At 46.4% G+C, this 72,089-nt stretch overlaps 2 protein-coding genes across 2 annotated transcripts in view; one reads left to right on the top strand and one right to left on the bottom strand.

Annotated features, from left to right (window-relative positions):
• cnot4b (CCR4-NOT transcription complex, subunit 4b) overlaps nucleotides 1-214 on the top strand; it is a 72,924-nt gene extending 72,710 nt beyond the window's left edge. Inside the window, exon 11 of the mRNA XM_046299528.1 lies at nucleotides 1-214. This exon is cut by the window's left edge and continues 625 nt beyond it. The gene's annotated coding sequence lies outside the window, so the exon portion shown is untranslated.
• A 37,008-nt stretch (nucleotides 215-37,222) lies between these two features.
• On the bottom strand, nucleotides 37,223-45,862 carry LOC123995967 (transmembrane protein 178B-like). Its single transcript, XM_046299618.1, has 2 exons — nucleotides 45,649-45,862; nucleotides 37,223-37,829 (listed from the first exon to the last, which is right to left on the bottom strand). Exons 1-2 carry the CDS (start codon nucleotides 45,824-45,826, stop codon nucleotides 37,579-37,581), a joined length of 429 nt encoding a protein of 142 aa, XP_046155574.1. The 5' UTR covers nucleotides 45,827-45,862; the 3' UTR covers nucleotides 37,223-37,578.
• Between the last annotated feature and the right edge of the window lie 26,227 nt (nucleotides 45,863-72,089).

The raw sequence follows: 72,089 nt of genomic DNA, 5'->3' as shown, positions 1-72,089 counted from the left end.
ACCTGGCCCTGTCTGTCTACCTGATCCTGTTTTCCATCTTGGTTGGGTTGTTTCAGTTGGTCTATAGAGGTAAACTACTATCCTGCTACGCTGTCTGTCTGTCTACCTGTCTCTGTCTCTCTACCTGGCCCTGTCTGTCTCTCTACCTGGCCCTGTCTGTCTCTCTACCTGGCCCTGTCTACCTGGCCCGGTCTGTCTGTCTACCTGGCCCGGTCTGTCTGTCTACCTGGCCCGGTCTGTCTGTCTACCTGGCCCGGTCTGTCTGTCTGTCTACCTGGCCCGGTCTGTCTGTCTACCTGGCCCGGTCTGTCTGTCTACCTGGCCCGTCTGTCTGTCTGTCTGTCTGTCTGTCTGTCTGTCTGTCTACCTGGCCCGCTCTGTCTGTCTGTCTACCTGGCCCGCTCTGTCTGTCTGTCTGTCTACCTGGCCCGCTCTGTCTGTCTGTTTGTCTACTTGGCCCGCTCTGTCTGTCTGTCTACCTGGCCCGCTCTGTCTGTCTGTCTACCTGGCCCGCTCTGTCTGTCTGTCTACCTGGCCCGCTCTGTCTGTCTGTCTACCTGGCCCGCTCTGTCTGTCTGTCTACCTGGCCCGCTCTGTCTGTCTGTCTACCTGGCCCGCTCTGTCTGTCTGTCTACCTGGCCCTGTCTGTCTGTCTACCTGGCCCTCTCTGTCTGTCTGTCTACCTGGCCCTGTCTGTCTGTCTACCTGGCCCTGTCTGTCTGTCTACCTGGCCCTGTCTGTCTGTCTACCTGGCCCTGTCTGTCTACCTTTTGACGGCAAGCTAAAGAGGAACATTTGAAGATGTCAAAACAAAATATTGGCGAATGATCCAGATATTAAAATATTGTGTTTTATCACAAATATAACTGAACGTAGGAGGCAATAAAACCATGTTTGAAGGGATGGATGCGACCGTTGTGATTGGTTGACTGAAATGAAACGAGTCACTTCAAAGCTACAAATCAGATCTATCTCAAACGGGGGACCCCGTTACCTGTATAGTTCACTACTTCCAAGGACCCATGGGGGGCTCTGGTCTAAAGCGGTGTCCTACATAGGTTTTTGGGGTTCGTCCCTCACCTCCGTTTTGTTGATACGCAGCTTCCTGCCAGACCCTCGAGACGTACGCTTCTGATTCGCAGATCAAATCGGAGTACGTCCCACTTCCTCTTTGGAACTTACGTTGGATTCCATTTGCTCTATGGAAGTATGGAAGTCCAGGCACCACACCCTTAATCACATCACAATCAACTTTTACCGGTATTACAAATATAATACTTTTTGTTTAATTTCCCCTCTGGAAATATTATTTTGATATATGTAAATTTAGGTTGATATTTCATTTTTTTTAAATGAGCATATTTGCATATCACTTAAATACATTGTTCTGGACACTGGGTTTAAATGCATTGTTCTGGACACTGGGTTTAAATACATTGTTCTGGACACTGGGTTTAAATACATTGTTCTGGACACTGGGTTTAAATACATTGTTCTGGACACTGGGTTTAAATACATTGTTCTGGACACTGGGTTTAAATACATTGTTATTTAATATTTAATATTACTATTTAATTTCGTTAGGACACTCCACGACTGGATTTATACATAACAGATTGTGAATGAAACCTTTTTTTACATTATTTCTATCTGTTAAAAATACTCAAATGCAATTTTTATCAGGAGAAAATGTAGAATAATAATCTAGAATTTTTAAAAATTTGACGACACGTCAACAAATCCCTAATGTATAAAGTCTGGGAAAAATATATCTCAGGATAACCACACACCATCTGGGTGACCACCGATGCTTTCTGAAGATGAGGAAACAGGATAACCACACACCATTGTTGTGTGGTAAGTCTGTCAGTCTGGGATAATAGATCTCAGGATAACCACACACCATCTGGGTGACCACCGATGCTTTCTGAAGATGAGGAAACAGAGTTGTTGTGTGGTAAGTCTGTCAGTCTGGGATAATAAGTCTGTCATCTCAGGATAACCACACACCATCTGGGTGACCACCGATGCTTTCTGAAGATGAGGAAACAGAGTTGTTGTGTGGTAAGTCTGTCAGTCTGGGATAATAGATCTCAGGATAACCACACACCATCTGGGTGACCACCGATGCTTTCTGAAGATGAGGAAACAGAGTTGTTGTGTGGTAAGTCTGTCGGGTAAAGGCAGTTAGAAACAGTACACAGAATCTACACTGCTATGCTTTATGGGTTGGTTATGTACAGTACCAGGCAAACGTTTAGACACATCTACTCATTCAAGGGTTTTTCTTAGTTTAAAAAAAACTATTTTCTACATTGTAAAATAATAGGTTAGTTTACAGGTTAGTTTACAGGTTAGTTTACTCTACAGGTTAGTTTACAGGTTAGTTTACAGGTTAGTTTACTCTACAGTTTAGTTTACAGGTTAGTTTACTCTACATGTTAGTTTACAGGTTAGTTTACAGGTTAGTTTACAGGTTAGTTTACAGGTTAGTTTACTCTACAGGTTAGTTTACAGGTTAGTTTACAGGTTAGTTTACTCTACAGGTTAGTTTACAGGTTAGTTTACAGGTTAGTTTACTCTACAGGTTAGTTTACAGGTTAGTTTACAGGTTAGTTTACTCTACAGGTTAGTTTACAGGTTAGTTTACTCTACAGGTTAGTTTACAGGTTAGTTTACTCTACAGGTTAGTTTACAGGTTAGTTTACAGGTTAGTTTACTCTACAGGTTAGTTTACAGGTTAGTTTACAGGTTAGTTTACTCTAGGTTAGTTTACTCTACAGGTTAGTTTACTCTACAGGTTAGTTTACTTAGTTTACTCTACAGGTTAGTTTACAGGTTAGTTTACTCTACAGGTTAGTTTACAGGTTAGTTTACAGGTTAGTTTACTCTACAGGTTAGTTTACAGGTTAGTTTACTCTACAGGTTAGTTTACAGGTTAGTTTACAGGTTAGTTTACTCTACAGGTTAGTTTACAGGTTAGTTTACTCTACAGGTTAGTTTACAGGTTAGTTTACTCTACAGGTTAGTTTACTCTACAGGTTAGTTTACAGGTTAGTTTACAGGTTAGTTTACTCTACAGGTTAGTTTTTACTCTACAGGTTAGTTTACAGGTTAGTTTACTCTACAGGTTAGTTTACTCTCTACAGGTTAGTTTACTCTGCAGGTTAGTTTACGGGTTAGTTTACTCTACAGGTTAGTTTACTCTACAGGTTAGTTTACTCTTTTACAGGTTAGTTTACTCTGGTTAGTTTACTCTGCGGGTTAGTTTACTCTGCGGGTTAGTTTACTCTACAGGTTAGTTTACTCTACAGGTTAGTTTACAGGTTAGTTTACTCTACAGGTTAGTTTACTCTACAGGTTAGTTTATTCTCTTACAGGTTAGTTTACTCTACAGTTTAGTTTACAGGTTAGTTTACTCTACAGGTTAGTTTACAGGTTAGTTTACTCTACAGTTTAGTTTACAGGTTAGTTTACTCTACAGTTTAGTTTACAGGTTAGTTTACAGGTTAGTTTACTCTACAGGTTAGTTTACTCTACAGGTTAGTTTACTCTACAGGTTAGTTTACTCTACAGGTTAGTTTACTCTACAGGTTAGTTTACAGGTTAGTTTACAGGTTAGTTTACTCTACAGGTTAGTTTACAGGTTAGTTTACTCTACAGGTTAGTTTACAGGTTAGTTTACTCTACAGGTTAGTTTACAGGTTAGTTTACAGGTTAGTTTACTCTACAGGTTAGTTTACTCTACAGGTTAGTTTACTCTACAGGTTAGTTTACTCTACAGGTTAGTTTACTCTACAGGTTAGTTTACTCTACAGGTTAGTTTACTCTACAGGTTAGTTTACTCTACAGGTTAGTTTACTCTACAGGTTAGTTTACTCTGCAGGTTAGTTTACTCTACAGGTTAGTTTACTCTACAGGTTAGTTTACAGGTTAGTTTACTCTACAGGTTAGTTTACTCTACAGGTTAGTTTACTCTACAGGTTAGTTTACTCTACAGGTTAGTTTACTCTACAGGTTAGTTTACTCTACAGTTTAGTTTACAGGTTAGTTTACTCTACAGGTTAGTTTACAGGTTAGTTTACAGGTTAGTTTACTCTACAGGTTAGTTTACTCTACAGTTTAGTTTACAGGTTAGTTTACTCTACAGTTTAGTTTACAGGTTAGTTTACAGGTTAGTTTACTCTACAGTTTAGTTTACAGGTTAGTTTACTCTACAGGTTAGTTTACAGGTTAGTTTACTCTACAGTTTAGTTTACAGGTTAGTTTACTCTACAGGTTAGTTTACAGGTTAGTTTACTCTACAGGTTAGTTTACAGGTTAGTTTACTCTACAGGTTAGTTTACAGGTTAGTTTACTCTACAGTTTAGTTTACTCTACAGGTTAGTTTACAGGTTAGTTTACTCTACAGGTTAGTTTACAGGTTAGTTTACTCTACAGGTTAGTTTACAGGTTAGTTTACTCTACAGTTTAGTTTACTCTACAGGTTAGTTTACTCTGCAGGTTAGTTTACTCTACAGGTTAGTTTACAGGTTATTTTACTCTACAGGTTAGTTTACAGGTTAGTTTACTCTACAGGTTAGTTTACTCTACAGGTTAGTTTACAGGTTAGTTTACTCTACAGGTTAGTTTACTCTTAGTTTACAGGTTAGTTTACTCTACAGGTTAGTTTACTCTACAGGTTAGTTTACTCTACAGGTTAGTTTACTCTACAGGTTAGTTTACAGGTTAGTTTACTCTGCAGGTTAGTTTACTCTACAGGTTAGTTTACTCTACGGGTTAGTTTACAGGTTAGTTTACTCTACAGGTTAGTTTACTCTACAGGTTAGTTTACTCTACAGGTTAGTTTACAGGTTAGTTTACTCTACAGGTTAGTTTACTCTGCAGGTTAGTTTACTCTACAGGTTAGTTTACTCTATCTACAGGTTAGTTTACTCTACAGGTTAGTTTACAGGTTAGTTTACTCTACAGGTTAGTTTACTCTACAGGTTAGTTTACTCTACAGGTTAGTTTACTCTACAGGTTAGTTTACTCTACAGGTTAGTTTACTCTGCAGGTTAGTTTACTCTACGGGTTAGTTTACTCTACGGGTTAGTTTACTCTACGGGTTAGTTTACAGGTTAGTTTACTCTACAGGTTAGTTTACTCTATCTACAGGTTAGTTTACTCTATCTACAGGTTAGTTTACTCTATCTACAGGTTAGTTTACTCTACGGGTTAGTTTACAGGTTAGTTTACTCTACAGGTTAGTTTACTCTACATGTTAGTTTACAGGTTAGTTTACTCCACAGGTTAGTTTACTCTATGGGTTAGTTTACAGGTTAGGTTAGTTTACAGGTTAGGTTACTCTACAGGTTAGTTTACTCTACAGGTTAGTTTACTCTATCTACAGGTTAGTTTACTCTGCAGGTTAGTTTACTCTGCAGGTTAGTTTACTCTGCAGGTTAGTTTACTCTGCAGGTTAGTTTACTCTGCTAACAGGTTAGTTTACTCTACAGGTTAGTTTCCAGGTGTAGTGAAAGCTAAGCCTCTGACTCCACAGGTTAGTTTACAGGTTAGTTTACTCTGCAGGTTAGTTTACTCCACAGGTCTATTTATATCTGTAGGGTTCAGAAGGGGGAGAGGGGTTGGGAGGACTCACATTTGTGCATCCCAAAAGGTGCCCTAACCCCTTTATAGTGTGTTACTATAGGGCTCTGGTCAAAAGTACTGCACTATATAGGGAATAGGGCTCTGGTCAAAAGTACTGCACTATATAGGGAATAGGGCTCTGGTCTAAAGTAGTGCACTATATAGGGAATAGGGCTCTGGTCTAAAGTAGTGTACTATATAGGGAATAGGGCTCTGGTCTAAAGTAGTGTACTATATAGGGAATAGGGCTCTGGTCAAAAGTACTGCACTATATAGGGAATAGGTCTCTGGTCTAAAGTAGTGCACTATATAGGGAATAGGGTTCTGGTCTAAAGTAGTGCACTATATAGGGAATGGGGTGGCATTTAAGACTACGCTTACCAGGCGTGGCTGCAAGCTGACCGTCTATCAGAGGAAGGAGCTGCTCCATGCCAGACCAGAAGGGGGTGACCACCTCTACCTCAAAGGGAGCATTGAGATGGACCTGTGACCCTCTCAGAACAGCACAGGTTGGGCCAGGAAGGAGACGGCGCCACTATGTGGGGCTTGTTGTGCTGTAACTGCCTGGACCATGCTGGTCATTTATGAACATTTTAACATCTTGGCCATGTTCTGTTATAATCTCCACCCGGCACAGCCAGAAGAGGACTGGCCTCCTCTCAGAGCCTGGTTCCTCTCTAGGTTTATAATCTCCACCTGGTACAGCCAGAAGGGGCCTCCTCTCAGAGCCTGGTTCCTCTCTAGGTTTATAATCTCCACCTGGTACAGCTAGAAGAGGACTGGCCTCCTCTCAGAGCCTGGTTCCTCTCTAGGTTTCTAATCTCCACCCGTCACAGCCAGAAGAGGACTGGCCACCCCTCATAGCCTGGTTCCTCTCTCTCTCCCTCTCTCTCTCGCTCTCCCTCTCTCTCTCTCCCTCTCGCTCTCTCTCTCTCTCTCGCTCTCTCTCTCGCTCTCTCTCCCTCTCGCTCTCGCTCTCTCGCCCTCTCCCTCTCTCTCTCTCTCTCTCTCTCTCTCTCTCTCTCTCTCTCTCTCTCTCTCTCCCTCTCGCTCTCTCGCTCTCTCGCTCTCTCTCTCTCTCTCCCTCTCGCTCTCTCTCCCTCTCTCTCCCTCTCGCTCTCTCCCTCTCTCTCTCGCTCTCCCTCTCGCGCGCTCTGTCCCTCTCCCCCTCCATCTCCTCTCTCTCTCTCTCTCGCTCGCTCTCTCTGTCTCGCTCTCTCTCTGTCTCGCTTCTCTCTCTGTCTCGCTCTCTCTCTGTCTCGCTCGCCCTCTGTCTCGCTCGCCCTCTGTCTCGCTCGCCCTCTGTCTCGCTCGCCCTCTGTCTCTCTCTCCCTCTGTCTCGCTCTCTCTCTCCCTCTGTCTCGCTCTCCCTCTGTCTCGCTCTCTCTCTCCCTCTGTCTCGCTCTCTCTCTCCCTCTGTCTCGCTCTCTGTCTCGCTCTCGCTCTCTCTCTCCCGTTCTCTCTCCCTCTGTCTCGCTCGCCCTCTGTCTCTCTCTCCCTCTGTCTCGCTCTCTCTCCCTCTGTCTCGCTCTCTCTCTCTCCCTCTGTCTCGCTCTCTCTCTCCCTCTGTCTCGCTCTCTGTCTCGCTCTCGCTCTCTCTCTCTCCCGTTCTCTCTCCCTCTGTCTCGCTCGCCCTCTGTCTCTCTCTCCCTCTGTCTCGCTCTCTCTCTCCCTCTGTCTCGCTCTCTCTCTCCCTCTGTCTCGCTCTCTGTCTCGTTCTCTCTCCCTCTGTCTCTCTCTCCCTCTGTCTCTCTCTCCCTCTGTCTCGCTCTCTCTCTCCCTCTGTCTCGCTCTCTCTGTCTCGCTCTCGCTCTCTCTCTCTCTCTCCCTCTGTCTCGCTCTCTCTGTCTCGCTCTCGCTCTCTCTCTCGTTCTCTCTCCCTCTGTCTCTCTCTGCAAACACTTCCTTTCATTTGCATAAGAACCTGATATGACAAGACATGTTCCCATGCACCCTGTCAGAACTAAACCAACATCTCATCAGGAGAGAGAGAGTTCAGTTCACACTCCAGCTCATTACCTCCAGAAGATGATTTGACTGTCGACTACACCACCAACTTCCGTTCCTAAGGAAGAAGCGTTCCTTTGAAAGGACAGACTTCAAATGTCTTTTCATGTGGGCCAATTAACTTTATCTAGCCCGAAGAGACAGCGCCTCTTAGAAAATGTCAAGAAAATTAGGCGGCCCGTACTCAGATGAACCTAGCTGGCTGAGGAACTAACATCCCATAATGTCTAGAGAACGAAGCTGCTCGTACTCAGATGAACCTAGCTGGCTGAGGAACTAACATCCCATAATGCCAAGAGAACGAAGTGGCTTGTACTCTGATGAACCTAGCTGGCTGGAGAACTAACATCCCATAATGTCAAGAGAACCAAGCTGGCTGGAGAACTAACATCCCATAATGTCAAGAGAACCAAGCTGGCTGGAGAACTAACATCCCATAATGTCAAGAGAACCAAGCTGGCTGGAGAACTAACATCCCATAATGTCAAGAGAACCAAGCTGGCTGGAGAACTAACATCCCATAATGTCAAGAGAACCAAGCTGGCTGGAGAACTAACATCCCATAATGTCAAGAGAACCAAGCTGGCTGGAGAACTAACATCCCATAATGTCAAGAGAACCAAGCTGGCTGGAGAACTAACATCCCATAATGTCAAGAGAACCAAGCTGGCTGGAGAACTAACATCCCATAATGTCAAGAGAACCAAGCTGGCTGGAGAACTAACATCCCATAATGTCAAGAGAACCAAGCTGGCTGGAGAACTAACATCCCATAATGTCAAGAGAACCAAGCTGGCTGGAGAACTAACATCCCATAATGTCAAGAGAACCAAGCTGGCTGGAGAACTAACATCCCATAATGTCAAGAGAACCAAGCTGGCTGGAGAACTAACATCCCATAATGTCAAGAGAACCAAGCTGGCTGGAGAACTAACATCCCATAATGTCAAGAGAACCAAGCTGGCTGGAGAACTAACATCCCATAATGTCAAGAGAACCAAGCTGGCTGGAGAACTAACATCCCATAATGCCAAGAGAACCAAGCTGGCTGGAGAACTAACATCCCATAATGTCAAGAGAACCAAGCTGGCTGGAGAACTAACATCCCATAATGCCAAGAGAACCAAGCTGGCTGGAGAACTAACATCCCATAATGTCAAGAGAACCAAGCTGGCTGGAGAACTAACATCCCATAATGCCAAGAGAACCAAGCTGGCTGGAGAACTAACATCCCATAATGCCAAGAGAACCAAGCTGGCTGGAGAACTAACATCCCATAATGCCAAGAGAACCAAGCTGGCTGGAGAACTAACATCCCATAATGCCAAGAGAACCAAGCTGGCTGGAGAACTAACATCCCATAATGTCAAGAGAACCAAGCTGGCTGGAGAACTAACATCCCATAATGTCAAGAGAACCAAGCTGGCTGGAGAACTAACATCCCATAATGTCAAGAGAACCAAGCTGGCTGGAGAACTAACATCCCATAATGCCAAGAGAGAACCAAGCTGGCTGGAGAACTAACATCCCATAATGTCAAGAGAACCAAGCTGGCTGGAGAACTAACATCCCATAATGCCAAGAGAACCAAGCTGGCTGGAGAACTAACATCCCATAATGCCAAGAGAACCAAGCTGGCTGGAGAACTAACATCCCATAATGTCAAGAGAACCAAGCTGGCTGGAGAACTAACATCCCATAATGTCAAGAGAACCAAGCTGGCTGGAGAACTAACATCCCATAATGTCAAGAGAACCAAGCTGGCTGGAGAACTAACATCCCATAATGCCAAGAGAACCAAGCTGGCTGGAGAACTAACATCCCATAATGCCAAGAGAACCAAGCTGGCTGGAGAACTAACATCCCATAATGTCAAGAGAACCAAGCTGGCTGGAGAACTAACATCCCATAATGTCAAGAGAACCAAGCTGGCTGGAGAACTAACATCCCATAATGTCAAGAGAACCAAGCTGGCTGGAGAACTAACATCCCATAATGCCAAGAGAACCAAGCTGGCTGGAGAACTAACATCCCATAATGCCAAGAGAACCAAGCTGGCTGGAGAACTAACATCCCATAATGTCAAGAGAACCAAGCTGGCTGGAGAACTAACATCCCATAATGCCAAGAGAACCAAGCTGGCTGGAGAACTAACATCCCATAATGTCAAGAGAACCAAGCTGGCTGGAGAACTAACATCCCATAATGTCAAGAGAACCAAGCTGGCTGGAGAACTAACATCCCATAATGCCAAGAGAACCAAGCTGGCTGGAGAACTAACATCCCATAATGCCAAGAGAACCAAGCTGGCTGGAGAACTAACATCCCATAATGTCAAGAGAACCAAGCTGGCTGGAGAACTAACATCCCATAATGTCAAGAGAACCAAGCTGGCTGGAGAACTAACATCCCATAATGTCAAGAGAACCAAGCTGGCTGGAGAACTAACATCCCATAATGTCAAGAGAACCAAGCTGGCTGGAGAACTAACATCCCATAATGCCAAGAGAACCAAGCTGGCTGGAGAACTAACATCCCATAATGTCAAGAGAACCAAGCTGGCTGGAGAACTAACATCCCATAATGCCAAGAGAACCAAGCTGGCTGGAGAACTAACACTTGACTGCATCCCAAATGGCACCCTATTCCCTTTCTAGTTCCACTAGCCCTCACAGGGCCCTGATCAAAAGTAGTGCACTAAAATAGGGAATAGGTTGCCATTTGCCCTACATGTAGCAGCTACTCTACTCCTCTGGGATATGGTCATGCTCTCATTGGGTGAAGTGACTGCCGTGCCGAGCTAATTGGCTGAGCCAAGCTGGGAAACATCCAGTAACATCAGTCCTCATTTGGAAAGTGTGTGTGTGTGTGTTATATCTACATCCTCCTAGAACAAGTCAGCCTGTTAGAATCCTGAAAGTATGTCCCATATGGCACCCTATTCTCTATATAGTGCACTACCTTAGACAAGGGCCCTATTCGCTATATAGTGCACTACCTTAGACAAGGGCCCTATTCGCTATATAGTGCACTACCTTAGACAAGGGCCCTATTCGCTATATAGTGCACTACTATAGACCAGAGCCCTATTCCCTATATAGTGCACTACCTTAGACAAGGGCCCTATTCGCTATATAGTGCACTACTATAGACCAGAGCCCTATTCCCTATATAGTACACTACCTTAGACAAGGGCCCTATTCGCTATATAGTGCACTACTATAGACCAGAGCCCTATTCCCTATATAGTGCACTACTATAGACCAGAGCCCTATTCCCTATGTAGTACACTACCTTAGACAAGGGCCCTATTCGCTATATAGTGCACTACTATAGACCAGAGCCCTATTCCCTATATAGTGCACTACTATAGACCAGAGCCCTATTCCCTATGTAGTACACTACTTTAGACCAGAGCCCTATTCCCTATATAGTACACTACTTTAGACCAGAGCCCTATTCCCTATATAGTACACTACTTTAGACCAGAGCCCTATTCCCTATATAGTACACTACTATAGACCAGAGCCCTATTCCCTATATAGTGCACTACTATAGACCAGAACCCTATGGCACCCTATTCCCTATATAGTGCACTACTATAGACCAGAGCCCTATTCCCTATATAGTGCACTACTATAGACCAGAGCCCTATTCCCTATGTAGTACACTACTTTAGACCAGAGCCCTATTCCCTATATAGTGCACTACTATAGACCAGAGCCCTATTCCCTATGTAGTACACTACTTTAGACCAGAGCCCTATTCCCTATATAGTACACTACTTTAGACCAGAGCCCTATTCCCTATATAGTACACTACTTTAGACCAGAGCCCTATTCCCTATATAGTACACTACTATAGACCAGAGCCCTATTCCCTATATAGTGCACTACTATAGACCAGAGCCCTATGGCACCCTATTCCCTATATAGTGCACTACTTTAGACCAGAGCCCTATTCCCTATATAGTACACTACTTTAAACAGGGCCTTTTTCCCTATATAGTGCACTACCTTAGACCAGAGCCCTATTCCCTATGTAGTGCACTACTTTCGACCAGAGCCCTATTCCCTATATAGTACACTACTTTAGACCAGAGGCCTATTCCCTATATAGTACACTACTTTAGACCAGAGCCCTATTCCTATGTAATAATAATAATAATAATATATGCCATTTAGCAGACGCTTTTATCCAAAGCGACTTACAGTCATGTGTGCATACATTCTCCCTCATCATTCATGACAAATAGAACATCTAGGTTGATTCATGGCTTAACATAGTGCTATATATCATTTTGGCATTATAAATGCCTTTTGGACATGGTTCACTGACTTTTGGGCTTGTAAACTGACTTTCATTGATCGTACATGGCAAATGGACATAACATCCTGATTTGGCACTTTCAAATCTTTCATATTGCATTTGAACCTTTCTTATGGCATTACACCCCCCAAAAAAAAAAGTAACTTTTGACTTTGACTTTTGACTTCCTATGAAATCATATTGCAGATGGACAAAACATATGCCTTATGTACAAGTAAAAAAATAAATATGACTAAAGTATGTTGATACAGTTGTTATACATGTGTAATTGATACAAAAATTGAAAGAATTTCGAAAAACGGTCCAGAAAGCACTGTTATATTTTTCAAAATTTTACTCTTGGGTCTTGACTTGTGCTACATTTGCCATAGGAAAAATTACAGTGGAGCGCACTCGCCACCTGTTGGATTCTTAAAGTGTTACAACTGGCATTTTCCATATGGCATTTGCAATCAACTTTGAATGAAACAACGCCGAATTGAGTGGTATTGAACACCGTGTATATGTTTAAATGCGGTGCCAATATGTTCCCATTCATTTTTGTACATTTCAGGGGGGTGTTCCCTTACAGTACTTATGTGTGGCATTTGGACATTTCTAATGCCATTTGGCCACGATTCACTGACTTTTGACTTCATGTGATCATATATTGCAAATGGACAAAACATAGGCCACAATGGTATGTTCATACGGTTATTATAAATACATATGTATTATTGACATAATTACATTATGGCAGACCAGCTAGATCTACTGTCTCTATTATAATATTTACATTTACATTTAAGTCATTTAGCAGACGCTCTTATCCAGAGCGACTTACAAATTGGTGCATTCACCTTATGACATCCAGTGGAACAGCCACTTTACAATAGTGCATCTACATATTTTAAGGGGGGTGAGAAGGATTACTTTGTCCTATCCTAGGTATTCCTTAAAGAGGTGGGGTTTCAGGTGTCTCCGGAAGGTGGTGATTGACTCCGCTGTCCTGGCGTCGTGAGGAGTTTGTTCCACCATTGGGGAGCCAGAGCAGCGAACAGTTTTGACTGGGCTGAGCGGGAACTGTACTTCCTCAGTGGTAGGGAGGCGAGCAGGCCAGAGGTGGATGAACGCAGTGCCCTTATTTGGGTGTAGGGCCTGATCAGAGCCTGGAGGTACTGAGGTGCCGTTCCCCTCACAGCTCCGTAGGCAAGCACCATGGTCTTGTAGCGGATGCGAGCTTCAACTGGAAGCCAGTGGAGAGAGCGGAGGAGCGGGGTGACGTGAGAGAACTTGGGAAGGTTGAACACCAGACGGGCTGTGGCGTTCTGGATGAGTTGTAGGGGTTTAATGGCACAGGCAGGGAGCCCAGCCAACAGCGAGTTGCAGTAATCCAGACGGGAGATGACAAGTGCCTGGATTAGGACCTGTGCCGCTTCCTGTGTGAGGCAGGGTCGTACTCTGCGGATGTTATAGAGCATGAACCTACAGGAACGGGCCACCGCCTTGATGTTAGTTGAGAACGACAGGGTGTTGTCCAGGATCACGCCAAGGTTCTTAGCGCTCTGGGAGGAGGACACAATGGAGTTGTCAACCGTGATGGCGAGATCATGGAACGGGCAGTCCTTCCCCGGGAGGAAGAGCAGCTCCGTCTTGCCGAAGTTCAGCTTGAGGTGGTGATCCGTCATCCACACTGATATGCCTGCCAGACATGCAGAGATGCGATTCGCCACCTGGTCATCAGAAGGGGAAAGGAGAAGATTAATTGTGTGTCGTCTGCATAGCAATGATAGGAGAGACCATGTGAGGTTATGACAGAGCCAAGTGACTTGGTGTATAGCGAGAATAGGAGAGGGCCTAGAACAGAGCCCTGGGGGACACCAGTGGTGAGAGCGCATGGTGAGGAGACAGATTCTCGCCACGCCACCTGGTAGGAGCGACCTGTCAGGTAGGACGCAATCCAAGCGTGGGCCACGCCGGAGATGCCCAACTCGGAGAGGGTGGAGAGGAGTATCTGATGGTTCACAGTATCGAAGGCAGCCGATAGGTCTAGAAGGATGAGAGCAGAGGAGAGAGAGTTAGCTTTAGCGGTGCGGAGCGCCTCCGTGATACAGAGAAGAGCAGTCTCAGTTGAATGACTAGTCTTGAAACCTGACTGATTTGGATCAAGAAGGTCATTCTGAGAGAGATAGCGGGAGAGCTGACCAAGGACGGCACGTTCAAGAGTTTTGGAGAGAAAAGAAAGAAGGGATACTGGTCTGTAGTTGTTGACATCGGAGGGATCGAGTGTAGGTTTTTTCAGAAGGGTGCAACTCTCGCTCTCTTGAAGACGGAAGGGACGTAGCCAGCGGTCAGGGATAAGTTGATGAGCAAGGTGAGGTAAGGGAGAAGGTCTCCGGAAATGGTCTGGAGAAGAGAGGAGGGGATAGGGTCAAGCGGGCAGGTTGTTGGGCGGCCGGCCGTCACAAGACGCGAGATTTCATCTGGAGAGAGAGGGAGAAAGAGGTCAGAGCACAGGGTAGGGCACTGTGAGCAGAACCAGCGGTGTCGTTTGACTTAGCAAACGAGGATCGGATGTCGTCGACCTTCTTTTCAAAATGGTTGACGAAGTCATCTGCAGAGAGGGAGGAGGGGGGGGAGGAGGATTCAGGAGGGAGGAGAAGTTGGCAAAGAGCTTCCTAGGGTTAGAGGCAGATGCTTGGAATTTAGAGTGGTAGAAAGTGGCTTTAGCAGCAGAGACAGAGGAGGAAAATGTAGAGAGGAGGGAGTGAAAGGATGCCAGGTCCGCAGGGAGGCGAGTTTTCCTCCATTTCCGCTCGGCTGCCCGGAGCCCTGTTCTGTGAGCTCGCAATGAGTCGTCAAGCCACGGAGCGGGAAGGGAGGACCGAGCCGGCCTGGAAGATAGGGGACATAGAGTCAAAGGATGCAGAAAGGGAAGAGAGGAGGGTTGAGGAGGCAGAATCAGGAGATAGGTTGGAGAAGGTTTGAGCAGAGGGAAGAGATGATAGGATGGAAGAGGAGAGAGTAGCGGGGGAGAGAGCGAAGGTTGGGACGGCGCGATACCATCCGAGTAGGGGCAGTGTGGGAAGTGTTGGATGAGAGCGAGAGGGAAAAGGATACAAGGTAGTGGTCGGAGACTTGGAGGGGAGTTGCAATGAGGTTAGTGGAAAAACAGCATCTAGTAAAGATGAGGTCGAGCGTATTGCCTGCCTTGTGAGTAGGGGGGGAAGGTGAGAGGGTGAGGTCAAAAGAGGAGAGGAGTGGAAAGAAGGAGGCAGAGAGGAATGAGTCAAAGGTAGACGTGGGGAGGTTAAAGTCGCCCAGAACTGTGAGAGGTGAGCCATCCTCAGGAAAGGAGCTTATGTAGTACACTACTTTAGACCAGAGCCCTATTCCCTATATAGTACACTACTTTAGACCAGAGCCCTATTCCCTATATAGTGCACTACTTTAGACCAGAGCCCTATTCCCTATATAGTACACTACTATAGACCAGAGCCCTATTCCCTATATAGTGCACTACTATAGACCAGAGCCCTATGGCACCCTATTCCCTATATAGTGCACTACTTTAGACCAGAGCCCTATTCCCTATATAGTACACTACTTTAAACAGGGCCTTTTTCCCTATATAGTGCACTACCTTAGACCAGAGCCCTATTCCCTATGTAGTGCACTACTTTCGACCAGAGCCCTATTCCCTATATAGTACACTACTTTAGACCAGAGGCCTATTCCCTATATAGTACACTACCTTAGACAAGGGCCCTATTCCCTATGTAGTACACTACTATAGACCAGAGCCCTATTCCCTATATAGTACACTACTATAGACCAGAGCCCTATTCCCTATATAGTACACTACTATAGACCAGAGCCCTATTCCCTATATAGTACACTACTATAGACCAGAGCCCTATTCCCTATATAGTACACTACTATAGACCAGAGCCCTATTCCCTATATAGTACACTACTATAGACCAGAGCCCTATGGCACCCTATTCCCTATATAGTTTTTTATTTATTTTATTTCACCTTTATTTAACCAGGTAGGCAAGTTGAGAACAAGTTCTCATTTACAATTGCGACCTGGCCAAGATAAAGCAAAGCAGTTCGACAGATACAACGACACAGCGTTACACATGGAGTAAAACAAACATACAGTCAATAATACAGTATAAACAAGTCTATATACAATGTGAGCAAATCAGGTGAGAAGGGAGGTAAAGGCAAAAAAGGCCATGGTGGCAAAGTAAATACAATATAGCAAGTAAAACACTGGAATGGTAGTTTTGCAATGGAAGAATGTGCAAAGTAGACATAAAAATAATGGGGTGCAAAGGAGCAAAATAAATAAATAAATTAAATACAGTTGGGAAAGAGGTAGTTGTTTGGGCTAAATTATAGGTGGGCTATGTACAGGTGCAGTAATCTGTAAGATGCTCTGACAGCTGGTGCTTAAAGCTAGTGAGGGAGATAAGTGTTTCCAGTTTCAGAGATTTTTGCAGTTCGTTCCAGTCACTGGCAGCAGAGAACTGGAAGGAGAGGCGGCCAAAGAAAGAATTGGTTTTGGGGGTGACCAGAGAGATATACCTGCTGGAGCGAGTGCTACAGGTGGGAGATGCTATGGTGACCAGCGAGCTGAGATAAGGGGGGACTTTACCTAGCAGGGTCTTGTAGATGACATGGAGCCAGTGGGTTTGGCGACGAGTATGAAGCGAGGGCCAGCCAACGAGAGCGTACAGGTCGCAATGGTGGGTAGTATATGGGGCTTTGGTGACAAAACGGATTGCACTGTGATAGACTGCATCCAATTTGTTGAGTAGGGTATTGGAGGCTATTTTGTAAATGACATCGCCAAAGTCGAGGATTGGTAGGATGGTCAGTTTTACAAGGGTATGTTTGGCAGCATGAGTGAAGGATGCTTTGTTGCGAAATAGGAAGCCAATTCTAGATTTAACTTTGGATTGGAGATGTTTGATATGGGTCTGGAAGGAGAGTTTACAGTCTAACCAGACACCTAAGTATTTGTAGTTGTCCACGTATTCTAAGTCAGAGCCGTCCAGAGTAGTGATGTTGGACAGGCGGGTAGGTGCAGGTAGCGATCGGTTGAAGAGCATGGATTTAGTTTTACTTGTATTTAAGAGCAATTGGAGGCCACGGAAGGAGAGTTGTATGGCATTGAAGCTTGCCTGGAGGGTTGTTAACACAGTGTCCAAAGAAGGGCCGGAAGTATACAGAATGGTGTCGTCTGCGTAGAGGTGGATCAGGGACTCACCAGCAGCAAGAGCGACCTCATTGATGTATACAGAGAAGAGAGTCGGTCCAAGAATTGAACCCTGTGGCACCCCCATAGAGACTGCCAGAGGTTCGGACAGCAGACCCTCCGATTTGACACACTGAACTCTACCAGAGAAGTAGTTGGTGAACCAGGCGAGGCAATCATTTGAGAAACCAAGGCTGTCGAGTCTGCCGATGAGGATGTGGTGGTTGACAGAATCGAAAGCCTTGGCCAGATCAATGAATACGGCTGCACAGTAATGTTTCTTATCGATGGCGGTTAAGATATCGTTTAGGACCTTGAGCGTGGCTGAGGTGCACCCATGACCAGCTCTGAAACCAGATTGCATAGCAGAGAAGGTATGGTTAGATTCAAAATGGTCGGTAATCTGTTTGTTGACTTGGCTTTCGAAGACCTTAGAAAGGCATGGTAGGATAGATATAGGTCTGTAGCAGTTTGGGTCAAGAGTGTCCCCCCCTTTGAAGAGGGGGATGACCGCAGCTGCTTTCCAATCTTTGGGAATCTCAGACGACACGAAAGAGAGGTTGAACAGGCTAGTAATAGGGGTGGCAACAATTTCGGCAGATAATTTTAGAAAGAAAGGGTCCAGATTGTCTAGCCCGGCTGATTTGTAGGGGTCCAGATTTTTCAGCTCTTTCAGAACATCAGCAGAATGGATTTGGGAGAAGGAGAAATGGGGAAGGCTTGGGCGAGTTGCTGTTGGGGGTGCAGTGCTGTTGACCGGGGTAGGAGTAGCCAGGTGGAAAGCATGGCCAGCCGTAGAAAAATGCTTATTGAAATTCTCAATTATGGTGGATTTATCAGTGGTGACAGTGTTTCCTATCTTCAGTGCAGTGGGCAGCTGGGAGGAGGTGTTCTTATTCTCCATGGACTTTACAGTATCCCAGAACTTTTTTGAGTTAACAGAGAGAGTCATTAATCCACCCACACTTTGCAGAGAGAGTCATTAATCCACCCACACTTTAGAGAGAGTCATTAATCCACCCACACTTTGCAGAGAAAGTCATTAATCCACCCACACTTAACAGAGAGAGTCAATAATCCACCCACACTTTGCAGAGAGAGTCATTAATCCACCCACACTTTGCAGAGAGAGTCATTAATCCACCCACACTTTGCAGAGAGAGTCATTAATCCACCCACACTTTGCAGAGAGAGTCATTAATCCACCCACACTTTGCAGAGAGAGTCATTAATCCACCCACACTTAACAGAGAGAGTCATTAATCCACCCACACTTTGCAGAGAGAGTCATTAATCCACCCACACTTAACAGAGAGAGTCCATTAATCCACCCACACTTAACAGAGAGAGTCATTAATCCACCCACACTTTGCAGAGAGAGTCATTAATCCACCCACACTTAACAGAGAGAGTCATTAATCCACCCACACTTTGCAGAGAGTCATTAATCCACCCACACTTAACAGAGAGAGTCATTAATCCACCCACACTTAACAGAGAGAGTCATTAATCCACCCACACTTTGCAGAGAGTCATTAATCCACCCACACTTAACAGAGAGAGTCATTAATCCACCCACACTTAACAGAGAGAGTCATTAATCCACCCACACTTTGCAGAGAGTCATTAATCCACCCACACTTAACAGAGAGAGTCATTAATCCACCCACACTTTGCAGAGAGAGTCATTAATCCACCCACACTTAACAGAGAGAGTCATTAATCCACCCACACTTAACAGAGAGAGTCATTAAATCACCCACACTTAACAGAGAGTGTCCTTAATCCACCCACACTTAACAGAGAGAGCCATTAATCCACCCACACTTAACAGAGAGAGTCATTAATCCACCCACACTTAACAGAGAGTCATTAATCCACCCACACTTAACAGAGAGAGTCATTAATCCACCCACACTTAACAGAGAGAGTCATTAATCCACCCACACTTAACAGAGAGAGTCATTAATCCACCCACACTTAACAGAGAGAGCCATTAATCCACCCACACTTAACAGAGAGAGTCAATAATCCACCCACACTTTGCAGAGAGAGCCATTAAACCACCCACACTTAACAGAGAGAGTCATTAATCCACCCACACTTAACAGAGAGAGTCATTAATCCACCCACACTTAACAGAGAGAGTCATTAATCCACCCACACTTAACAGAGAGAGTCATTAATCCACCCACACTTAACAGAGAGAGTCATTAATCCACCCACACTTTGCAGAGAGAGTCATTAATCCACCCACACTTAACAGAGAGAGTCATTAATCCACCCACACTTAACAGAGAGAGTCATTAATCCACCCACACTTAACAGAGAGAGTCATTAATCCACCCACACTTTGCAGAGAGTCATTAATCCACCCACACTTAACAGAGAGAGTCATTAATCCACCCACACTTAACAGAGAGAGTCATTAATCCACCCACACTTAACAGAGAGCCATTAATCCACCCACACTTAACAGAGAGAGCCATTAATCCACCCACACTTAACAGAGAGAGCCATTAATCCACCCACACTTAACAGAGAGAGCCATTAATCCACCCACACTTAACAGAGAGAGCCATTAATCCACCCACACTTAACAGAGAGCCATTAATCCACCCACACGTAACAGAGAGAGGCATTAATCCACCCACACTTAACAGAGAGAGCCATTAATCCACCCACACTTAACAGAGAGAGTCATTAATCCACCCACACTTAACAGAGAGAGTCATTAATCCACCCACACTTAACAGAGAGAGCCATTAATCCACCCACACTTAACAGAGAGAGCCATTAATCCACCCACACTTAACAGAGAGCCATTAATCCACCCACACTTAACAGAGAGAGTCATTAATCCACCCACACTTAACAGAGAGAGTCATTAATCCACCCACACTTAACAGAGAGAGTCATTAATCCACCCACACTTAACAGAGAGCCATTAATCCACCCACACTTAACAGAGAGAGTCATTAATCCACCCACACTTAACAGAGAGAGCCATTAATCCACCCACACTTAACAGAGAGAGCCATTAATCCACCCACACTTAACAGAGAGCCATTAATCCACCCACACTTAACAGAGAGAGGCATTAATCCACCCACACTTAACAGAGAGTCATTAATCCACCCACACTTAACAGAGAGCCATTAATCCACCCACACTTAACAGAGAGTCATTAATCCACCCACACTTAACAGAGAGAGTCATTAATCCACCCACACTTAACAGAGAGAGTCATTAATCCACCCACACTTAACAGAGAGAGGCATTAATCCACCCACACGTAACAGAGAGAGTCATTAATCCACCCACACTTAAGAGAGAGAGTCATTAATCCACCCACACTTAACAGAGAGAGTCATTAATCCACCCACACTTAACAGAGAGAGTCATTAATCCACCCACACTTAACAGAGAGAGTCATTAATCCACCCACACTTAACAGAGAGAGTCATTAATCCACCCACACTTAACAGAGAGAGTCATTAAACCACCCACACTTAACAGAGAGAGTCATTAATCCACCCACACTTAACAGAGAGAGTCATTAATCCACCCACACTTAACAGAGAGAGTCATTAATCCACCCACACTTAACAGAGAGAGTCATTAATCCACCCACACTTAACAGAGAGAGTCATTAATCCACCCACACTTAACAGAGAGAGTCATTAATCCACCCACACTTAACAGAGAGAGTCATTAAACCACCCACACTTAACAGAGAGAGTCATTAATCCACCCACACTTAACAGAGAGAGTCATTAATCCACCCACACTTAACAGAGAGAGTCATTAATCCACCCACACTTAACAGAGAGAGTCATTAATCCACCCACACTTAACAGAGAGAGCCATTAAACCACCCACACTTAACAGAGAGAGCCATTAAACCACCCACACTTAACAGAGAGGCATTAAACCCCCCACACTTAACAGAGAGAGTCATTAATCCACCCACACTTAACAGAGAGAGCCATTAATCCACCCACACTTAACAGAGAGTCATTAATCCACCCACACTTAACAGAGAGAGTCATTAATCCACCCACACTTAACAGAGAGCCATTAATCCACCCACACTTAACAGAGAGTCATTAATCCACCCACACTTAACAGAGAGAGTCATTAATCCACCCACACTTAACAGAGAGTCATTAATCCACCCACACTTAACAGAGAGAGGCATTAATCCACCCACACTTAACAGAGAGAGTCATTAATCCACCCACACTTAACAGAGAGAGTCATTAATCCACCCACACTTAACAGAGAGAGGCATTAATCCACCCACACTTAACAGAGAGAGTCATTAATCCACCCACACTTAACAGAGAGAGTCCATTAATCCACCCACACTTAACAGAGAGAGCCATTAATCCACCCACACTTAACAGAGAGAGTCATTAATCCACCCACACTTAACAGAGAGTCATTAATCCACCCACACTTAACAGAGAGAGCCATTAATCCACCCACACTTAACAGAGAGAGTCATTAATCCACCCACACTTAACAGAGAGAGTCATTAATCCACCCACACTTAACAGAGAGAGCCATTAATCCACCCACACTTAACAGAGAGAGCCATTAATCCACCCACACTTAACAGAGAGCCATTAATCCACCCACACTTAACAGAGAGAGTCATTAATCCACCCACACTTAACAGAGAGAGTCATTAATCCACCCACACTTAACAGAGAGAGCCATTAATCCACCCACACTTAACAGAGAGAGTCATTAATCCACCCACACTTAACAGAGAGAGTCATTAATCCACCCACACTTAACAGAGAGTCATTAATCCACCCACACTTAACAGACAGCCATTAATCCACCCACACTTAACAGAGAGAGGCATTAATCCACCCACACTTAACAGAGAGTCATTAATCCACCCACACTTAACAGAGAGTCATTAATCCACCCACACTTAACAGAGAGCCATTAATCCACCCACACTTAACAGAGAGTCATTAATCCACCCACACTTAACAGAGAGAGTCATTAATCCACCCACACTTAACAGAGAGAGTCATTAATCCACCCACACTTAACAGAGAGAGTCATTAATCCACCCACACGTAACAGAGAGAGTCATTAATCCACCCACACTTAACAGAGAGAGTCATTAATCCACCCACACTTAACAGAGAGCCATTAATCCACCCACACTTAACAGAGAGAGTCATTAATCCACCCACACTTAACAGAGAGAGTCATTAATCCACCCACACTTAACAGAGAGAGTCATTAATCCACCCACACGTAACAGAGAGCCATTAATCCACCCACACTTAACAGAGAGAGTCATTAATCCACCCACACTTAACAGAGAGCCATTAATCCACCCACACTTAACAGAGAGAGGCATTAATCCACCCACACTTAACAGAGAGTCATTAATCCACCCACACTTAACAGAGAGTCATTAATCCACCCACACTTAACAGAGAGAGTCATTAATCCACCCACACTTAACAGAGAGAGTCATTAATCCACCCACACTTAACAGAGAGAGTCATTAATCCACCCACACGTAACAGAGAGAGTCATTAATCCACCCACACTTAACAGAGAGAGCCATTAATCCACCCACACTTAACAGAGAGAGCCATTAATCCACCCACACTTAACAGAGAGAGCCATTAATCCACCCACACTTAACAGAGAGAGCCATTAAACCCCTTTGACTCTTTCAACACACAAACTTAAATGCTGAAGAACACTTTTAAACGATGTAGATATCTGGGCCGTATTCATTAGTCACCAAACGGAAGAAAACAGAATGAAACCGAGCGAGAGAGAGATGGAGACTTTTGGAACGTTTCCAATAAGGAATTGACCTCTAGCCATTAGCTGGCAGATACAGTATGGGAAGGCTAGTGAGGATACGTGACCAGACTATAATGGGTTAGATCGATTTTATTATTTTATTTTTTAACATAAAACCCTCAATATTTATTGGAAGGAGCTGATGTAAAAAAAGGGATTTATAAATTCATTTGATTGATCGAAGCTCATCGCCGTTCACTTTCATCCCCTGTGAAGATCATCATCACTTATTTCATGTGTAGCTCTAATAAGCTGCATGGTTTCCCTGAGTCGTAGTGGGAGGACCAACACACCTCATATCGTCACGTGACTCCGTGTTTACTTCAATAGGCCGGTTATGTCAACATTTATCGCATGAAGTCGTTTCCACGGACATCTATCTCTCGTTACAACACACAACAACACAGTTCCCAACATGTCGAAACAAACTAATCATCATGTCGGCATTTCTAAAATTGTTCACGAAACTTCTTGATTCTATCACAAGTATGACTTGACTTAAACACTGTGGATGGAAACGCGGTTGGTGAGGCCCAAATGAACGTGACCCTGGTGTGTTCTCCTGTGTTGAGTCATAGTAGAATGTTTATAGTTGTGACTGTAGTAGAAAGGTTAAAGAGGGAGACCACCTAACTCAGTGAGACTCACCTCAGGTAACAGGGGTTAGAGAGGGAGACCACCTAACTCAGTGAGACTCACCTCAGGTAACAGGGGTTAGAGAGGGAGACCACCTAACTCAGTGAGACTCACCTCAGGTAACAGGGGGAGACCACCTAACTCAGTGAGACTCACCTCAGGTAACAGGGGTTAGAGAGGGAGACCACCTAACTCAGAGAGACTCACCTCAGGTAACAGGGGGAGACCACCTAACTCAGTGAGACTCACCTCAGGTAACAGGGGTTAGAGAGGGAGACCACCTAACTCAGTGAGACTCACCTCAGGTAACAGGGGTTAAGACCACCTAACTCAGTGAGACTCACCTCAGGTAACAGGGGTTAAAGAGGGAGACCACCTAACTCAGTGAGACTCACCTCAGGTAACAGGGGTTAAAGAGGGAGACCACCTAACTCAGTGAGACTCACCTCAGGTAACAGGGGGAGACCACCTAACTCAGTGAGACTCACCTCAGGTAACAGGGGGAGACCACCTAACTCAGTGAGACTCACCTCAGGTAACAGGGGTTAAAGAGGGAGACCACCTAACTCAGTGAGACTCACCTCAGGTAACAGGGGGAGACCACCTAACTCAGTGAGACTCACCTCAGGTGACAGGGGGAGACCACCTAACTCAGTGAGACTCACCTCAGGTAACAGGGGGAGACCACCTAACTCAGTGAGACTCACCTCAGGTAACAGGGGTTAGAGAGGAGACCACCTAACTCAGTGAGACTCACCTCAGGTAACAGGGGTTAGAGAGGGAGACCACCTAACTCAGTGAGACTCACCTCAGGTAACAGGGGTTAGAGAGGGAGACCACCTAACTCAGTGAGACTCACCTCAGGTAACAACCTTCATTAGCTATAGGTCCAATTCATTAGCTATAGGTCCAACCTTCATTAGCTATAGGTCCAACCTTCATTAGCTATAAGGGTCCAACCTTCATTAGCTATAGGTCCAACCTTCATTAGCTATAGGTCCAACCTTCATTAGCTATAGGTCCAACCTTCATTAGCTATAGGTCCAACCTTCATTAGCTATAGGTCTTCATTAGCTATAGGTCCAACCTTCATTAGCTTCAACCTTCATTAGCTATAGGTCCAACCTTCATTAGCTATAGGTCCAACCTTCATTAGCTATAGGTCCAACCTTCATTAGCTATAGGTCCAACCTTCATTAGCTATAGGTCCAACCTTCATTAGCTATAGGTCCAACCTTCATTAGCTATAGGTCCAACCTTCATTAGCTATAGGTCCAACTTCATTAGCTATAGGTCCAACCTTCATTAGCTATAGGTCCAACCTTCATTAGCTATAGGTCCAACCTTCATTAGCTATAGGTCCAACCTTCATTAGCTATAGGTCCAACCTTCATTAGCTATAGGTCCAACCTCATTAGCTAAGGTCCAACCTTCATTAGCTATAGGTCCAACCTTCATTAGCTATAGGTCCAACCTTCATTAGCTATAGGTCCTTCATTAGCTATAGGTCCAACCTTCATTAGCTAGGTCCAACCTTCATTAGCTATAGGTCCAACCTTCATTAGCTATAGGTCCAACCTTCATTAGCTATAGGTCCAAGCTTCATTAGCTATAGGTCCAAGCTTCATTAGCTATAGGTCCAAGCTTCATTAGCTATAGGTCCAAGCTTCATTCATTAGCTATAGGTCCAAGCTTCATTAGCTATAGGTCCAACCTTCATTAGCTATAGGTCCAACCTTCATTAGCTATAGGTCCAAGCTATCCAACCTTCATTAGCTATAGGTCCAACCTTCATTAGCTATAGGTCCAACCTTCATTAGCTATAGGTCCAACCTTCATTAGCTATAGGTCCAACCTTCATTAGCTATAGGTCCAACCTTCATTAGCTATAGGTCCAACCTTCATTAGCTATAGGTCCAACCTTCATTAGCTATAGGTCCAACCTTCAGCTATAGGTCCAACCTTCATTAGCTATAGGTCCAACCTTCATTAGCTATAGGTCCAACCTTCATTAGCTATAGGTCCAACCTTCATTAGCTATAGGTCCAACCTTCATTAGCTATAGGTCCAACCTTCATTAGCTATAGCTATTAGCTATAGGTCCAACCTTCATTAGCTATAGGTCCAACCTTCATTAGCTATAGGTCCAACCTTCATTATAGCTATAGCTATAGTCCAACCTTCATTAGCTATAGGTCCAACTATTAGCTATAGGTCCAACCTTCATTAGCTATAGGTCCAACCTTCATTAGCTATAGGTCCAACCTTCATTAGCTATAGCTATAGGTCCAACCTTCATTAGCTATAGGTCCATTCATTAGCTATAGGTCCAACCTTCATTAGCTATAGGTCCAACCTTCATTATTGACGTATAGATTCAGAGCTCATTTGAAAGGTTTACAAGATTACGGTCCTCATTGATCAGTGTGTCATTGATCATTGATCAGTGTGTGAGCTGTCATTCCTACAGCAGTCACAGTGTGTTTAGTATAGGGTCAGACAAGGTCTCAACTTTCTGGTTATGTCCCACCTATATTCTCTTTAATGTGCACTACTTTTGACCAGAGTAGTGCACTAGTTTTGACCAGAGTAGCGCACTAGTTTTGACCAGAGTAGCGCACTAGTTTTGACCAGAGTAGCGCACTACTTTTGACCAGAGTAGCGCACTAGTTTTGACCAGAGTAGCGCACTAGTTTTGACCAGAGTAGCGCACTAGTTTTGACCAGAGTAGAGCGCACTACTTTTGACCAGAGTAGCGCACTAGTTTTGACCAGAGTAGCGCACTAGTTTTGACCAGAGTAGCGCACTAGTTTTGACCAGAGTAGCGCACTAGTTTTGACCAGAGTAGCGCACTAGTTTTGACCAGAGTAGCGCACTAGTTTTGACCTAGTTTTGAGTAGCGCACTAGTTTTGACCAGTTTTTTTGACCAGAGTAGCGCACTAGTTTTGACCAGAGTAGCGCACTAGTTTTGACCAGAGTAGCGCACTAGTTTTGACCAGAGTAGCGCACTAGTTTTGACCAGAGTAGCGCACTAGTTTTGACCAGAGTAGCGCACTAGTTTTGACCAGAGTAGCGCACTAGTTTTGACCAGAGTAGCGCACTAGTTTTGACCAGAGTAGCGCACTAGTTTTGACCAGAGTAGCGCACTAGTTTTGACCAGAGTAGCGCACTAGTTTTGACCAGAGTAGCGCACTAGTTTTGACCAGAGTAGCGCACTAGTTTTGACCGTTTTGACCGAGTAGCGCACTAGTTTTGACCAGAGTAGCGCACTAGTTTTGACCGTTTTGACCAGTAGCGCACTAGTTTTGACCAGCACTAGTTTTGACCAGAGTAGCGCACTAGTTTTGACCGGAGTAGCGCACTAGTTTTGACCAGAGTAGCGCACTAGTTTTGACCAGAGTAGCGCACTAGTTTTGACCAGAGTAGCGCACTAGTTTTGACCGGAGTAGCGCACTAGTTTTGACCGGAGTAGCGCACTAGTTTTGACCAGAGTAGCGCACTAGTTTTGACCAGAGTAGCGCACTAGTTTTGACCAGAGTAGCGCACTAGTTTTGACCAGAGTAGCGCACTAGTTTTGACCAGAGTAGCGCACTAGTTTTGACCAGAGTAGCGCACTAGTTTTGACCAGCACTAGTTTTGACGCACTAGTTTTGACCAGAGTAGCGCACTAGTTTTGACCAGAGTAGCGCACTAGTTTTGACCAGAGTAGTTTTGACCAGAGTAGCGCACTAGTTTTGACCAGAGTAGCGCACTAGTTTTGACCGGAGTAGCGCACTAGTTTTGAAGCGTAGAAACCCGTCTCTGAGATCATCAAAATCAAATATTCTATATTTTCTTCAGAAACATGTTGGCTGCTATTTTTGCATAATAAACTGGTAATTCATGTATTTTTTTTAAGAGCAAGGTGCAGGTCGATCATAGTCGTTCTCCTTAGCTTAGTTCAACTGTCGTACCCCATCAGAAGCCCAAATATAAGCTTGTTTTTACTCCAATGTTAGTAAACAAAGTAAATGTAAACAAACACTGTATCGCCTCAAAACATGGTTCAAACTATCATGTTGATATCACGGACTGTCAGTCCTTGCATCCATAGCTCTGTCTAAGAACCTGAAACATGATACATTTCTGCAGTCCGAAAAGGGGAAGGTTACGTAATGTTTTAACTGCTGATTGCAGCTTTAAAGGCCGGATCCTGTTTCCAAAAGTATCGCGGAAGATCTGCGTTTATAGCTAGATTGACATTTAAAAGCAACGTTCCCTCGTTAGCAGAGACGACATTCGCGTTAAACGCCGCATATGTCAGCTCAATCAGGAAATGACCTTTACATTTTTATTTAACACGGATATTCCACGATATGGATTGACTTCAGCCCTAAATGAGCACTATGACAGTGGTGGAAAAATGTACCCAATTGTCATACTGTAGTAAAAGTAAAGATCTGCCTTAATAGAAAATGACTCAAGTAAAAGTGAAAGTCATTAAACGTACTTATTAAGTATCAAAAGTCAACGTAAGTGCTAAAATATACTTACGTTTTAACAGTAAAAGTATAAATAATTTCTAATTTCTTATTAATTTACGGATAGCCAGGGGCTCTAACACTTTACACACAATGCATGTGTGGTTGGTGAGTCCGCCAGATCAGAGGCAGTAGGGATGACCAGGGGCACGCTCTGACACTTTACACACAATGCATAGGGATGACCAGGGATGTTCTCTGTTTAGTGAGTCCTCCAGATCAGAGGCAGTAGGGATGACCAGGGATGTTCTCTGTGTAGTGAGTCCTCCAGATCAGAGGCAGTAGGGATGACCAGGGATGTTCTCTGTTTAGTGAGTCCTCCAGATCAGAGGCAGTAGGGATGACCAGGGATGTTCTCTGTTTAGTGAGTCCTCCAGATCAGAGGCAGTAGGGATGACCAGGGATGTTCTCTGTTTAGTGAGTCCTCCAGATCAGAGGCAGTAGGGATGACCAGGGATGTTCTCTGTTTAGTGAGTCCTCCAGATCAGAGGCAGTAGGGATGACCAGGGATGTTCTCTGTTTAGTGAGTCCTCCAGATCAGAGGCAGTAGGGATGACCAGGGATGTTCTCTGTTTAGTGAGTCCTCCAGATCAGAGGCAGTAGGGATGACCAGGGATGTTCTTTGTTTAGTGAGTCCTCCAGATCAGAGGCAGTAGGGATGACCAGGGATGTTCTCTGCTTAGTGAGTCCTCCAGATCAGAGGCAGTAGGGATGACCAGGGATGTTCTCTGTTTAGTGAGTCCTCCAGATCAGAGGCAGTAGGGATGACCAGGGATGTTCTCTGTTTAGTGAGTCCTCCAGATCAGAGGCAGTAGGGATGACCAGGGATGTTCTCTGTTTAGTGAGTCCTCCAGATCAGAGGCAGTAGGGATGACCAGGGATGTTCTCTGTTTAGTGAGTCTTCCAGATCAGAGGCAGTAGGGATGTTCTCTTGATAAGCATTCAAAATGTAACGAGCACTTTTAGGTGTCAGGGAAAATGTATGGAGTAAAAAGCACATTATTGTCTTTAGGAATGTAGTGAAGTCAAAGTTATAAACAATATAAATAGTGAAGTACAGATCCCCCCCACCCCCAAAAAAAACGACTTAAGTAGTATTTAAAAGTATTTTTTACTGAAGTACTTTACACCACTGGGATTGGACATTTCTTTACATGTATTGTTTACATCTGTAGTTGTTTATGAATAACACTGTACTTCATGATCAAAAGTGATATGATGTTGTGACAAACCTTTACAGAAAAAGAATGGCTGAGATTCCCAGCCTTTGATTGGCTGAGCCTTTGATTGGCTGAGCCTTTGATTGGCTAAGCCTTTGATTGGCTGAGCCTTTGATTGGCTGAGCCTTTGATTGGCTGAGCCTTTGATAGGCTGAGCCTTTGATAGGCTGAGCCTTTGATAGGCTGAGCCTTTGATTCCCAGCCTTTGATAGGCTGAGCCTTTGATTCCCAGCCTTTGATAGGCTGAGCCTTTGTCCTCCATCTTTACAAGCTTGTGGTTTTACCTGAAGCTGTGCCTCCTCTCCTCACAACATCTTTCACCGGTTGTCCTCCAGCTCTAAATATAATCTGCTCCGTAGTAAAACCCCAAGGCAGAGAGCAACAATACCATTTTGAAAGTCTTCGTCCTCCCAAACAGATGACAGGACAGAACCAGGGTAATATTGTTTAAACAGATGACAGGACAGAACCAGGGTAATATTGTTTAAACAGATGACAGGACAGAACCAGGGTAATATTGTTTAAACAGATGACAGGACAGAACCAGGGTAATATTGTCCTCCCAAACAGATGACAGGCCAGAACCAGGGTAATATTGTCCTCCCAAACAGATGACAGGACAGAACCAGGGTAATATTGTCCTCCCAAACAGATGACAGGACAGAACCAGGGTAATATTGTCCTCCCAAACAGATGACAGGACAGAACCAGGGTAATATTGTCCTCCCAAACAGATGACAGGACAGAACCAGGGTAATATTGTCCTCTCAAACAGATGACAGGCCAGAACCAGGGTAATATTGTCCTCCCAAACAGATGACAGGACAGAACCAGGGTGATATTGTCCTCCAAAACAGATGACAGGACAGAACCAGGGTGATATTGTCCTCCCAAACAGATGACAGGACAGAACCAGGGTAATATTGTCCTCTCAAACAGATGACAGGACAGAACCAGGGTAATATTGTTTAAACAGATGACAGGACAGAACCAGGGTAATATTGTTTAAACAGATGACAGGACAAACCAGGGTAATATTGTTTAAACAGATGACAGGACAGAACCAGGGTAATATTGTCCTCCCAAACAGATGACAGGACAGAACCAGGGTAATATTGTCCTCCCAAACAGATGACAGGACAGAACCAGGGTAATATTGTCCTCCCAAACAGATGACAGGCCAGAACCAGGGTAATATTGTCCTCCCAAACAGATGACAGGACAGAACCAGGGTGATATTGTCCTCCAAAACAGATGACAGGACAGAACCAGGGTAATATTGTCCTCCCAAACAGATGACAGGCCAGAACCAGGGTAATATTGTCCTCCCAAACAGATGACAGGACAGAACCAGGGTGATATTGTCCTCCAAAACAGATGACAGGACAGAACCAGGGTGATATTGTCCTCCCAAACAGATGACAGGACAGAACCAGGGTAATATTGTTTGAACAGATGACAGGACAGAACCAGGGTAATATTGTTTAAACAGATGACAGGACAGAACCAGGGTAATATTGTTTAAACAGATGACAGGACAGAACCAGGGTAATATTGTTTAAACAGATGACAGGACAGAACCAGGGTAATATTGGTTTATATTAATAATACACTGATCCAAATAAATAAAGGGAACACTTAAACAACACAATGTAACTCCAAGTCAATCAACACTTCTGTGAAATCAAACTGTCCACTTAGGAAGCAACACTGATTGACAGTAAATCTCACATGCTGTTGTGCAAATGGAATAGACAACAGGTGGAAATTATAGGCAATTAGCAAGACACCCCCAATAAAGGAGTGGTTCTGCAGGTGGTGACCACAGACCACTTCTCAGTTCCTATGCTTCCTGGCTGATGTTTTGGTCACTTTTGAATGCTGGCGGTGCTTTCACTCTAGTGGTAGCATGAGACGGAGTCTACAACCCACACAAGTGGCTCAGGTAGTGCAGCTCATCCAGGATGGAACATCAATGCGAGCTGTGGCAAGAAGGTTTGCTGTGTCTGTCAGCGTAGTGTCCAGAGCATGGAGGTGCTACCAGGAGACAGGCCAGTACATCAGGAGACGTGGAGGAGGCCGTAGGAGGGCAACAACCCAGCAGCAGGACCGCTACCTCCGCCTTTGTGCAAGGAGGAGCAGGAGGAGCACTGCCAAAGCCCTGCAAAATGACCTCCAGCAGGCTACAAATGTGCATGTGTCTGCTCAAACAGTCAGAAACAGACTCAATGAGGGTGGTATGAGAGCCCGACGTTCACAGGTGGGGGTTGTGCTTACAGCCCAACACCGTGCAGGATGTTTGGCATTTGCCAGAGAACACCAAGATTGGCAAATTCGCCACTGGCGCCCTGTGCTCTTCACAGATGAAAGCAGGTTGACACTGAGCATGTGATAGACGTGACAGAGTCTGGAGATGCCATGGAGAACATTCTGCCGCACAGCCCTCCATGTGCTCGCCAGGGGTAGTCTGACTGCCATTAGGTACCGAGATAAGATCCTCAGACCCCTTGTGAGACCATATGCTGGTGCGGTTGGCCCTGGGTTCCTCCTAATGCAAGACAATGCTAGACCTCATGTGGCTGGAGTGTGTCAGCAGTTCCTGCAAGAGGGAGGCATTGATGCTATGGACTGGCCCGCCCGTTCCCCAGACCTGAATCCAATTGAGCACATCTGGGACATCATGTCTCGCTCCATCCACCAACGTCACGTTGCACCACAGACTGTCCAGGAGTTGGCAGATGCTTTAGTCCAGGTCTGGGAGGAGATCCCTCAGGACACCATCCGCCACCTCATCAGGAGCATGCCCAGGCGTTGTAGGGAGGTCATACAGGCACGTGGAGGTCACACACACTACTGAGCCTCATTTTGACTTTTTTCAAGGACATTCAAAGTTGGATCAGCCTGTAGTGTGGTTTTCCACTTTAATTTTGAGTGTGACTCCAAATCCAGACCTCCATGGGTTGATAAAATTGATTTCCATTGATAATTTTTGTGTGATTTTGTTGTCAGCACATTCAACTATGTAAAGAAAAAAGTATTTAATAAGAATATTTCATTCATTCAGATCTAGGATGTGTTATTTTAGTGTTCCCTTTATTTGTTTGAGCAGTGTATAGGGCTTCAGTCCAACACACAGTTCATTCAGGATGGGTTTCAGTCCAACACACAGTTCATTCAGGATGGGTTTCAGTCCAACACACAGTTCCTTCAGTCCAAAACACAGTTTCCTTCATTCAGGATGGGTTTCAGTCCAACACACAGTTTCCTCATTCAGGATGGGTTTCAGTCCAACACACAGTTCATTCAGGATGGGTTTCAGTACAACACACAGTTCATTCAGGATGGGTTTCAGTACAACACACAGTTCATTCAGGATGGGTTTCAGTCCAACACACAGTTCATTCAGGATGGGTTTCAGTCCAACACACAGTTCATTCAGGATGGGTTTCAGTCCAACACACAGTTCATTCAGGATGGGTTTCAGTCCAACACACAGTTCATTCAGGATGGGTTTCAGTCCAACACACAGTTCATTCAGGATGGGTTTCAGTCCAACACACAGTTCCTTGGGTTTCAGGATGGATGGGTTTCAGTTCATTCAACACACAGTTCCCTCATTCAGGATGGGTTTCAGTACAACACACAGTTCATTCAGGATGGGTTTCAGCCCAATGGGTTTCACACAGTTCATTCAGGATGGGTTTCAGTCCAACACACAGTTCATTCAGGATGGGTTTCAGTCCAACACACAGTTCCCTCATTCAGGATGGGTTTCAGTCCAACACACAGTTCATTCAGGATGGGTTTCAGTCCAACACACAGTTCATTCAGGATGGGTTTCAGTCCAACACACAGTTCATTCAGGATGGGTTTCAGTCCAACACACAGTTCATTCAGGATGGGTTTCAGTACAACACACAGTTCATTCAGGATGGGTTTCAGTCCAACACACAGTTCCTTCAGTATGGGCTTCAGTACAACACACAGTTCCTTCAGTACAACACACAGTTCATTCATTCAGGATGGGTTTCAGTCCAACACACAGTTTCCTCATTCAGGATGGGTTTCAGTCCAACACACAGTTCCTTCAGGATGGGTTTCAGTCCAACACAGTTCATTCAGGATGGGTTTCAGTCCAACACACAGTTCCTTCAGTACAACACACAGTTCATTCATTCAGGATGGGTTTCAGTCCAACACACAGTTCATTCAGTACAACACACAGTTTATTCAGGATGGGTTTCAGGATGATTCATTCAGGATGGGTTTCAGTTCCTTCAGGATGGGTTTCAGTCCAACACACAGTTTCCTCATTCAGGATGGGTTTCAGTTCATTCAGGATGGGTTTCAACACACAGTTCATTCAGGATGGGTTTCAGTCCAACACACAGTTCATTCAGGATGGGTTTCAGTTTTCAGTACAACACACAGTTCCTTCAGGATGGGTTTCAGTCCAACACACAGTTTCCTCATTCAGGATGGGTTTCAGTCCAACACACAGTTCATTCAGGATGGGTTTCAGTCCAACACACAGTTCACAGTTTTCAGTCAACACACAGTTCATTCAGGATGGGTTTCAGTACAACACACAGTTCATTCAGGATGGGTTTCAGTACAACACACAGTTCCTTCAGGATGGGTTTTCAGGATGGGTTTCAGTCCAACACACAGTTTCAGTCCAACACACAGTTCATTCAGGATGGGTTTCAGTCCAACACACAGTTCATTCAGGATGGGTTTCAGTCCAACACACAGTTCAGGATGGGTTTCAGTCCAACACACAGTTTCCTTCATTCAGGATGGGTTTCAGTCCAACACACAGTTCATTCAGGATGGGTTTCAGTCCAACACAGTTTCATTCAGGATGGGTTTCAGTCCAACACACAGTTCCTTCAGGATGGGTTTCAGTACAACACACAGTTCCCAGGATGGGTTTCAGTTTCCCTCATTCAGGATGGGTTTCAGTCCAACACACAGTTCATTCAGGATGGGTTTCAGTCCAACACACAGTTCCCTCATTCAGGATGGGTTTCAGTCCAACACACAGTTCCTTCAGTTTCCTTCAGGATGGGTTTCATGGGTTTCAGTCCAACACACAGTTCATTCAGGATGGGTTTCAGTCCAACACACAGTTCCTTTCAGGATGGGTTTCAGTACAACACACAGTTCCTTCAGTACAACACACAGTTCAGGATGGGTCATTCAGGATGGGTTTCAGTCCAACACACAGTTCATTCAGGATTTTCAGATTCAGGATGTTTCAGTCCAACACACAGTTTCCAGGATGGGTTCAGGATGGGTTTTCAGTCCAACACACAGTTCCTTCAGGATGGGTTTCAGTCCAACACACAGTTCATTCAGGATGGGTTTCAGTCCAACACACAGTTCCTTCAGTACAACACACAGTTCATTCATTCAGGATGGGTTTCAGTCCAACACAGTTCAGTTCATTTTATTCAGGATGGGTTTCAGTACAACACACAGTTCCTTCAGGATGGGTTTCAGTCAACACACAGTTCCTTCAGGATGGGTTTCAGTTTCAACACACAGTTCATTCAGGATGGGTTTCAGTCCAACACACAGTTCATTCAGGATGGGTTTCAGTCCAACACACAGTTCCTCATTCAGGATGGGTTTCAGTCCAACACACAGTTCCTTCAGGATGGGTTTCAGTCCAACACACAGTTCAGTCCAACACACAGTTCCTTTCAGTTTTCAGTCAACACACAGTTCATTCAGGATGGGTTTCAGTCCAACACACAGTTCCTTCAGGATGGGTTTCAGTCCAACACACAGTTCCTTCAGGATGGGTTTCAGTACAACACACAGTTAATTCAGGATGGGTTTCAGTCCAACACACAGTTCATTCAGGATGGGTTTCAGTCCAACACACAGTTCATTCAGGATGGGTTTCAGTACAACACACAGTTCCTTCAGGATGGGTTTCAGTCCAACACACAGTTTCCTCATTCAGGATGGGTTTCAGTCCAACACACAGTTCATTCAGGATGGGTTTCAGTACAACACACAGTTCATTCAGGATGGGTTTCAGTTCCAACACACAGGGTTTCAGTACAACACACAGTTCATTCAGGATGGGTTTCAGTCCAACACACAGTTCAGGATGGGTTTCAGTACAACACACAGATGGATGGGTTTCAGTAACACACAGTTTCCTCATTCAGGATGGGTTTCATTACAACACACACAGTTCATTCAGGATGGGTTTCAGTCCAACACACACACAGTTCATTCTGGATGGGTTTCAGTCCAACACACAGTTCATTCAGGATGGGTTTCAGTCCAACACACAGTTCCTTCATTCAGGATGGGTTTCAGTCCAACACACAGTTCATTCAGGATGGGTTTCAGTCCAACACACAGTTCCTTCAGGATGGGTTTCAGTCCAACACACAGTTCCTTCAGGATGGGTTTCAGTCCAACACACAGTTCCTTCAGTACAACACACAGTTCCCTCATTCAGGATGGGTTTCAGTACAACACACAGTTCATTCAGGATGGGTTTCAGTACAACACACAGTTCCCTCATTCAGGATGGGTTTCAGCCCAACACACAGTTCCTTCAGTCCAACACACAGTTCATTCAGTACAACACACAGTTCATTCAGTACAACACACAGTTCATTCATTCAGGATGGGTTACAGTCCAACAGTTCACTTCCTTCAGGATGGGTTTCAGGACGATACAAAGAAAAATGAATTAATGTATAGAATGTTAGATGACTGAGGATAGAATTAATGTATAGGGCTTGAAGAAATAGGTATGTGTCAGTCCAACACATTCAGGATCCATTGGCGCCCTATTCCCTATAGCCCAATGACCTAGAGTAGATCTGAGGAACACACAGCTAGTCCAATCGGAAGTCTCCAACAAGCTGAGGTGTCTCTTTAGAACAGGATGTGCTCTTTATAATACTCCAACCTTTGACCCCTCTCAGTTAGTGTTGATTTAACCCTCTTCGACACAGGAGGTTGGTGGCACCTTAATTGGGGAGGATGGGTTCGTGGTAAATGGCTTGAGAGGAAATAGGTGGAATGGTATGGAATGGTTTGGTTTCCATGGTCTCCATGTGTTTGAATGGTTTGGTTTCCATGTGTTTGAATGGTTTGGTTTCCATGGTTTGCATGTGTTTGAATGGTTTGGTTTCCATGGTTTCCATGTGTTTGAATGGTTTGGTTTCCGTGGTCTCCATGTGTTTGAATGGTTTGGTTTCCATGTGTTTGAATGGTTTGGTTTCCGTGGTCTCCATGTGTTTGAATGGTTTGGTTTCCATGTGTTTGAATGGTTTGGTTTCCATGGTTTCCATGTGTTTGAATGGTTTGGTTTCCATGGTTTCCATGTGTTTGATGCCATTCCATTTAGTCCGCTCAAGCCATTATGATGAGCCGTCCTCCCCTCAGCAACAACAGAGTTTCAGTTATTCTCCTTGTTGTGGAGGCTGGTCACCATGATGAGTTAGTTCCTCTGAGGTTCAGACTGTTGTTCTTGTAACTCCCATCCCTTGTTGTGGAAGGGGTAGAGGCTGGTCACCATGATGAGTTCCTCTGAGGTTCAGACTTAATGTTCCTGCTGAAAAGTGTAATGTCCAATATGTCCCCCCGTTGTTGTCACTCCCGTCCCTTGTTGTCCATCCGTCTGTCATCGTTCATTACTGAAAGGTTCCTCTCGTTCCTCCCAGAAGGCCGTTTCATGGTACATCCATTTCAAGCATCACAACATCCGCTCCCCGACTACAAACCCCCCTCCAGCACAACTTCAGATCGATGATTAGATTTTTCTGTCAGTTCGTGTGTTTTAAAAAAAACAACAATTGTTTTTCAAGAAACCAGATCATGTTTATACACACACACACACACTTTAAACATGTTTATACACACACACACACACTTTAAACATGTTTATACATACACACACACACACTTTAAAAAAGAAAAAACAAAACATTGTATTTAAGTGGCCAGTAAAATGGTTAATTAAATGAATGCATGGATTTGTCAACTCATTGTTACATTTTTATTTGTTAAATTCTCTTTTGTTACGGCTGTCCTGTGTGGTTAAAGGTGCTATCTATCTAGGACTGGACCTCCAGCCCCTCTATCCTCCATCCCAGTCCCTCTAGCAGACCGTCCCGTTCTCCTGCCTCGACTTGGGGCAGGTGGATCGAGGGATGGGCTGGACGGAGGGAGCCAGGGTGCAGAAGAAACCAGCGATGAGGGTGAGCCCCAGACCTCCCCAGGCGCAGAACATAGACCAGCCGTAGCCGTGGCCGATGTCGTCCGGCAGGCCGTACAGATAGCGAGGATAACGGGACAGCTCGAAGTTGATCCCCGCCACGCAGGTACAGAGAGAGATTATACAGAATGTGCCTGGGGAGGAGAGAGAGAGAGGGGGAGGTGGGGAGAGGGTAAGACGGGAGGTGTCGAGGGAGAGAGTAGGGGAAGATAAAGGAGAGGGGAGGGGTGGAGAGAGGGGAGGTTAGGGAAAGGAGCGAGGGAGAAGGTGGGGATAGGGAGAGAAGGAGAGAAGGGAGAGAGAGAAGAGGTGGGGAGAGGGAGGGAGGGAGAGAGGGAGAGTGGGAGAGAGGAGGTGGGAAGAGGGAGAGAGAGAGAGAGGAGGTGGGAAGAGGGAGAGAGAGAGAAGGTGGGAAGAGGGAGGGAGAGAGAGAGAGGAGGTGGGAAGAGGGAGAGAGAGAGAGGAGGTGGGAAGAGGGAGAGAGAGGAGGTGGGAAGAGGGAGAGAGGAGGTGGGAAGAGGGAGAGAGAGAGAGAGGAGGGGGAGGGAGGGAGAGAGAGGAGGGAAGAGGGAGAGGGAGGTGGGAAGAGGGAGAGAGAGAGAGGGAGGTGGGAAGAGGGAGAGAGAGGAGGTGGGAAGAGGGAGAGAGAGAAGAGGGAGGTGGGAAGAGGGAGGGAGGGAGGGAGGGAGGGAGGTGGGAAGGGAGGGAGAGAGAGAGAGAGGAGGTGGGAAGAGGGAGAGAGAGAGAGAGGAGGTGGGAAGAGGGAGAGAGAGAGAGAGAGGAGGTGGGAAGAGGGAGAGAGAGAGAGAGAGGAGAGGTGGGAAGAGAGAGAGAGAGAGAGAGAGGAGAGGAGAGGGAGAGTGGAGAGAGGGGTGGGAAGAGAGAGAGAGAGAGAGAGGAGGTGGGAAGAGGGAGAGAGAGAGAGAGGAGGTGGGAAGAGGGAGAGAGAGAGAGAGAGAGAGGAGGTGGGAAGAGGGAGGGAGGGAGGGAGGGAGGGAGGGAGGGAGGGAGGGAGGGAGAGGGTTACAGTGATGCAATAAGAATGATGTTCACTTGGTGTTTGAGTGTGAAACCGTTTATCAGTAATATAATACAACATTCCTATCATCATTATTTTGGAGAACCAATTTCCAACACATTCAGACTGTGAACATTTTGTACAAAAAAAAAAACTGTCAACATTGTACAGCATTAAAATACATTACTTTTTTTCCAACAGTTCCTCTCTTGTGTGTGTAGATTGAGGGTGTAATTCCACCCTGACTATGTGAGCTGGGTGTGTAACACCACTGGGCTGTGTCCCCAATGGCACCCAACACCCCTGTATAGGACACTACTTCTGACCAGGACCCAATGGCACTCAACAACCCTGTATAGGACACTACTTCTGACCAGGACCCAATGGGTATGTGCAAACCAGCTGGCTGGAGTGTTTACGGACATATTGAATCTCCCCGTAGCACCGAACTAAATGACTATCGCCCCGTAGCACTGAGCTAAATGACTATCACCCCGTAGCACCGAACTAAATGACTATCACCCCGTAGCACCGAACTAAATGACTATCGCCCCGTAGCACTGAGCTAAATGACTATCACCCCGTAGCACTGAGCTAAATGACTATCACCCCGTAGCACCGAACTAAATGCCTATCGCCCCGTAGCACTGAGCTAAATGACTATCGCCCCGTAGCACCGAACTAAATGACTATCGCCCCGTACCACCGAACTAAATGACTATCGCCCCGTAGCACTGAGCTAAATGACTATCGCCCCGTAGCACCGAACTAAATGACTATCGCCCGTAGCACTGAGCTAAATGACTATCGCCCCGTAGCACCGAACTAAATGACTATCGCCCCGTAGCACTGAGCTAAATGACTATCGCCCCGTAGCACCAAACTAAATGACTATCGCCCCGTAGCACTGAACTAAATGACTATCGCCCCGTAGCACCGAACTAAATGACTATCGCCCCGTAGCACCGAACTAAATGACTATCGCCCCGTAGCACCGAACTAAATGACTATCGCCCCGTAGCACTGAACTAAATGACTATCGCCCCGTAGCACTGAGCTAAATGACTATCGCCCCGTAGCACTGAGCTAAATGACTATCGCCCCGTAGCACTGAGCTAAATGACTATCGCCCCGTAGCACCGAACTAAATGACTATCGCCCCGTAGCACCGAACTAAATGACTATCGCCCCGTAGCACTGAGCTAAATGACTTTGAGAGACTATCGTCAAGGATCATCATCAACTCTACCTTACCCGACACCCACTAAATGACTATCGCCCCAATAGATCCACGGACGATGCCCCCACTAAATGACTACCTCCGCCCGCTGATCCACAACACGACTAAATGACTACACCTCCGCCCTGATCCAGCACTGAAGCTAAATGACTATCCTCCGCCCCTGATCCAGCACCGAAGCTAAATGACTATCCGCCCGCTGATCCACAACACGGAAGCCCCCAAGGTAAATGACTACACCTCCGCCCGTAGCACAACACGGGACTAAGCCCCCCAGTGGTGAAATGACTATCGCCCCAGGGCCGCCCCCATCTAAATGACTATCGCCCCCCCACCAATCTAAATGACTATCGCCCCGTAGCACTCGGCATGCACGTCACTGACACCCTAAATGACTATTCACCCCGACAGCACGGTGAAGAAGGAACTAAATGAACTAATGTGGCTTGGCCCCCTATGACTATGACCCTCACTGAGCTAAATGACTATCGCCTGTCGGGCTGTATAACACCTGGTTCGGCAACTAAATGACTATCGCCCAGAGGGTGGTGCGGTCAGCACACTGGGTTCACACTGCCTGCCCTCCAGGAATGACTATCACCCGTGTTACAGGAAGGGAAATTGAACTAAATGTCACAGTTACTAGCCTCCCCCAGTACCCTGAACTAAATGACTATCGCCCCCTCCCACAGTACCCTGAACTAAATGACTATCGCCCCCAGTAGCACCTGAACTAAATGACTATCCCCCGTACCCTGAGCTACACTGTTACTAGTCTCCCCCAGTACCCTGAACTAACTGACTATCTCCCCAGTACCCTGAACTATAGTCACTGATACTAGCCTCCCCCAGTACCACTGAACTAAATGACTATCTCCCCGTAGCACCTGAACTAAATGACTATCCCCCAGTAGCACCTGAACTAAATGACTGATACTAGCCCGTCCAGTACCCTGAACTAAATGACTGATACTAGCCCCCCCAGTGCCCTGAACTAAATGACTGTTACTAGCCTCCCCCAGTACCCTGAACTAAGTCATGACTAGTCTCCACCCAGTACCCTGCCCTGAACTATAGTCACTGATACTAGCCTCCCCCAGGACCCTGGACTATAGTCACTGTTACTAGTCTCCACCCAGTACCCTGAACTAAGTCACTGTTACTAGCCTCCCCCAGTACCCTGAACTAAGTCACTGTTACTAGCCTCCCCCCAGTACCCTGAACTATAGTCACTGTTACTACCTCCCCCGGACCCTGAACTATAGTCACTGTTACTAGTCCCCCCAGGTGGTGAACTATAGTCACAACACCTCCCCCTACCCTGAACTACAACACTGTTACTAGCCCCCAGTGGTGAACTATAGTCACTGTTACACCTCCGCCTACCCTGAACTATAACACTGACTAGTCCCCCCCAGTGGTGAACTATAGGCACAACTACCTCCGCCCAGTACCCTGAACTGAACTAACACTGTCACTAGCCTCCCCCAGTGGTGAACTATAGGCACTGTTACTACACCCCCGCCTACCCTGAACTATAGTCACTGTTACTAGTCTCCCCCCAGTACCCTGAACTATAGTCACTGTTACTAGTCTCCCCTACCCTGAACTATAGTCACTGTTACTAGTCTCCCCCAGTACCCTGAACTATAGTCACTGTTACTAGTCTCCACCCAGTACCCTGAACTATAGGTGATACTAGCCTCCCCCAGGACAACAACACCTCCGCCTCGCTGATCCAACATAGTCACTGTTACTAGCCCCCAGTGGTGAACTAGGCACTGTTACACCTCCCCTACCCTGATCCACAAGTCACTGTTAAGCCCCCCAGGTGGTGAACTAGGCACAACACCTCCGCCTCGCTGATCCACAACACTGTTAAGCCCCCCAGGTGGTGAACTATAGTCACAACACCTCCCCCTCGTACCCTGATCCACAACTGTTAAGCCCCCCAGTGGTGAACTATAGTCACTGTTACACCTCCCCCTACCCTGAACCACAGTCACTGTTACTAGTCTCCCCCAGTACCCCGCCTCGTCCACAACACTGAACTATAGTCACTGGCAACAACACCTCCGCCTCCCTGAACCACAGTCACTGTTAAGTCTCCCCAGTCCCTGCCCTGAACTATAGTCACGCCCCCCTGATCCACAGTCACTGTTACTAGCCTCCCCCCAGTCCCATCTGAAGGGCATAGGGTCAAAGTCTCCCCCAGTACCCTGAGCTATAGTCACTGTTACTGTCTCCCCCAGTGAAACTATAGTCACTGTTACTTCCTCACTGACAGCCTGCCCTGAACTGAAGAGTCACAACAGCCTCCACCTCTGAACTATAACACTGTTACTAGTCTCCCAGTGTGAACTATAGTCACTGTTACTAGCCTCCCCAGTACCCTGAACTTAGTCACTGTTACAGCCTCCCCCAGTATCCTGAACTATAGTCACTGTTAACAGCCTCCCCCAGTACCCTGAACTATAGTCACTGTTACTAGTCTCCCCCAGTACCCTGAATTATAGTCACTGTTACCAACCTCCCCAGTACCCTGAACTATAGTCACTGTTACTAGTCTCCCCCAGTACCCTGCCCTGAACTATCCACTGTTACAGCCTCCCCCAGTACCCTGAACTATAGTCACTGTTACTAGCCTCCCCCAGTACCCTGAACTATAGTCACTGTTACTAGCCTCCCCCAGTACCCTGAACTATAGTCACTGTTACTAGTCTCCCCCAGTACCCTGAACTATAGTCACTGTTACCAACCTCTCCCAGTACCCTGAACTATAGTCACTGTTACTAGTCTCCATTGAAAGTACCCTGCCCTGAACTATAGTCACTGTTACTAGCCTCCCCCAGTACCCTGAACTATAGTCACTGTTACTATTCTCCCCCAGTACCCTGCCCTGAACTATAGTCACTGTTACTAGTCTCCCCCAGTACCCTGAACTATAGTCACTGTTACTAGTCTCCCCCCAGTACCCTGAACTATAGTCACTGTTACTAGTCTCCCCCAGTACCCTGCCCTGAACTATAGTCACTGTTACTAGTCTCCCCCAGTACCCTGAACTATAGTCACTGTTACTAGTCTCCCCCAGTACCCTGAACTATAGTCACTGTTACTAGACTCCCCCAGTACCCTGAACTGAACTATAGTCACTGTTACTAGTCTCCCCCAGTACCCTGAACTATAGTCACTGTTACTAGCCTCCCCCAGTACCCTGAACTATAGTCACTGTTACTAGTCTCCCCCAGTACCCTGAACTATAGTCACTGTTACTAGCCTCCCCCAGTACCCTGAACTATAGTCACTGTTACTAGCCTCCCCCAGTACCCTGAACTATAGTCACTGTTACTAGTCTCCCCCAGTACCCTGAACTATAGTCACTGTTACTAACCTCCCCCAGTACCCTGAACTATAGTCACTGTTACTAGTCTCCCCCAACTATAGTCACTGTTACTAGCCTCCCCCAGTACCCTGAACTATAGTCACTGTTACTAGCCTCCCCCAGTACCCTGAACTATAGTCACTGTTACTAGTCTCCCCCAGTACCCTGAACTATAGTCACTGTTACTAGTCTCCCCCAGTACCCTGAACTATAGTCACTGTTACTAGTCTCCCCCAGTACCTGAACTATAGTCACTGTTACTAGTCTCCCCCCAGTACCCTGAACTATAGTCACTGTTACTAGTCTCCCCCAGTACCCTGAACTATAGTCACTGTTACTAGCCTCCCCCCAGTACCCTGCCCTGTACTATAGTAATTTCTCTGCACGTACTATAACATCAGTAAAACTTTGTAACAATCAATCAACCTTAATCTGACCTGGCCACAGTAATCTGACCTGGCCACAGTAATCTGACCGGGCCACAGTAATCTGACCTGGCCACAGTAATCTGACCGGGCCACAGTAATCTGACCTGGCCACAGTAATCTGACCTGGCCACAGTAATCTGACCTGGCCACAGTAATCTGACCGGGCCATATGTAATCTGACCTGGCCACAGTAATCTGACCTGGCCACAGTAATCTGACCGGGCCACAGTAATCTGACCTGGCCACAGTAATCTGACCTGGCCACAGTAATCTGACCTGGCCACAGTAATCTGACCTGCTTTATTCCCTCTGTTTTTCTTCTATTGTAACCATCTCTCTCTCTCTCTCTCTCTCTCTCTCTCTCTCTCTCTCTCTCTCTCTCTCTCTCTCTCTCTCTCTCTCTCTCTCTCTCTCTCTCTCTCTCCTCTCCTCTCTCCTCTCTCTCTCTCCCTCTTCCCCCCTCTCTCTCCCCCCTCTCTCTCCCTCCCCCTCTTCCCTCCCCCTCTCCCTCTCTCCCTCTCTCTCTCTCTCTCTCTCTCCCCCCTTCTGCCGTGCATGACATAATTTATTAGTGTGATGTTACTCTCTCTTGTCCACTGTCTCCCTGTGTGTGTGTGGGGGGCATGGAGAATGCAGGCTGTTAATCAGAGTCACCAGCACTACTAATGAGAGTTCCCTCAGCACCTCCACACCACACAATCAGTCCTCGATGTGGCTGTTGATGCTATGCTCTTTCACAGCAACCCCCGGTGTGTATAGAGTCGGTGTGTATAGAGTCGGTGTGTATAGAGTGTGCTGTCCTCTTACCTCCCATGAGGAACAGTATCTCTGTTGTCCTCTTACCTCCCATGGGGAACAGTATCTGTGCTGTCCTCTTACCTCCCATGAGGAACAGTGTGTTGTCCTCTTACCTCCCATGAGGAACAGTACCTGTGCTGTCCTCTTACCTCCCATGAGGAACAGTATCTGTGATGTCCTCTAACCTCCCATGAGGAACAGTATTTATGTTGTCCTCTTACCTCCCATGAGGAACAGTATCTGTTGTCCTCTAACCTCCCATGAGGAACAGTATCTATGTTGTCCTCTTACCTCCCATGAGGAACAGTATCTGTTGTCCTCTTACCTCCCATGAGGAACAGTATCTATGTTGTCCTCTTACCTCCCATGAGGAACAGTATCTATGTTGTCCTCTTACCTCCCATGAGGAACAGTATCTGTTGTCCTCTTACCTCCCATGAGGAACAGTATCTATGTTGTCCTCTTACCTCCCATGAGGAACAGTATCTATGTTGTCCTCATACCTCCCATGAGGAACAGTATCTATGTTGTCCTCTTACCTCCCATGAGGAACAGTATCTGTTGTCCTCATACCTCCCATGAGGAACAGTATCTGTTGTCATCTTACCTCTCATGAGGAACAGTATCTATGTTGTCCTCTTACCTCCCATGAGGAACAATATCTGTTGTCCTCTTACCTCCCATGAGGAACAGTATCTATGTTGTCCTCTTACCTCCCATGAGGAACAGTATCTATGTTGTCCTCTTACCTCCCATGAGGAACAGTATCTGTGTTGTACTCTTACCTCCCATGAGGAACAGTATCTGTGCTGTCCTCTTACCTCCCATGAGGAACAGTATCTGTGCTGTCCTCTTACCTCCCATGAGGAACAGTATCTGTTGTCCTCTTACCTCCCATGAGGAACAGTATCTCTGTTGTCCTCTTACCTCCCATGAGGAACAGTATCTGTGTTGTCCTCTTACCTCCCATGAGGAACAGTATCTGTGTTGGGTTAGGGTTAGGGTTAGGGGAGGAACCCATGAGGAACAGTATCTCTGTTGTCCTCTTACCTCCCATGAGGAATAGTAATCTGTGCTGTCCTCTTACCTCCCATGAGGAACAGTAATCCTGCCACGTACTGCATCAGTCCTCTATCCCAGCAGCATCCCAGAACACCTATCGTCCAGCCAAACAGAATGATGGCTACAGCCATGCCCATGAAGCCTGCAGTCATCCGCCTCAGGTCTGGAGAGACAGGAGAGATACAAGGGGGGAGAGTTAGCATGGTTACAACACACACACTGTAGTCCACATTCTGACACACACACTGTAGTCCACGTTCTGACACACACACACTGTAGTCCACGTTCTGACACACACACTGTAGTCCACGTTCTGACACACACACACTGTAGTCCACGTTCTGACACACACACTGTAGTCCACGTTCTGACACACACACACACTGTAGTCCACATTCTGACACACACACTGTAGTCCACGTTCTGACACACACACACACTGTAGTCTACGTTCTGACACACACACTGTAGTCCACATTCTGACACACACACTGTAGTCCACGTTCTGACACACACACACTGTAGTCCACGTTCTGACACACACACTGTAGTCCACGTTCTGACACACACACACTGTAGTCCACGTTCTGACACACACACACTGTAGTCCACGTTCTGACACACACACACACTGTAGTCCACATTCTGACACACACACTGTAGTCCACGTTCTGACACACACACACACTGTAGTCTACGTTCTGACACACACACTGTAGTCCACGTTCTGACACACACACACTGTAGTCCACGTTCTGACACACACACACTGTAGTCCACGTTCTGACACACACACACACTGTAGTCCACATTCTGACACACACACTGTAGTCCACGTTCTGACACACACACACACTGTAGTCTACGTTCTGACACACACACTGTAGTCCACATTCTGACACACACACTGTAGTCCACGTTCTGACACACACACTGTAGTCTACGTTCTGACACACACACTGTAGTCCACGTTCTGACACACACACACACTGTAGTCTACGTTCTGACACACACACACTGTAGTCCACGTTCTGACACACACACACACTGTCGTCCACGTTCTGACATACACACTGTAGTCCACGTTCAGACACACACTGTAGTCCACGTTCTGACACACACACTGTAGTCCACGTTCAGACACACACTGTAGTCCATGTTCTGACACACACACACTGTAGTCTACGTTCTGACACACACACACTGTAGTCCACGTTCTGACACACACACACACTGTAGTCCACGTTCTGACACACACACTGTAGTCCACGTTCTGACACACACACACACACACACACTGTAGTCCACGTTCTGACACACACGCACTGTAGTCCACGTTCTGACACACACACACTGTAGTCCACGTTCTGACATACACACTGTAGTCTACGTTCTGACACACACACTGTAGTCCACATTCTGACACACACACTGTAGTCCACGTTCTGACACACACACACTGTAGTCCACGTTCAGACACACACACTGTAGTCCACGTTCTGACACACACACTGTAGTCCACGTTCTGACACACACACACTGTAGTCCACGTTCTGACACACACACACTGTAGTCCACGTTCTGACACACACACACTGTAGTCCACGTTCTGACACACACACACTGTAGTCCACGTTCTGACACACACACACTGTAGTCCACGTTCTGACACACACACACTGTAGTCCACGTTCTGACACACACACACTGTAGTCCACGTTCTGACACACACACACTGTAGTCCACGTTCTGACACACACACACTGTAGTCCACGTTCTGCCACACACACTGTAGTCCACGTTCTGACACACACACTGTAGTCCACGTTCTGACACACACACTGTAGTCCACGTTCTGACACACACACAGAAGGGTTAGGCAACGTTCAGACAGAAATAGCTACTGGAACGGTCTTAACCTCTGACCCTGTCAGGAAGCCTGTCATTCAGCTACTGGGACTGTCTTAACCTCTGACCCTGTCAGGAAGCCTGTGATTCAGCTATTGGAAGTGTCCCAACATAACAGTCCTAACCCCTGACTCTGAACAGACTACTGACGACACAGCAGAGATAGAAGATCGACTGTAGCGTCTACAGAAGACAAATGTAGGAATCTGTAATGTTGCTCGTATCAGATCTCCTGACATTATGATCTCACTTCCTAATACCATATGACCTCACTTCCTAATACCGTATGACCTCACTTCCTAATACCGTATGACCTCACTTCCTAATACCGTATGACCTCACTTCCTTATACCGTATGACCTCACTTCCTAATACCGTATGACCTCACTTCCTAATACCGTATGACCTCACTTCCTAATACCGTATGACCTCACTTCCTAATACCGTATGACCTCACTTCCTTATACCGTATGACCTCACTTCCTAATACCGTATGACCTCACTTCCTTATACCGTATGACCTCACTTCCTTATACCGTATGACATCACTTCCTAATACCGCATGACCTCACTTCCTTATACCGTATGACCTCACTTCCTTATACCGTATGACCTTAGTTTGTCTATACTATTTCAGGAAAACACCTTCAGCATCCACCGAGCTCCCGCTGCTGGTGTGTGCCAGTCCCTGAGCATGTTTCTATGGGCTGAGGACGAATGATGTGGGGAGAGGCCCGTAGAACCTTGACGGGCAAGCACCAACGCCCTCTAGGTAATCTGTCCCACAGTCCCACAGGGCCCATAAATACTCTACCTTTCAACAGTCCCATGTCTCCCCTAACTGCCCCAGAGCAGAACAAATAGAGAGAAAGAGAGAGAGAGAAGGTGGGGCAGGGAGAGAGATAGAGAGAGAGACTGAGGGAGAGAGAGACACTGAGGGAGAGAGAGAGACTGAGGGAGAGAGAGAGACTGAGGGAGAGAGAGAGACTGAGGGAGAGAGAGAGACTGAGGGAGAGAGACTGCGGGAGAGAGAGAGACTGCGGGAGAGAGAGAGACTGCGGGAGGGAGAGAGACTGAGGGAGGGAGAGAGACTGAGGGAGGGAGGGAGAGAGACTGAGGGAGGGAGAGAGACGGAGGGAGAGAGACTGTGAGGGTGCAATAGGGTACAATAGGGAGGGATGGAGGGAGGGATATACAATAGGGAGGGATGGAGGGAGGGATATACAATAGGGAGGGATGGAGGGAGGGAGGGATATACAATAGGGAGGGATGGAGGGAGGGAGGTATGGATAGAGGGATATACAGTAGGGATGGATAGATAGAGGGAGGGCGGGATATAGAGTAGGGATGGATGGAGGGAGGGATATACAGTAGGGATGGACGGAGGGATAGAGGGATATACAGTAGGGATGGACGGAGGGATAGAGGGATATACAGTAGGGATGGACGGAGGGATAGAGGGATATACAGTAGGGATGGACGGAGGGATAGAGGGATATACAGTAGGGATGGGCGGAGGGATAGAGGGATATACAGTAGGGAGGGACGGAGGGATAGAGGGATATACAGTAGGGAGGGACGGAGGGATAGAGGGATATACAGTAGGGAGGGAGGGAGGGATAGAGGGATATACAGTAGGGAGGGACGGAGGGATAGAGGGATATACAGTAGGGATGGACGGAGGGATAGAGGGATATACAGTAGGGAGGGACGGAGGGATAGAGGGATATACAGTAGGGAGGGACGGAGGGAAAGAGGGATATACAGTAGGGAGGGACGGAGGGATAGAGGGATATACAGTAGGGAGGGAGGGATGGAGGGAGGGAGGGAGGGATAGAGGGATATACAGTAGGGAGGGAGGGATGGAGGGAGGGAGGGAGGGAGGGATAGAGGGATATACAGTAGGGAGGGAGGGATGGAGGGAGGGAGGGATAGAGGGATATACAGTAGGGAGGGACGGAGGGATAGAGGGATATACAGTAGGGAGGGAGGGATGGAAGGAGAGAGGGAGGGATGAGAAGAGGGGATGATTGGAGGAGAGGAAAACATGTCATCAGTCAGAGATATGGAGGCAGGCAGAAAGGGAATTTACCCTTCATTTATAATCACAAACTAATTCATTTTTTTAGACAGCAGCTAAAATGCATCTGGACGTAAGAGAGTAAGATAAGATCTATTAAATATGATCTATAATCATACTATTTCATCAGGATTCTTCTCAGCTTGTAGTTTGAATTCAACTGGACGGATCTCAAACTTCAAAAATGAGCCTCACAGGATGAACCCAGATGTCATTGGGCTCCCGAGTGGCGCAGTGGTCTAAGGCACTGCATCTCAGTGCAAGAGGCGTCACTACAGTCCCTGGTTTGATTCCAGGCTGAGAGATTGAGGTGTGGGGAGAGATTGAGGAGCGGGGAGAGAGATTGAGGTGTGGGGAGAGAGATTGAGGAGGGGGGAGAGATTGAGGTGTGGGGAGAGAGATTGAGGTGTGGGGAGAGAGATTGAGGAGGGGGAGAGAGATTGAGGAGAGGGGTGTGGGGAGAGAGATTGAGGTGTGGGGAGAGATATTGAGGAGGGGGAGAGATTGAGGTGTGGGGAGAGAGATTGAGGTGTGGGGAGAGAGATTGAGGTGTGGGGAGAGGGGAGAGAGATTGAGGTGTGGGGAGAGAGATTGAGGAGGGGGGAGAGATTGAGGTGTGGGGAGAGAGATTGAGTTGTGGGGAGAGAGATTGAGGTGTGGGGAGAGAGATTGAGGTGTGGGGAGAGAGATTGAGGTGTGGGGAGAGAGATTGAGTTGTGGGGAGAGAGATTGAGGTGTGGGCAGAGAGATTGAGGTGTGGGGAGAGATATTGAGGTGTGGGGAGAGATATTGAGGTGTGGGGAGAGAGATTGAGGTGTGGGGAGAGAGATTGAGGTGTGGGGAGAGAGATTGAGGTGGGGAGAGAGATTGAGGTGTGGGGAGAGAGATTGAGGTGTGGGGAGAGAGATTGAGGTGTGGGGAGAGAGATTGAGGTGTGGGGAGAGAGATTGAGGTGTGGGGAGAGAGATTGAGGTGTGGGGAGAGAGATTGAGGTGTGGGGAGAGAGATTGAGGTGTGGGGAGAGAGATTGAGGTGTGGGGAGAGGGATTGAGGTGTGGGGAGAGAGATTGAGGTGTGGGGAGAGAGATTGAGGTGTGGGGAGAGAGATTGAGGTGTGGGGAGAGAGATTGAGGTGTGGGGAGAGAGACTGAGGTGTGGGGAGAGAGATTGAGGTGTGGGGAGAGAGATTGAGGTGTGGGGAGAGAGATTGAAGTGTGGGGAGAGAGATTGAGGTGTGGGGAGAGAGATTGAGGTGTGGGGAGAGAGATTGAGGTGTGGGGGGAGAGATTGTGGTGTGGGGAGAGATTGTGGTGTGAGATTGAGGTGTGGGGAGAGAGATTGAGGTGTGTATGTAAATGATGCAGGTGCAGATATCATCCTCTCATCAGGAGAGACATTATCCATGTACACAATTATTCACCTCCTCCTGCTTCCTGCTTCCCCCAGATACACCAGACCTGCTTCTGACACAGAGGAGTGTTGCTGCTAATTGCAGACATGGTGTGTGTGTGTGTGTGTGTGTGTGTGTGTGTGTGTGTGTGTGTGTGTGTGTGTGTGTGTGTGTGTGTGTGTGTGTGTGTGTGTGTGTGTGTGTGTGTGTGTGTGTGTGTGAGATCAGCTAACTGCCACTCCCGGCCCCTTTGATCTCTAACAGAGGGGGTCCAGGTTAATACCCTCCCAGACCACCACCCCCTTTGATCTCTAACAGAGGGGGTCCAGGTTAATACCCTCCCAGACCACCACCTCCTTTGATCTCTAACAGAGGGGGTACAGGTTAATACCCTCCCAGACCACCACCTCCTTTGATCTCTAACAGAGGGGGTCCAGGTTAATACCCTCCCAGACCACCACCTCCTTTGATCTCTAACAGAGGGGGTCCAGGTTAATACCCTCCCAGACCACCACCCCCTTTGATCTCTAACAGAGGGGGTCCAGGTTAATACCCTCCCAGACCACCACCTCCTTTGATCTCTAACAGAGGGGGTACAGGTTAAAAACCTCCCAGACCACCACCTCCTTTGATCTCTAACAGAGGGGGTCCAGGTTATTACCCTCCCAGACCACCACCTCCTTTGATCTCTAACAGAGGGGGTCCAGGTTATTACCCTCCCAGACCACCACCTCCTTTGATCTCTAACAGAGGGGGTCCAGGTTATTACCCTCCCAGACCACCACCTCCTTTGATCTCTAACAGAGGGGGTCCAGGTTATTACCCTCCCAGACCACCACCTCCTTTGATCTCTAACAGAGGGGGTCCAGGTTATTACCCTCCCAGACCACCACCTCCTTTGATCTCTAACAGAGGGGGTCCAGGTTAATACCCTCCCAGACCACCACCTCCTTTGATCTCTAACAGAGGGGGTCCAGGTTATTACCCTCCCAGACCACCACCTCCTTTGATCTCTAACAGAGGGGGTCCAGGTTAATACCCTCCCAGACCATCAAAGCCAGAGATCTCTAACAGAGGGGGTCCAGGTTAATACCCTCCCAGACCATCAAAGCCAGAGATCTCTAACAGAGGGGGTCCAGGTTAATACCCTCCCAGACCACCACCTCCTTTGATCTCTAACAGAGGGGGTCCAGGTTAATACCCTCCCAGACCACCACCTCCTTTGATCTCTAACAGAGGGGGTCCAGGTTAATACCCTCCCAGACCACCACCTCCTTTGATCTCTAACAGAGGGGGTCCAGGTTAATACCCTCCCAGACCACCAAAGCCAGAGATCTACCACGATGCCGTGATGTCACAGACAACAGCGTTGCTAAGCGCTCGTGGCGGGAGGATGGCAGATGGGACGAGGGATATGGTCCTTCTGTAGCTCAGTTGGTAGAGCATGGCGCTTGTAAGGCCAGGGTAGTGGGTTCGATTCCCGGGACCACCCATACGTAGAATGTATGCACACATGACTGTAAGTCGCTTTGGATAAAAGCGTCTGCTAAATGGCATATATTATTAAATGGCATATATTATTATATATATTATATATTATTATATTGTTTATTTTGGGGGGATAGAGAGAGGAGGGGGTTTTTGTCAAGGGGAAGGGAGGATCGCTGACTGAGGAGATGTCCCAAATGGCACCCTATTCCCTATGTACGATCCCATAGTGCTCTGGTCACAAGTAACTTAGTGCACTATGTAGGGAATAGGGTATAAGGTGCCTTTTGGAATGCGATCACATACTGACTCTGCTGCCATCAGAATCTCTCCTCGTCTTGTCAAGGAGCCGGGGGCCGGTTGGCTGCTGCTGCCGTGGCGATGGGCCCGTCGGGGGGGTAATAGAGCTTCATTTCATTATGGGATGTCAACCGCCACCAGGGGAAAAAAACCACGGAGAGGATAAATCTAATTACTACTGATAGCAGGAGGGATGGACAGTGGTGGTCGCTGGGATGGAGTCTCCTCTCCTCTCCTCTCCTCTCCTCTCCTCTCCTCTCCTCTCCTCTCCTCTCCTCTCCTCTCCTCTCCTCTCCTCTCCTCTCCTCTCCTCTCCTCTCCTCTCCTCTCCTCTCCTCTCCCCTCCCCTCCCCTCCCCTCCCTCCCCTCCCCTCCCCTCCCCTCCCTCTCCTCTCCTCCCTCTCCTCCTCCTCCCTCCCCTCCCCTCCCCTCCCCCCCCCCTCCCCCCTCCTCTCCTCTCCTCTCCTCTCCTCTCCCCTCTCTACATTATAAGACGATGTCATATGTCCCATTTATTTAGAGACAGGTTTCAACATATGCCCTGTGGTTGGTGGCTGTAGTGTGGTGTTCTCCTGCTGCCTGACAGTAATCCCCAAGGTATAGTGACATATGGGTGATTTACAGGCTGGCAGTAGGCTGGCCGCCGCGCTGTCCCTCTAGGATCAGAGTAATAGGACAGAGGGAGGACTGACAGTTTCCTAGTCAGTGGACAGTAGAGGGCACATCTGTCCCTAGGGGTCAACAGAGGGTTTCCTAGTCAGTGGACAGTAGAGGGCACATCTGTCCATAGGGGACAGGGGACATGGGGTCAACAGAGGGTTTCCTAGTCAGTGGACAGTAGAGGGCACATCTGTCCCTAGGGGACAGGGGACATGGGGTCAACAGAGGGTTTCCTAGTCAGTGGACAGTAGAGGTCACATCTGTCCCTAGGGGTCAACAGAGGGTTTCCTAGTCAGTGGACAGTAGAGGGCACATCTGTCCCTCGGGGACAGGGGACAAGAGAGGGTTTCCTAGTCAGTGGACAGTAGAGGGCACATCTGTCCCCAGGAGACAGGGTACATAGGGTCAACAGAGGGTTTCCTAGTCAGTGGACAGTAGAGGTCACATCTGTCCCTAGGGGTCAACAGAGGGTTTCCTAGTCAGTGGACAGTAGAGGGCACATCTGTCTCTCGGGGACAGGGGACATGGGGTCAACAGAGGGAGGACTGACGGTTTCCTAGTCAGTGGACAGTAGAGGTCACACCTGTCCCTAGGAGACAGGGGACATGGGGTCAACAGAGGGAGGACTGACGGTTTCCTAGTCAGTGGACAGTAGAGGTCACACCTGTCCCTAGGAGACAGGGGACATGGGGTCAACAGAGGGAGGACTGACGGTTTCCTAGTCAGTGGACAGTAGAGGTCACACCTGTCCCTAGGAGACAGGGGACATGGGGTCAACAGAGGGAGGACTGACGGTTTCCTAGTCAGTGGACAGTAGAGGTCACACCTGTCCCTAGGAGACAGGGGACAAAGGGTCAACAGAGGGAGGACTGACGGTTTCCTAGTCAGTGGACAGTAGAGGGCACATCTGTCCCTAGGAGACAGGGGACAAAGGGTCAACAGAAGGTTTCCTAGTCAGTGGACAGTAGAGGTCACACCTGTCCCTAGGAGACAGGGGACAAAGGGTCAACAGAGGGTTTCCTAGTCAGTGGACAGTAGAGGTCACACCTGTCCCTAGGAGACAGGGGACATGGGGTCAACAGAGGGAGGACTGACGGTTTCCTAGTCAGTGGACAGTAGAGGTCACACCTGTCCCTAGGAGACAGGGGACAAAGGGTCAACAGTGACTGTACAGTTACAAGGTACAGATAGAATAGTCGTGAAGAACAAAAAGTTTCCTCCTTGAAGAAGACCATCTCGTCAAAACATTAAACTTAATAAAACAACTGGAGAATCTGTTCTCTGATGACGTAGAGGGTCCGTGAGGTCACCAGAGTGGCCGTGTTGGAGCACCAAGCTGTCAATCAACTCTCCCAGCCAATCACCTCGTCCGTGAGGTCACCAGAGAAGCCAGAGGGCGGGAACCCCAAGCTGTCAATCAGACAGACACAGAAGGGCACACCACGGCAGGACAGACGCCGCATAAGGACTGCTACTGTGACGACTCACACCCATCAGCTGTCCGTCAGCATCTCCATAGCGTCAGAGGATCGGGTTACGAGACAGTGGCGCGTGCGTCAAGGTCCCGTGACCTTCGCTATGACAACAGTCGGGATGTCACCGGAGAGCCAGTGATCCTCTGACCGTACTACAGGTGATGGAGGAAGTGCTGTCAACAACAACATCATGTACATCTGTTTCCACACAGAAACACAGAGATGATCATCAGAGTAGTTAAATAAAGGTCTCTCTCAAGTAAAAGTAAAGGTCTTTCTTCGCGAACTAGTTCCTATTATCTGTGGTTTGTCATGTCAACTAGGGGGGGATGGTGGATCTTTGCTACAAAAGATCTCAGTTGCCATTACGTTGACCACTCTCAACTTTTCATTGGAGATACTCAACTGTTGAAAGTCTAATAATATTTGCAAAAGCAGAATTATTATTAAAAGTGAAGTTTAAGTATAACTCTGACTGGTGTGTGGTTTGCTCTCTCATCATTTGGTAATACAGGAAATTGCCACAACAGTATACCGGTAGTTAGACCACAGACTGATGGTTATGTGTCTGGTCATCTATACTATGATCATCATTATCGATCACTAGGAATAGCTGACATTAGTGATCTGGCTAGCTAATAGCTACTTTAGGTATCAGGCTAATGTTAGCCTACCTCAGTACAACTCGTATGTGGCTTGGACACTAGGAATAGCTGACATTAGCGATCTAGCTAGCTAATAGCTACTTAGGTAGCAGGCTAACGTTAACCTACCTAAATACAACTCAGAGGTTTTGTAGTGAAACTCCATCATGAGACCTCTGATAGTGATCTGAGTTACTGCCCTGAGGATATAGTCTGCTTCAGTCTGGCTTGATAAACTAGTCGGCTAATTCCCCAGCCAAGCAGATACAACTAGCATAGTAAACTAGTTGGCTAATTCCCCAGCCAAGCAGATACAACTAGCATAGTAAACTAGTCGGCTAATTCCCCAGCCAAGCAGATACAACTAGCATAGTCAACTAGTCGGCTAATTCCCCAGCCAAGCAGATACAACTAGCATAGTCAACTAGTCGGCTAATTCCCCAGCCAAGCAGATACAACTAGCATAGTAAACTAGTCGGCTAATTCCCCAGCCAAGCAGATACAACTAGCATAGTAAACTAGTCGGCTAATTCCCCAGCCAAGCAGATACAACTAGCATAGTAAACTAGTCAGCTAATTCCCCAAACAAGCAGATACAACTAGCATAGTCAACTAGCATAGTACAAACAGACATGACCTCACTGTGAACATTCATATGAATGGAACAGACAGACATGACCTCACTGTGAACATTCCTGTGAATGGAACAGGCAGTCACATGTTAGCCACATGGAGTACAGTACTCTACAGTGAGATGTTCTTGGGGAGTACAGTACTCTGTAGTGATGTTCTTGGGGAGTACAGTACTCTGTAGTGATGTTATTGGGGAGTACAGTACTCTGTAGTGAGATGTTATTGAGGAGTATAGTACTCTGTAGTGATGTTATTGAGGAGTACAGTACTCTGTAGTGAGATGTTATTGAGGAGTACAGTACTCTGTAGTGATGTTATTGGGGAGTACAGTACTCTGTAGTGAGATGTTATTGAGGAGTACAGTACTCTGTAGTGAGATGTTATTGAAGAGTACAGTACTCTGTAGTGATGTTATTGGGGAGTACAGTACTCTGTAGTGAGATGTTATTGAGGAGTACAGTACTCTGTAGTGATGTTATTGGGGAGTACAGTACTCTGTAGTGAGATGTTATTGAGGAGTACAGTACTCTGTAGTGATGTTATTGGGGAGTACAGTACTCTGTAGTGATGTTATTGGGGAGTACAGTACTCTGTAGTGATGTTCTTGGGGAGTACAGTACTCTGTAGTGAGATGTTATTGAGGAGTATAGTACTCTGTAGTGATGTTATTGGGGAGTACAGTACTCTGTAGTGATGTTCTTGAGGAGTACAGTACTCTGTAGTGATGTTATTGAGGAGTACAGTACTCTGTAGTGATGTTATTGAGGAGTACAGTACTCATTTCCCTCGTCAAGCCTTGGTCCTAATTCCAATTCCTTCGGAGTAGCAAAATGTAATAATAAAGTAGTTTTAATCAACCGTGAGGGTTGACTAGTTTTATGAAGCTGAGGATTCTGGGATAGTGCTGATGATGGAACTCTGTGACAGCTAATCAGTCAGCGGTGGGCGGCGAGCACGCCGTGACATCATTAAAGCGTCCGTTTAGCATGACGCCCGTATAATGGCAGTCGTTTCCGTCTAGCCGCCGCGGGCACCACACACACACACACACACACACACACACACACACACACACACACACACACACACACACACACACACACACACACACACACACACACACACACACACACACACACACACACACACACACACACACACACACACACACACACACAAGCTGCCTGTGTGATAAAAGGAGACAGGCGACTCAGCACTTTAGAGAGAGTTTTAAGTCTGTCGCAGGGAGAAGAGAGACAACTATAATGATGTCATTGATGCACTGCTGCTTGGGACAAGCACATTAGAACTGAGAAGCAAATTATGAGAGAGAGAGAGAGAGAGAGAGAGCTGCTGCTTGTGACAGTGGGACAAGCACATTAGGACTGAGAAGAAAATTATGCTGAGTCATTCCAGAGAGAGAGAGATAATGGACTAGCCTATGAGGTTGGGCGAGAATGAGGTTGGGCGAGAATGAGGTTGGGCGAGAATGAGGTTGGGCGAGAATGAGGTTGGGCGAGAATGAGGTTGGGCGAGAATGAGGTTGGGCGAGAATGAGGTTGGGCGAGAATGAGGCTGGGCGAGAATGAGGCTGGGCGAGAATGAGTGTGTGAGAATGAGGTTGTGTGAGAATGAGGTTGGGCGAGAATGAGGTTGTAGGAGAGCACTGTGACTGCCTCTGAACTGCTTTCTGTCTCTTCTCTATCTCTCTCTCTCCCCGTGGCTCTGTCTGTTTGTCTCTATCTGTCTCTCTTAATTTAATTCAATTTAAGGGCTTTATTGGCATGGGAAACATATGTTTACATTGTCAATGCAAGTGAAGAGGATAATAAACTATACAAATTGACAGTAAACATTACACTCACAAAATTTCCAAAAGAATAAAGACATTTCAAATGTAATATTATGTGCAAATCTCTCTCTCTCTCTCTCTCTCTGTCCCTCTCTCTCTCTCTCTCTCTCTCTCTGTCTCTCTCTCTCTCTCTCTCTCTCTCTCTCTCTCTCTCTCTCTCTCTCTCTCTCTCTCTCTCTCTCTCTCTCTCTCTCTCTCTCTCTCTCTCTCTCTCTCTCTCTCTCTCTCTCTCTCTCTCTCTCTCTCTCTCTCTCTCTCTCTCTCTCTCTCTCTCTCTCTCTCTCTCTCTCTCTCTCTCTCTCTCTCTCACTCCCTCTCTCTCTTCCCTCTTTTACCTCGTCTTAAATTGGTTTACCCACCATCTGTGATGCGATACTGCCTGTCCTGGATGAATGATGAAACATAAAATGTACCCAGAGAGAACTGATGAAGGAAAACTAAACATACAAAACACAAAGACCTAGAGGTGGTGAAGACTACAACACGTACAAACAGGACTGAGCCTGTGTCCCAAATGGCACCCGTATCCCTATTACCACATAAGGCGATAGGGTGGAATTTGTGATGCAACAGCCTGTATCATACTGTAGACGTTGTCACCCACACAGAATACCAGCTGAGAAGGGGAGAACTCGTATGTCTGAGTCAGAATATACACAGGTTCAGGGGAAGGTTAGGCTGTGGAGAGATTAATGAATAATGGAGAAGTACATTAACATGGAGGGACTTACTCATAGAGAGGAGGAGGAGGGAGGAGAGGAGGAGGAGAGGAGGAGGGGAGAAGGAGAGGAGGAGGGGAGGAGGAGGAGAGGAGGAGGGGAGAAGGAGGAGGAGGGGGAGGAGGAGGAGAGGAGGAGAGGAGGAGGAGGGGAGAAGGAGAGGAGGAGGGGAGAAGGAGAGGAGGAGGGGAGGAGGAGGAGGGGAGGAGAAGGAGGAGGGGGAGGAGGAGAGGAGGAGGAGGGGAGGAGGAGGAGGAGGAGGAGGGAGGGGGAGGGGAGGGGAGGAGGAGGAGGAGGGGGAGGAGAGGAGAGGAGGAGGGGAGGGGAGGAGGAGAGGGAGGAGGGGAGAAGGAGGGGAGGAGGAGGAGAGTAGGAGGAGGGGAGGGGAGAAGGAGAGGAGGAGGAGGGGAGGAGAAGGAGAGGAGGAGGGGAGGAGGAGAGGAGGGGAGGAGGAGGAGTTGGAGGGGGAGGAGAGGAGGAGGGGAGGAGGGGGAGGAGGGGAGGAGGAGGGGAGATGGAGAGGTGGAGGGGAGGAGGGGAGGAGGAGGAGAGGAGGAGGGGAGAAGGATGAGGGGAGGAGGAGGAGAGGAGGAGGAGGGGAGGAGGAGAGGAGGAGGGGAGAAGGAGAGGAGGAGGGGAGGAGGAGGAGAGGAGGAGGGGAGGAGGAGGAGGGGAGGAGGAGGAGAGGAGGAGGAGGGGAGGAGGGGAGAAGGAGGTGTGATTACTACCTCTGAGGGTTTAGAGCTTGAGGTACTCACCTCATACAAGTACTTGGGAGTACGGCTGGACGGTACACTCTCAGCACATATCAAAGCTGCAGGCTAAAGTTAAATCTAGACTTGGTTTCCTCTATTGTAATATCGCTCCTCTTTCACCCCAACTGCCAAACTAACCCTGATTCAGATGACCATCCTACCCGCGCTAGATTACGGAGACGTAATTTATAGATTGGCAGGTAAGGGTTCTCTCGAGCGGCTAGATGTTCTTTACCATTCGGCCATCAGATTTGCCGCCAATACTCCTTAGGTGAAATAAAAAAAATAAAAAATAAATAGGACACATCACTCCATAGACTGGTTGATGCTTATTTACAAAACCCTCTTAGGCCTCACTCCCCTCTATCTGAGATATGTACTGCAGCTCTCATCCTCCACATACAACACCCGTTCTGCCAGTCACATTCTGTTAAAGGTCCCCAAAGCATACACATCCCTGGGTCGCTCCTCTTTTCAGTTCACTGCAGCTGGCGACTGGAACGAGCTGCAACAAACACTCACAGTTTTATCTCCACCTCTTCGTTCAAAGACTCAATCATGGACACTGTCAGTGACAGTTGTGGCTGGTTCACCTGCAGTATTGTTGTCTCTACCTTCTTGACCTTCATGCTGTTGTCTGTGCCGAACAATGTTTTGTGCTGCTACCATGTTGTGTTGCTACCATGTTGTGTTGCTACCATGTTGTGTTGCTACCATGTTGTGTTGCTACCATGTTGTGTTGCTACCATGTTGTGTTGCTACCATGTTGTGCTGCTACCATGTTGTGTTGCTGCCATGTTGTGTTGCTGCCATGTTGTGTTGCTGCCATGTTGTGTTGCTGCCATGTTGTGTTGCTACCATGTTGTGTTGCTACCATGTTGTGTTGCTACCATGTTGTGTTGCTGCCATGTTGTGTTGCTACCGTGTTGTGTTGCTACCGTGTTGCTGTAATGCTGTTTTAGGTCACACACACACACACACACACACACACACACACACACACACACACACACACACACACACACACACACACACACACACACACACACACACACACACACACACACACGTCAGTGGAAATCAACTCTCCAACCAAACCACAGTTGACTGGTTCAGCTGCTTCTGCCAACCTGAATACACCCAGGTACTCACCCTACTGAATACACCCAGGTATTCACCCTACTGAATACACCCAGGTATTCACCCTACTGAATACACCCAGGTATTCACCCTACTGAATACACCCAGGTATTCACCCTACTGAATACACCCAGGTACTCACCCTACTGAATACACCCAGGTATTCACAGGGTATTCACCCTACTGAATACACCCAGGTATTCACCACTACACCCACTGAATACATCCAGGTATTCACCCTACTGAATACACCAGGTAACCACAGTTGACTGAATACATCCAGGTATTCACCCTACCTGAATACATCCAGGTACTCACCCTACTGAATACACCCAGGTATTCACCCTACTGAATACACCCAGGTATTCACCCTACTGAATACACCCAGGTATTCACCCTACTGAATACATCCAGGTACTCACCCTACTGAATACACCCAGGTATTCACCCTACTGAATACATCCAGGTATTCACCCTACTGAATACATCCAGGTATTCACCTTACTGAATACACCCAGGTATTCACCCTACTGAATACATCCAGGTATTCACCCTACTGAATACACCCAGGTACTCACCCTACTGAATACACCCAGGCATTCACCCTACTGAATACACCCAGGTATTCACCCTACTGAATACATCCAGGTATTCACCCTACTGAATACATCCAGGTATTCACCTTACTGAATACACCCAGGTATTCACCCTACTGAATACACCCAGGTATTCACCCTACTGAATACACCCAGGTATTCACCCTACTGAATACACCCAGGTATTCACCCTACTGAATACATCCAGGTATTCACCCTACTGAATACATCCAGGTATTCACCCTACTCCCTAAATGGAGCACTACTGTTGACCAGAGCTCTACGGGGTTATTACATGGGTCAAACTGTCCTGACCAAGGAAACAATTAGTTCTCCTCAGGCTGAGGCTGGACTAAAATAGAGCCAATATAATACTGTTTCACTCAGTCCCAAATGGAGCCCACTACTTTAGACCAGAACCCTATTCCCTATATAGTGCATTACTTTAGACCAGAGCCCTATTCCCTATATAGTGCACTACTTTTGACCGGGGCCCTATTCCCTATATAGTGCACTACTTTAGACCAGAGCCCTATTCCCTATATAGTGTACTACTTTAGACCAGAGCCCTATTCCCTATATAGTACACTACTTTAGACCAGAGCCCTATTCCCTATATAGTGTACTACTTTAGACCAGAGCCCTATTCCCTATATAGTACACTACTTTAGACCAGAGCCCTATTCCCTATATAGTGTACTACTATAGACCAGAGCCCTATTCCCTATATAGTACACTACTTTAGACCAGAGCCCTATTCCCTATATAGTGTACTACTTTAGACCAGAGGCCTATTCCCTATATAGTTCACTACTTTAGACCAGAGCCCTATTCCCTATATAGTACACTACTTTAGACCAGAGCCCTATTCCCTATATAGTACACTACTTTAGACCAGAGCCCTATTCCCTATATAGTACACTACTTTAGACCAGAGCCCTATTCCCTATTTACTACACTACTTTAGACCAGACCCTTATTGATGCAAATGTAGTGCACTATAAAGGGAACAGGGTGCCATTTGGTTAGCAGCCTGAGTTACTGAGCCTCTGACTTTTCCTTTTAAAGCTCTGCTATTCAAAACGCTGAAACTTTAATTAAAGTGTGTTTTGTAAAAGGAGCGACGGAGACTCTGCTACGCGGTGGCTCTGAGAGATAAGAGGAGAACAGAGTGTTCCTACACACACACACACACACACACACACACACACACACACACACACACACACACACACACACACACACACACACACACACACACACACACACACACACACACACACACACACACACACACACACACACACACACACACACACACACACACATATACACATACACTCATACGCGTACACACACACACACACACACACACACACACACACACACACACACACACACACACACACACACACACACACACACACACACACACACACACACACACACACACACACACACACACACACACACACACACACACACACACACACACACACACACACACACACACACACACACACACAGGGCGTCTCATCCCTAGGATATAAATGTGATATAGCATGCGTCTGTCTCCTGCTCTGTTATATACAGAAGGGTTATTAACTCCGGACTGGCGAGGAGAGCCTGTTAGTCAGGTCTGTTCCTCTGTCGTCCAATTCCTTATCAGCACTGAGCACATGGCCGACGTAGAGACGAGCAGCCGAGGTCATCTCTCCTTCCAGGACAGACCACAAGGTCATCTCTCCTTCCGGGGCAGACCACAAGGTCATCTCTCCTTCCGGGGCAGACCACAAGGTCATCTCTCCTTCCAGGACAGACCACAAGGTCATCTCTCCTTCCGGGGCAGACCACAAGGCATCTCTCCTTCCAGGACAGACCACAAGGTCATCTCTCCTTCCGGGGCAGACCACAAGGTCATCTCTCCTTCCAGGTCAGACCACAAGGTCATCTCTCCTTCCAGGACAGACCACAAGGTCATCTCTCCTTCCAGGTCAGACCACAAAGTCATCTCTCCTTCCAGGACAGACCACAAGGTCATCTCTCCTTCCCGGTCAGACCACAAGGTCATCTCTCCTTCCAGGTCAGACCACAAGGTCATCTCTCCTTCCAGGACAGACCACAAGGTCATCTCTCCTTCCGGGTCAGACCACAAGGTCATCTCTCCTTCCGGGGCAGCCACAAGGTCATCTCTCCTTCCGGGGCAGACCACAAGGTCATCTCTCCTTCCAGGAAAGAACCCAAGGTCATCTCTCCTTCCAGGTCAGACCACAAGGTCATCTCTCCCTCCAGGTCAGACCACAAGGTCATCTCTCCTTCCAGGTCAGACCACAACACAGACAGCACAAGACAATTGCTTGGCTGTTATTTACAGTATTTTCCCAAGACGACACAGAGTTGCAACGTGTTGTGAATAACAACGCAATAGATTCAGAGACAGGATTACACTGTGCTATGGTTGACACACACTGTGTTAAAAAGGGAGTTGGGCAACAGACACTACTGTATATAAGACTATCCAGTCTTTGATGGTCTGCACATCTCCCAGAGTGGGGTTTTAATCCCAGTCAGATTGTATCTCAGGCAGTGAGAGAGAGGAGAATAATCCCAGTCAGATTGTATCTCAGGCAGTGAGAGAGAGGAAGATAATCCCAGTCAGATTGTATCTCAGGCAGTGAGAGAGGGGGAGATAATCCCAGTCAGATTGTATCTCAGGCAGTGAGAGAGAGGAGAATAATCCCAGTCAGATTGTATCTCAGGCAGTGAGAGAGAGGAAGATAATCCCAGTCAGATTGTATCTCAGGCAGTGAGAGAGGAGAATATAATCCCTGTCAGATTGTATCTCAGGCAGTGAGAGAGGAGAAGATAATCCCAGTCAGATTGTATCTCAGGCAGTGAGAGAGGGGGAGATAATCCCAGTCAGTTTGTATCTCAGGCAGTGAGAGAGGGGGAGATAATCCCAGTCAGATTGTATCTCAGGCAGTGAGAGAGGAGAAGATAATCCCTGTCAGATTGTATCTCAGGCAGTGAGAGAGAGGAAGATAATCCCAGTCAGATTGTATCTCAGGCAGTGAGAGAGGGGAAGATAATCCCAGTCAGATTGTATCTCAGGCAGTGAGAGAGGAGAATATAATCCCTGTCAGATTGTATCTCAGGCAGTGAGAGAAGAGAATATAATCCCAGTCAGATTGTATCTCAGGCAGTGAGAGAGGAGAAGATAATCCCTGTTAGATTGTATCTCAGGCAGTGAGAGAGGGGGAGATAATCCCTGTTAGATTGTATCTCAGGCAGTGAGAGAGGAGAAGATAATCCCTGTTAGATTGTATCTCAGGCAGTGAGAGAAGAGAATATAATCCCAGTCAGATTGTATCTCAGGCAGTGAGAGAGGGGGAGATAATCCCAGTCAGTTTGTATCTCAGGCAGTGAGAGAGGAGAATATAATCCCTGTTAGATTGTATCTCAGGTAGTGAGAGAGAGGAAGATAATCCCAGTCAGTTTGTATCTCAGGCAGTGAGAGAGGAGAAGATAATCCCAGTCAGATTGTATCTCAGGCAGTGAGAGAGGAGAATATAATCCCAGTCAGATTGTATCTCAGGCAGTGAGAGAGGAGAAGATAATCCCAGTCAGATTGTATCTCAGGCAGTGAAAGAGGAGAAGATAATCCCAGTCAGATTGTATCTCAGGCAGTGAGAGAGGAGAAGATAATCCCTGTTAGATTGTATCTCAGGCAGTGAGAGAAGAGAATATAATCCCAGTCAGATTGTATCTCAGGCAGTGAGAGAGGGAGAGATAATCCCAGTCAGTTTGTATCTCAGGCAGTGAGAGAGGAGAATATAATCCCTGTTAGATTGTATCTCAGGTAGTGAGAGAGAGGAAGATAATCCCAGTCAGATTGTATCTCAGGCAGTGAGAGAGGAGAAGATAATCCCTGTTAGATTGTATCTCAGGCAGTGAGAGAGGAGAAGATAATCCCAGTCAGATTGTATCTCAGGCAGTGAGAGAGGAGAAGATAATCCCAGTCAGATTGTATCTCAGGCAGTGAGAGAGGAGAAGATAATCCCTGTTAGATTGTATCTCAGGCAGTGAGAGAAGAGAAGATAATCCCAGTCAGATTGTATCTCAGGCAGTGAGAGAGAGGAAGATAATCCCAGTCAGATTGTATCTCAGGCAGTGAGAGAGGGGAAGATAATCCCAGTCAGATTGTATCTCAGGCAGTGAGAGAGAGAAGATAATCCCAGTCAGATTGTATCTCAGGCAGTGAGAGAGGAGAATATAATCCCAGTCAGATTGTATCTCAGGCAGTGAGAGAGGAGAAGATAATCCCTGTTAGATTGTATCTCAGGCAGTGAGAGAGGAGAAGATAATCCCAGTCAGATTGTATCTCAGGCAGTGAGAGAGGAGAATATAATCCCTGTCAGATTGTATCTCAGGCAGTGAGAGAAGAGGGTGACATTCTCAAACATTGGTTCCAGCAGATCACCTGACCTCGACGGCCTCCCACCCGCCATTCTGTTATATCGCCACCGGCAACGTAACGACAGGTGTCGCACACGGGCAGCTCTCGCCCTGCATCATTAAACCAATCAGCAGAAGCACGGGGGGGGTCTAATGCCCCGCGGGGGCGGTGAGAAGGACTTGACATGGCAGGAGGTGGCAGAGAGCAGGAGAGACGAAGAGAGAAAGCGAAATGCTGAGAAAAGCTAAACACTTAACACTCGGTGTGAATCCCATATGGCACCCTATATAGTACACTACTATAGACCAGAGCCCTATTCCCTATATAGTGCACTACTATAGACCAGAGCCCTATTCCCTATATAGTACACTACTATAGACCAGAGCCCTATTCCCTATATAGTGCACTACTATAGACCAGAGCCCTATTCCCTATATAGTACCTGAATCTAGACAGAGCCCTGTCCCTTGGGGTAGTGCATCTACCTAGACCAGAGCTCTATTCCCACTAGTCATGGCACTATGGACCAGAGTCCCATATTCCCATATAGTACCACTACTTTAGACCAGAGCCCTATTCCCATATAGTACACTACCACTAGACCACTAGACCACTATTCCCATATAGTACACTACTATAGACCAGAGCCCTATTCCCTATATAGTACACTACTATAGACCAGAGCCCTATTCCCATATAGTACTACTAGACCAGAGCCCTACCCTATATAGACTACTCATAGACCAGAGTCCTATTCCCTATATAGTGGTACTACTATAGACCAGAGCCCTATTCCCTATATAGTACACTACTATAGACCATCACTAGCCCTATTCCCTATATAGTACACTACTATAGACCAGAGCCCTATTCCCTATATAGTACTGACTACTATAGACCAGACTACTCCCACTATTCCCACTACTATAGTACTCACCACTACTCACCACTAGTCACCACTACTCACCACTTCCCACTATCACCACTACTCACTATAGACTAGTCACCACTTCTCATCACTAGTCACACTACTACTAGACCAGAGCCCTATTCATATACTACACTACTAGACACCACTAGCCCTACCACTAGTCACCACTACTCACCAGAGCCCTATTCACCACTATATCACTACTTCACCAGAGCCCTATTCACTAGTCACACTACTCACCACTAGACCACTATTCCCACTATCAGTCACTACTATAGACACCACTATTCACCACTAGTCACTACTACTCAGACCAGTCACCACTATTCACCACTATCACCACTAGTCACACTAGTCACCACGAGCCCTACTCATCACTAGTCACCACTATTCACCACTACTCACCACTATTCCCACTAGTCACCACTATAGACCACTATTCCCACTATAGTCACTACTCACCACTAGTCACCACTACTCATCACTACTCACCACTATTCACCACTAGTCACTACTTAGACTAGACCACTATTCACCACTAGTCACCACTACTCACCACTACTCATCACTAGTCACCACTACTCACCACTAGTCACCACTATCACCACTACTCACCACTATTCACCACTACACTCACCACTAGTCACCACTATTCACCACTAGTCACCACTACTCACCACTAGTCACCACTACTCACCACTATTCACTACTCATTAGACCACTACTCCTATCACCACTACACTACTAGTCACCACTAGCACCACTACTCACCACTAGTTACACTACTATCACCACTATTCCACTACTAGTGCACTTAGTCCAGAGCCCTGTTCACTACTAGTCACCACTAGTCACCACTAGTCACCACTACTCACCACTACTCACCACTAGTCATATAGTACCATACTCACACTGACAGCCATTCCCTATATAGTACCACTAGCTCACCACTAGTCACCACTATTCACCACTAGTCACCACTAGTCACCACTGTTCACCATATAGTCACCACTGACACCATAGTCACCACTAGTCATCACTATTCACCACTACTCACCACTACTCACCACTACTCACCATTACTCACCACTACTCACCACTAGTCATCACTACTCACCACTACTCATCACTACTCACCACTAGTCACCACTAGTCACCACTACTCACCACTACTCACCACTACTCACCATTACTCACCACTATTCACCACTACTCACCACTACTCACCACTAGTCACCACTACTCACCACTACTCACCACTACTCATCACTAGTCACCACTACTCACCACTACTCACCACTACTCACCACTAGTCACCACTACTCACCACTAGTCACCACTAGTCACCACTACTCACCACTACTCACCACTAGTCACCACTACTCACCACTAGTCACCACTAGTCACCACTACTCACCACTACTCACCACTACTCACCACTACTCATCACTACTCACCACTACTCACCACTACTCACCACTACTCATCACTAGTCACCACTACTCACCACTACTCACCACTACTCACCACTAGTCACCACTACTCACCACTAGTCACCACTAGTCACCACTACTCACCACTACTCACCACTAGTCACCACTACTCACCACTAGTCACCACTACTCACCACTACTCACCACTACTCACCACTAGTCACCACTACTCACCACTAGTCACCACTACTCACCACTACTCACCACTACTCACCACTACTCACCACTACTCACCACTACTCACCACTACTCATCACTATTCACCACTAGTCACCACTACTCACCACTAGTCACCACTAGTCACCACTACTCACCACTACTCATCACTAGTCACCACTACTCATCACTAGTCACCACTAGTCACCACTAGTCACCACTAGTCACCACTACTCACCACTACTCACCACTAGTCACCACTAGTCACCACTAGTCACCACTACTCACCACTAGTCACCACTACTCACCACTAGTCACCACTAGTCATCACTAGTCACCACTAGTCACCACTACTCACCACTAGTCACCACTAGTCGCCACTACTCACCACTAGTCACCACTACTCATTACTAGTCACCACTAGTCACCACTAGTCACCACTACTCACCACTACTCATCACTAGTCACCACTAGTCACCACTAGTCACCACTACTCACCACTACTCATCACTACTCATCACTAGTCACCACTACTCACCACTACTCACCACAAGTCACCACAAGTCACCACTACTCACTGGCAGCTGGAATACAACTCCTACCCATAAACCCCATTCATTTGAACACAAACAAGCCTCCTCAAACAGAACCGGGTGTTGTAAAGCCGATATGGCCCAAACTGGACGTCTGGCTGTGTTTTCTGTCCTGTGTCGTCACTATTGTTTGGTCTTGCTAACGGTTATTGTTTATAAACACTCAGGGATTCACTTCTAGCCACCCTGCTGAGTGGTTGAGGAGGAGGCAGTGTGTGTCAATGTGTTCATAAACCTGTACACAATAATGTGTCATCATTGTGCAGTGTTTAGGAGTTCAGTCTGACATCATTAGACAGATGGGGGTAAGGATGGAGGCATAATTTAGCCCAGGCCCGCCCACTGGAGAGTCAGGCCCGTCCGCTGGAGAGTCAGGCCCGCCCGCCGGAGAGTCAGGCCCGCCCACTGGAGAGTCAGGCCCGCCCGCTGGAGAGTCAGGCCCGCCCTCTGGAGAGTCAGGCCCGCCCGCTGGAGAGTCAGGCCCGCCCTCTGGAGAGTCAGGCCTGCCCTCTGGAGAGTCAGGCCCGCCCGCTGGAGAGTCAGGCCCGCCCGCTGGAGAGTCAGGCCCGCCCGCTGGAGAGTCAGGCCCGCCCACTGGAGAGTCAGGCCCGCCCACTGGAGATAAACACATTGAATAACAGATAGTCCTTACTGCTATTATCCCATAGAAACACATTGAATGACCCAGGACTACCTTACATGATGACTCCTTGCTGTCCCCAGTCCATCTGGCCATGCTGCTGCTCCAGTTTCAACTGTTCTGCCTTATTATTATTCGACCATGCTGGTCATTTATGAACATTTGAACATCTTGGCCATGTTCTGTTATAATCTCCACCCAGCACAGCCAGAAGAGGACTGGCCACCCCACATAGCCTGGTTCCTCTCTAGGTTTCTTCCTAGGTTTTGGCCTTTCTAGGGAGTTTTTCCTAGCCAACGTGCTTCTACACCTGCATTGCTTGCTGTTTGGGGTTTTAGGCTGGGTTTCTGTACAGCACTTTGAGATATCAGCTGATGTACGAAGGGCTATATAAATAAATTTGATTTGATTTGAATAACAGATAGTCCTTACTGCTATTAACCCATAGAAACACATTGAATAACAGATAGTCCTTACTGCTATTAGCCCATAGAAACACATTGAATAACAGATAGTCCTTACTGCTATTAACCCATAGAAACACATTGAATAACAGATAGTCCTTACTGCTATTAGCCCATAGAAACACATTGAATAACAGATAGTCCTTACTGCTATTAGCCCATAGAAACACATTGAATAACAGATAGTCCTTACTGCTATTAGCCCATAGAAACACATTGAATAACAGATAGTCCTTACTGCTATTAGCCCATAGAAACACATTGAATAACAGATAGTCCTTACTGCTATTAGCCCATAGAAACACATTGAATAACAGATAGTCCTTACTGCTATTAGCCCATAGAAACACATTGAATAACAGATAGTCCTTACTGCTATTAGCCCATAGAAACACATTGAATAACAGATTCATAGTCCCACAAAACATTGCTATTAGCCCATTTATTAGTTGAAACACATTGAATAACAGATAGTCCTTACTGCTATTAGCCCATAGAAACACATTGAATAACAGATTCATAGGCCACAAAAAACTTCTAAAGGGAGTTTATTTGGTTCATCTGAAGTGTCTGTCTTATATCTGAGAGAAGAAGAAAGATCACTAAACATGTATTTATATCTAAAGGAAGTTTATTCTGAAGTGTCTGTCTTATATCTGAGAGAAGAAGAAAGATCACTAAACATGTATTTATCTCTAAAGGAAGTTTATTCTGAAGTGTCTGTCTTATATCTGAGAGAAGAAGAAAGATCAGGAAACATGTATTTATCTCTAAAGGAAGTTTGTTCTGAAGTGTCTGTCTTATATCTGAGAGAAGAAGAAAGATCAGGAAACATGTATTTATCTCTAAAGGAAGTTTGTTCTGAAGTGTCTGTTTTATATCTGAGAGAAGAAGAAAGATCAGGAAACATATATTTCTGTGTATTTAACCCCTTACGTTTGGAACAGTCTCCATATGTGATTCCATTCATTTTTCCAACTGGTACCAGGGGACCTTCAGACCCGTGTTTTGAGGCCTGTGGGCGCCGTAGAGCAAAACAACCAACACGTACGTGTTCCTGAGAGTCTCATCTTTCCGTTCGGATGCTACGCACGTTTTTGTGAGAAGATTCGATTTTCGGGACCATAAAATCGTCCCTGGCTTTTCTGACACACGGGCCCACCTGTTCTTCTCCAGACCCACTACCCACTCATTAACTGTTCCTCAGCGCCCCCATTATCAGTTCATTATTATTCCATTATCAGTTCAATATTATTCCATTATCAGTTCATTATTATTCCATTATTAGTTCATTTATTAGTTCCATTATTAGTTCCATTATTATTATTCCATTATTAGTTCATTATTATTCCATTATCAGTTCATTATTATTCCATTATTAGTTCATTATTATTCCATTATCAGTTCATTATTATTCCATTATCATTTATTAGTTCCATTATTATTCCATTATTAGTTCATTTATTAGTACCATTATTATTATTTATTAGTTCCATTATTATTCCATTATTAGTTCCATTATTAATTCCATTATTCCATTATTAGTTCATTATTATTCCATTATTAGTTCCATTTTATTAGTTCCATTATTAATTCATTATTATTCCATTATTATGTTCATTTATTAGTATTATTAGTTCCATTATTATTAGTTCCATTATTAATTCCATTATTATTAGTTCCATTATTAGTTCATTTATTAGTACCATTATTAATTCATTTATTAGTTCCATTATTATTAGTTCCATTATTAGTTCCATTATTATTAGTTCCATTATTAGTTCCATTTATTAGTTCCATTTATTAGTTCCATTATTAGTTCCATTATTATTCCATTATTATTAGTTCATTATTATTCCATTATTAGTTCATTTATTAGTACCATTATTATTAGTTCCATTATTACTTCCATTATTATTCCATTATTAGTTCATTTATTAGTTCCATTATTATTAGTTCCATTATTAGTTCATTTATTAGTTCCATTATTAGTTCATTATGAGTTCCATTATTAGTTCCAGTTTTAGTTCCAATCATTTTGTGTACATTTTTAAAAAACTAGCCCATCTGGCATTTGCCCGAATTGCCCGATA

This window comes from Oncorhynchus gorbuscha, linkage group LG14 (genome assembly GCF_021184085.1).
Source record: "Oncorhynchus gorbuscha isolate QuinsamMale2020 ecotype Even-year linkage group LG14, OgorEven_v1.0, whole genome shotgun sequence".
Classification (NCBI taxonomy): domain Eukaryota; kingdom Metazoa; phylum Chordata; class Actinopteri; order Salmoniformes; family Salmonidae; genus Oncorhynchus; species Oncorhynchus gorbuscha.
Note: the sequence above shows the minus strand (reverse complement) of the source record. Positions and strands in the feature narration are given on the sequence as shown.

Coding starts and splice junctions, on each gene's coding strand:
- LOC123995967 (XM_046299618.1), bottom strand. CDS start 45,826: ATGCTAACTCTCCCCCCTTGTATCTCTCCTGTCTCTCCAGACCTGAGG. Junction 37,830..45,648: donor ATTACTGTTCCTCATGGGAG/GTAAGAGGACAG, acceptor TCTCCTCCCCAG/GCACATTCTGTATAATCTCT.